Source organism: Electrona antarctica, assembly GCF_951216825.1.
Source record: "Electrona antarctica genome assembly, chromosome: 21".
Taxonomy (NCBI): Eukaryota; Metazoa; Chordata; class Actinopteri; order Myctophiformes; family Myctophidae; genus Electrona; species Electrona antarctica.
The window spans coordinates 3,639,216-3,705,822 of NC_136802.1; the positions used below are offsets into that span (position 1 = coordinate 3,639,216).

The 66,607-nt window shown below is 44.5% G+C and overlaps 1 protein-coding gene across 2 annotated transcripts; it reads right to left on the reverse strand.

The window, feature by feature from the left end:
- Positions 1 to 2,380: 2,380 nt before the first annotated feature.
- stau1 (staufen double-stranded RNA binding protein 1) lies at positions 2,381 to 59,934 on the reverse strand. Of its 2 annotated transcripts, XR_013788574.1 has the most exons (17): positions 59,719 to 59,934; positions 47,013 to 47,155; positions 41,279 to 42,078; positions 38,370 to 38,491; positions 36,038 to 36,182; positions 29,836 to 29,989; positions 28,927 to 29,098; positions 26,327 to 26,428; positions 25,648 to 25,860; positions 21,742 to 21,885; positions 15,302 to 15,448; positions 12,363 to 12,426; positions 9,959 to 10,287; positions 9,391 to 9,513; positions 6,046 to 6,128; positions 2,800 to 3,599; positions 2,381 to 2,747 (listed from the first exon to the last, which is right to left on the reverse strand). XR_013788574.1 is itself a non-coding variant. In XM_079490371.1 (16 exons), the coding sequence occupies exons 3-16, from the start codon at positions 42,045 to 42,047 to the stop codon at positions 3,509 to 3,511; spliced, it is 2,658 nt and encodes an 885-aa protein (XP_079346497.1). In that variant the 5' UTR covers positions 42,048 to 42,078; positions 47,013 to 47,155; positions 59,719 to 59,934; the 3' UTR covers positions 2,381 to 3,508. The 2 variants fall into 2 exon arrangements, 1 of the variants encoding a protein (XP_079346497.1); XM_079490371.1 differs by having other exon boundaries at positions 2,381 to 3,599.
- Between the last annotated feature and the right edge of the window lie 6,673 nt (positions 59,935 to 66,607).

Consider the following 66,607-nt stretch of genomic DNA (forward strand, 5'->3'; position numbering starts at 1 on the left):
TTGGTTCCATTTTGTACAGTACTCTCAAACCCCGGTACACACCCGTACGGGGCCATTTGGAACCCACTCAAGGACACTTTGGGAGCCACTGGTGTGAGTGTTTCCAGTGAACCAACATGCACACTAGCAGCACCCTGACTCCAGAATGGACCAGAGCCTTCATCAGCATCATTAACACAGACTCTGTTTGACCAGAATGGAACAAAGCCTTCATTAGCATCATTAACACCGACTCTGTTTGACCAGAATGGAACAGAGCCTTCATTAGCATCATTAACACCGACTCTGTTTGACCAGAATGGAACAGAGCCTTCATTAGCATCATTAACACCGACTCTGTTTGACCAGAATGGACCAGAGCCTTCATTAGCATCATTAACACTGACTCTGGTTGACCAGAACGGAACAGAGCCTTCATTAGCGTCATTAACACTGACTCTGGTTGACCAGAATGGAACAGAGCCTTCATTAGTATCATTAACACTGACTCTGGTTGACCAGAATGGAACAGAGCCTTCATTAGCATCATTAACACCGACTCTGTTTGGCCAGAATGGAACAGAGCCTTCATTAGCATCATTAACACTGACTCTGTTTGACCAGAATGGAACAGAGCCTTCATTAGCATCATTAACACTGAGTCTGTTTGACCAGAATGGAACAGAGCCTTCATTAGCATCATTAACACTGACTCTGTTTGACCAGAATGGAACAGAGCCTTCATTAGCATAATTAACACCGCCTTCATCAGTATCATCGGCATTCGGCGACAACGAGCCACTCTGGTAGAGTTTGAGTAAACTGCAGCTGACAGCCAGCCACTGGGCCGGGCCGTGGTCAGCCAGCCACTGGGCCGTGCCGTGGTCATAATATGCACTCAGTGGGCAGTGGTTTCCTCCTCTGAGGAAGCTCGCCACTGACAGAAACGGCTTCCAAAAACATTCGTCTTCTGTGCCGCGCAAGTCAGGCAGTGCGCAGCGCGTAATCCTTGGTTGTTGTGGGCAGTGGACACACACAGCCTTGTCTTATGTTGACATTTCGTTTTGCGTACGCACCTTCTTTAAGACTTTTGATCTAGGTGCGCAGTCTATTTTATTTTTTCTTACTAACGGTGGACAAACACCGCTTCGTCTTCGTCTTCTCGGGGACACGTTCACATTCATCTCGGGGAAAAAAGGCAAATCTGCAAAGCTTTCGTTTAACCCATTCTGGGCAGGAACCCCTTTTGGTGTTAGCATTATGTTATGCTTTAGCTATTGAAGAATAGCAGATCTACAAGCTCATAGCGCGCCACCGAGTGGCGCGCTACGAGCTTGTAGGTCTGCTATTTTTTTAAAACCGAAGAACCACTGACATAGAAACATAGCTTTTTCAGAAAACTGTCAGGATGTAGAAGACATTTTTAGAATCTGATCTCAAAATGGGTTAATAGCTAGATACAAAACTGTACATCTTATGGTGTTGAGCAAAGGGACTGTCAGTGTTGGTTCCCTGAAAGGGTCAAAATGGACCCTTATACAGATCTGTAACTCTGACAGTGAACGAATGGGGTCCATTTGGTTCCGTTGGTTTTCAATACTTCATAAGTTGCCGTGCTGCAATTTGCGGGTAGCCTGCGATGCTACCCTGAACGCCGCGCCCCATTTCACATGTTTTGATTATTCTTCCAGGAATGCGATCAAGATAAATAATGCCCATGGTTTCAAAGCTTCAAGGGGGCTAGGAAGAGATGGAAACAACCTCATGTTGGGGGGCCAAGTACTCCTGTTTGGGCTACAACATAATGCTTCAAGGGGGCGAGGGAGAGAGGGAAACAACCTCATGTTGGGGGGCCAAGTACTCCTGTTTGGGCTACAACATAATGCTTCAAGGGGGCGAGGGAGAGAGGGAAACAGCCTCATGTTGGGGGGCCAAGTACTCCTGTTTGGGCTACAACATGATGCTTCAAGGGGGCGAGGGAGAGAGGGAAACAACCTCATGTTGGGGGGCCAAGTACTCCTGTTTGGGCTACAACATGAAGCTTCAAGGGGGCGAGGGAGAGAGGGAAACAACCTCATGTTGGGGGGCCAAGTACTCCTGTTTGGGCTACAACATAATGCTTCAAGGGGGCGAGGGAGAGAGGGAAACAACCTCCTGTTGGGGGGCCAAGTACTCCTGTTTGGGCTACAACATAAAGCTTCAAGGGGGCGAGGGAGAGAGGGAAACAACCTCATGTTGGGGGGCCAAGTACTCCTGTTTGGGCTACAACATAAAACACCCCCAGAGCAAAGCAAGTCTCTCTAAACGAGGAAATTAAAAGAAACAAACAAAACAAAACAAAACTAACAACGAGCTCTAGCCATGAAGATAAACGAAGAAAAAGAAAAAGCTTCCACGTTCATCGTTTCGTTCTACTTTTTACTCGACTAGGATGCAGCCGCATTTAACGCAAAGCAATACAAATAAAAAATAATAATAAATAATGTATACAATTAAACAACATCAAAGAAAACATCCTTTTTTTTCTCTTTAACAATCTTGCTTAACTGTGAACATTGCGATTAAACATCTTAATATATGAAACAGTGTTGGCTTTAGAAAGCCTACGGCCGCCCCTCCCCCCCTTAAACATCTTAATATATGAAACAGTGTTGGCTTTAGAAAGCCTACGGCCGCCCCGCCCCCCTCCTAAAACAAAGCGAGCTGTAGACTTCCAAAGTGATTTATACTAAAGTTTTGCGCACCGGACATCGCAGAGGTACGGAGACCTGGAGTGACCATCGAGAGGGAACCGGACATCGCAGAGGTACCCCTGGAGACCTGGAGTGACCATCGAGAGGGAACCGGACATCGCAGAGGTACCCCTGGAGGCCTGGAGTGACCATCGGGAGAGATCCGGACATCACAGAGGTACCCCTGGAGACCTGGAGTGACCATCGAGAGGGAACCGGACATCGCAGAGGTACCCCTGGAGGCCTGGAGTGGCCATCGAGGGAGAGAAGGTTTTTGGGATGCTAATTCGAGATCGCAAATTAGTAACTTGTGGTCTTCGAAATACTATCTGTGATCGTGATCTGGAATTAGCAATTCGAAACGAGTTATTAGTTCGAGATCGGGAGATAAATTAGTAATTCGAGAGCACGAAATAGTATTTTGAGTCCACAAGTTACCATTTCGAGATATCGAATTGGCATAAAAAAAAAAGATTTTTTTTTTTATATATATATATATATATATATATATATATATATATATATATATATATATATATATATCCACTCCAGGGCTCCGTACAGATGTTATATATATATAAAGATATATATATATATATATATATATATCTATATCGATGGCCACTCCAGGGCTCCGTACAGATGTTACAAGCTCGTCGATACCATTGCCATTTCCGGCGCGCAAACCAAGTGTAAAAGTCGGTCTTCTTTAAACATCCAGAACACAGTGCGAGTTTTCTCTAGTGCTTTCTTGTCGAGACGACCCGTCGTGGTGTGTTTGTGTTTGTGCGTTCTTCCTAAACGGTGCCGTCCAGAGTCTGTGCCAAGGTGCTTGAGTTAGCCTGTTTGAGGAGCGACTCCGTATCCATTTCCTGCTGCTTGCCGCACCTGCAGAGAAAAAACAACAACGCCGTTCATTAACATCAACACATTTTGGGCGTGTATGTTATGCATTATGTGGTGCGTGTCTTAGCTATTGAAAAATAGCAGATCTACAAGCTCATAGAGCGCCACCGAGTGGCGCGCTACGAGCTTGTAGGTCTGCTATTTTTGAAAAAACGAAGAACGACTGACATAGAAACATAGCTTTTTCAGAAAACTGTCAGGATGTAGAAGACATTTTTAGAATCTGATCTCAGGTCAAAATGGGTTAAGTCGACTGCAGGGCTGTCGCGATTACAAACATTTAAGTTGACGACTGATTGTCCTGCAAAAAATAATTGCGATTATTGACGACTCGATTGTGTTTTTGGCACTAGACTACCCATTGGAACATGTGAATAAAACATATTTCCGTTTGTCTTTTATTTTTCGTTTGTCTTTCGGTTTTGTTTTTTAGGCTACCTAATCTTCACAGGGCAGTTATGATAAATAACATGAATAAACTTTAGTAGGGACTGGGGACGTAATGTGGTTGTCTTTACCCAGAGACAGCCCTACTAGGGACGTAATGTGGTTGTCTTTAACCAGAGACTGACAGCCCTACTAGGGACGTAATGTGGTTGTCTTTACCCAGAGACAGCCCTACTAGGGACGTAATGTGGTTGTCTTTACCCAGAGACCGACAGCCCTACTAGGGACGTAATGTGGTTGTCTTTACCCAGAGACTGACAGCCCTACTAGGGACGTAATGTGGTTGTCTTTACCCAGAGACTGACAGCCCTACTAGGGACGTAATGTAGTTGTCTTTACCCAGAGACTGACAGCCCTACTAGGGACGTAATGCGGTCGTCTTTACCCAGAGACTGACAGCCCTACTAGGGACGTAATGTGGTTGTCTTTACCCAGAGACTGACAGCCCTACTAGGGACGTAATGTGGTTGTCTTTACCCAGAGACTGACAGCCCTACTAGGGACGTAATGCGGTTGTCTTTACCCAGAGACAGCCCTACTAGGGACGTAATGTGGTTGTCTTTACCCAGAGACTGACAGCCCTACTAGGGACATAATGTGGTTGTCTTTAACCAGAGACTGACAGCCCTACTAGGGACGTAATGTGGTTGTCTTTACCCAGAGATAGACAGCCCTAGTAGGACATAATGTGGTTGTCTTTACCCAGAGACAGCCCTACTAGGGACGTAATGTGGTTGTCTTTACCCAGAGACTGACAGCCCTACTAGGGACGTAATGTGGTTGTCTTTACCCAGAGATAGACAGCCCTACTAGGGACGTAATGTGGTTGTCTTTACCCAGAGACTGACAGCCCTACTAGGGACGTAATGTGGTTGTCTTTACCCAGAGACTGACAGCCCTACTAGGGACGTAATGTGGTTGTCTTTACCCAGAGACAGACAGCCCTGCTAGGGACGTAATGTGGTTGTCTTTACCCAGAGACTGACAGATCTACTAGGGACGTAATGTGGTTGTCTTTACCCAGAGATAGACAGCCCTACTAGGGACGTAATGTGGTTGTCTTTACCCAGAGATAGACAGCCCTACTAGGGACGTAATGTGGTTGTCTTTACCCAGAGACTGGCAGATCTACTAGGGACGTAATGTGCTTGTCTTTACCCAGAGATAGACAGCCCTACTAGGGACGTAATGGGGTTGTCTTTACCCAGAGACTGACAGCCCTACTAGGGATGTAATGTGGTTGTCTTTACCCAGAGACTGACAGCCCTACTAGGGACGTAATGCGGTTGTCTTTACCCAGAGACTGACAGCCCTACTAGGGACGTAATGTGGTTGTCTTTAACCAGAGACTGACAGCCCTACTAGGGACGTAATGTGGTTGTCTTTACCCAGAGATAGACAGCCCTACTAGGGACATAATGCGGTTGTCTTTACCCAGAGACTGAGCTACTAGGGACATAATGTGGTTGTCTTTAACCAGAGACTGACAGCCCTACTAGGGACGTAATGTGGTTGTCTTTACCCAGAGATAGACAGCCCTACTAGGGACATAATGTGGTTGTCTTTAACCAGAGACTGACAGCCCTACTAGGGACGTAATGTGGTTGTCTTTACCCAGAGATAGACAGCCCTACTAGGGACATAATGCGGTTGTCTTTACCCAGAGACTGACAGCCCTACTAGGGACATAATGTGGTTGTCTTTAACCAGAGACTGACAGCCCTACTAGGGACGTAATGTGGTTGTCTTTACCCAGAGATAGACAGCCCTACTAGGGACATAATGTGGTTGTCTTTACCCAGAGACTGACAGCCCTACTAGGGACGTAATGTGGTTGTCTTTACCCAGAGATAGACAGCCCTAGTAGGACATAATGTGGTTGTCTTTACCCAGAGACTGACAGCCCTACTAGGGACGTAATGTGGTTGTCTTTACCCAGAGACTGACAGCCCTACTAGGGACGTAATGTGGTTGTCTTTACCCAGAGATTGGTCCGTTTCCTGTCCTGTCGTTGGGCTGCTGCTGGTCCAGCTCTGACAGTAACTTCAGAATATTCAACGCAGCCTGTTGGTTAGAAGGAACAACAACATTACATTACATTACATTTAGGGATGTCGGGGGTTAACCGGCTAGCCGGTTAGCCGACCGTTAAGAAATATCCGAGTATGCTTATCAGCTTTACGGTTCATTTGCATAATAATAAATGCGTGTTCTGATCTTAAATCCCTTTTATTTTAGATCGTTTTTAGTAATAGTACAACATAAACATTACAGAGACTGTACAATACTTTAAAACAGTTGTCATGTTGCACACATGCCTAAAATTGCTATTATTTGCGCCGGCCAGCTTGTCACACTCCAGGCTGCATGAACAGCAGCGCTCGGGCGCTGTTTTCTGTCCCCGCAATGTCCCAAAGTTTTCTGTTGTACTTCAATGGGCGCGTTCGGAAATACCACACCGGAGCGCACTCGCCTATTAGTTTGCATTGCGCAGTGGGCTCAGTGCGCTATTTCCGAACGCGCCCACAGGCTAGTTGGCTACAACGGTAGCTTTGCGGTAGTCAAAACTTAAGCCAAGCGAGTGACAGCGAGACGAGATTAACACAACATGTCGACCGTATCAATGCAGAGACCTACTTGGCATTATTAAATCCATTATTAGAACGTTTACAGCCATCGCCGCTTCCTCCTCCTCCTCCTCCCCACACGTTAGCCATGTGCCATCGATGTTTGAGGGTTTTCTCGTCAGCGAAAAGTCAACAAACAGAACACGGTGACATGCATGCTGATCTTCCTTAATAATAAAAAAAGGCTTAGCCCATATTGCGTCCAGTGGCTTTATAGGTATAGGCTGCTCAGATCTGGACTGGACTTATTTATGTTTTGGACTAGAACCGGCGGACCTCTGTACTGTAGACGCGCAGATGCAAGCATGCAGATGCGATGCGTTGTTTATTGATGATTAAGCCTACAACAATTTATTTATATTGTTAAATGTTGCTTTTTTGTTTGTCTTTTAAAAAGGAACATAAATAAATGTATACCATTCATCTACCAACTTTAATTATGTAGCCTATACATGCATATTACATTTGGGGTAGCCTATTAAAAAAAAATAAAAAAAACCCGTTAATTAACCGGATAATGCCATCGGCTACCCGGCTGGCAAATTAACCGTTACCGACATCCCTAATTACATTACATTACATTACATTACATTACATTACATTACATTACACAGCCTGTTGGTTAGAAGGAACAACAACATTACATTACACAGCCTGTTTAGAAGGGTGCAGTACTTAGTTTAGACTAGTCATTGGAAGGAACATTACACCCTATTGGTTAGACACTTGTGTCGGAGACAGACTCACCGTATGGTGACAGACTCACCGTATGGTGACAGACTCACCGTATGGTGACAGACTCGCCGTATGGTGACAGACTCACCGTATGGTGACAGACTCACCGTATGGTGACAGACTCACCGTATGGTGACAGACTCACCGTATGGAGACAGACTCACCGTATGGTGACAGACTCACCGTATGGTGACAGACTCACCGTATGGAGACAGACTCACCGTATGGAGACAGACTCGCCGTATGGTGACAGACTCGCCGTATGGTGACAGACTCGTCGTATGGTGACAGACTCGCCGTATGGTGACAGACTCACCGTATGGTGACAGACTCACCGTATGGTGACAGACTCACCGTATGGTGACAGACTCACCGTATGGAGACAGACTCACCGTATGGAGACAGACTCACCGTATGGAGACAGACTCACCGTATGGAGACAGACTCACTGTATGGTGACAGACTCACCGTATGGAGACAGACTCACCGTATGGTGACAGACTCACCGTATGGAGACAGACTCACTGTATGGTGACAGACTCACCGTATGGTGACAGACTCACCATATGGTGACAGACTCACCGTATGGTGACAGACTCGCCGTATGGTGACAGACTCACCGTATGGTGACAGACTCACCCTATGGTGACAGACTCACCCTATGGTGACAGACTCACCATATGGTGACAGACTCACCGTATGGTGACAGACTCACCGTATGGTGACAGACTCTCACCATATGGTGACAGACTCACCCTATGGTGACAGACTCACCGTATGGTGACAGACTCACCATATGGTGACAGACTCACCGTATGGTGACAGACTCACCGTATGGTGACAGACTCTCACCATATGGTGACAGACTCACCGTATGGTGACAGACTCTCACCATATGGTGACAGACTCACCGTATGGTGACAGACTCACCGTATGTGACCAGATTTGACTGAGAGACTGCCATCGCGCAACCTCCAGCTTTTCTTTCTTTTTTCCAAAATGAGTTAATAGCACAGGCAGACTCTTCACACACTAGAGCATGTCTGAAATAAGTGTTAGAGCTGTAAATATGAAATAAATGCTCAAACATGTAGCTAGGTGTAATGTTAGAGACCACAGAAGTGAACCTTTTCAAGCCCGTTTTCTCAACTCGTTTTCTGCAAGACATTACTCTATAAGCCATATCTCCAAAACTGGCGGGTCAAACTGAACAACCAATATGTCAATTTGAAGCTATGATTCCCTGCTTTCATATGACATGAAAGAACAAAAAAATTAAAAAAAAATCCAATGGCAGTCCCTCAGTCAGATTTGGTCACATATGGTGACAGACTCACCATGTCGTGACAAACTCACCATATGGTGACAGACTCACCATGTCGTGACAGACTCACCATATGGTGACAGACTCACCATGTCGTGACAAACTCACCATATGGTGACAGACTCACCATGTCGTGACAAACTCACCATATGGTGACAGACTCACCATGTCGTGACAGACTCACCATATGGTGACAGACTCACCATGTCGTGACAGACTCACCATATGGTGACAGACTCACCATGTCGTGACAGACTCACCATATGGTGACAGACTCACCATGTCGTGACAGACTCACCATATGGTGACAGACTCACCATGTCGTGACAGACTCACCATATGGTGACAGACTCACCATGTCGTGACAGACTCACCATATGGTGACAGACTCACCATGTCGTGACAGACTCACCATATGGTGACAGACTCACCATGTCGTGACAGACTCACCATATGGTGACAGACTCACCATGTCGTGACAGACTCACCATACGGTGACAGACTCACCATACGGTGACAAACTCACCATATGGTGACAGACTCACCATACGGTGACAGACTCACCGTACGGTGACAGACTCACCATACGGTGACAGACTCACCATACGGTGACAGACTCATCATGTCGTGACAGACTCACCATGTCGTGACAAGAGTCCACATCCTTGCCGATGCCGTGGCTGATGAGCGGGGGTTGGGAGGAGCAGTTTATCAGCGACACAAACTCATTCTTGTTGTTTTTGGGGAAGTCTTTGTATTCCACCTGCAAGAGAAGTTAAAATATAAACATCAATGTCACATTATCTCTGTATCAATAATAGCCGATCTACAAGCTTGCAGATATGACCATTCCTTTGAAAATACAAGGTGACGGATCTCAAAACCGAAATTTTAATCAAATCAATTGATTCAATTTACAGTTTAGGCATGTAGCCAGGTCTACAACTTGACCTGGCATCTGTCTACATAAACAGCATGTAGATCTGATATTTTCAGCAAGTGTAAAATCAGTCATTACGACGGCATCAAGGCCCGTCAAAACACGTTTGTCGACTAAATCAACTGTAGATTTAGTCGACCAAAATCGCATGACACTTAGTCGACTAAAACTAGAGTAACGCTAAAACATTCCAGGTGACAATTTTTTTGTGACAAAAATTGCTGCCAAAAAAACCCACCAGTGGGTCTCAAAGCGCTGCGTAACGTACCTGCAGACCCTGCACCGAGGCCAGGAAGCCCAGCTGCTCCGAGGGTCTGGTCAGCGGGCCGTGGGGCAGCGCGGGGCTCAGCTGGTTGCCGTTCTTCAGGACGGTCTCGGCAGTGGGCGAAGTGCCCGCGTACAGCAGCTCGTTGGCGATCATGGCGGTGAGGGTGGCCACGGCCGGGTTGGGCGCCGGCCGCTTGTAGTCCTTGCCGTGCAGCTGGCTGTGGCACGACGCCCCCACCGCCTGGGCCACCTCGGGCACCATGGGCAGGATGCCCGCCGGGAGCTGCTGGTGGTGCAGGTAAGGCAGCCGGTAGTCCTCCTCCTTGGCGCCTATTGGGAGAGTGACCCACAGACAGGGTTTAGACTAGAGACTCTTCTCCCTTCTCTAAAACACCCTGGACAACGCTCCACACGTCCCAGACTCTTCTCCCTTCTCTAAAACACCCTGGACAACGCTCCACACGTCCTAGACTCTTCTCCCTTCTCTAAAACACCCTGGACAACGCTCCACACGTCCTAGACTCTTCTCCCTTCTCTAAAACACCCTGGACAACACTCCACACGTCCCATACTCTTCTCCCTTCTCTAAAACACCCTGGACAACGCTCCACACGTCCTAGACTCTTCTCCCTTCTCTAAAACAGCCTGGACAACGCTCCACACGTCCCAGACTCTTCTCCCTTCTCTAAAACACCCTGGACAACGCTCCACACGTCCCAGACTCTTCTCCCTTCTCTAAAACACCCTGGACAACGCTCCACACGTCCCAGACTCTTCTCCCTTCTCTAAAACACCCTGGACAACGCTCCACACGTCCTAGACTCTTCTCCCTTCTCTAAAACACCCTGGACAATGCTCCACACGTCCTAGACTCTTCTCCCTTCTCTAAAACACCCTGGACAACGCTCCACACGTCCCAGACTCTTCTCCCTTCTCTAAAACACCCTGGACAACGCTCCACACGTCCAAGACTCTTCTCCCTTCTCTAAAACACCCTGGACAGCGCTCCACACGTCCCAGACTCTTCTCCCTTCTCTAAAACACCCTGGACAACGCTCCACACGTCCCAGACTCTTCGCCCTTCTCTAAAACACCCTGGACAACGCTCCACACGTCCCAGACTCTTCTCCCTTCTCTAAAACGCCCTGGACAACGCTCCACACGTCCCAGACTCTTCTCCCTTCTCTAAAACACCCTGGACAACGCTCCACACGTCCCAGACTCTTCTCCCTTCTCTAAAACACCCTGGACAACGCTCCACACGTCCTAGACTCTTCTCCCTTCTCTAAAACACCCTGGACAACGCTCAACACGTCCTAGACTCTTCTCCCTTCTCTAAAACACCCTGGACAACACTCCACACGTCCCATACTCTTCTCCCTTCTCTAAAACACCCTGGACAACGCTCCACACGTCCCAGACTCTTCTCCCTACTCTAAAACGCCCTGGACAACGCTCCACACGTCCCAGACTCTTCTCCCTTCTCTAAAACACCCTTGGACAACGCTCCAATCATCCTAGACTCTTCTCCCTTCTCTAAAACACCCTGGACAGCGCTCCACACGTCACAGACTCTTCTCCATTCTCTAAAACACCCTGGACAACGCTCCACATGTCCTAGACTCTTCTCCCTTCTTTAAAACACCCTGGACAATGCTCCACACGTCCCAGACTCTTCTCCCTTCTCTAAAACACCCTGGACAACGCTCCAATCATCCTAGACTCTTCTCCCTTCTCTAAAACACCCTGGACAACGCTCCACACGTCCTAGACTCTTCTCCCGTCTTTAAAACACCCTGGACAACGCTCCACACGTCCTAGACTCTTCTCCCTTCTTTAAAACACCCTGGACAACGCTCCACACGTCCCAGACTCTTCTCCCTTCTTTAAAACACCCTGGACAACGCTCCACACGTCACAGACTCTTCTCCATTCTCTAAAACACCCTGGACAACGCTCCACACGTCCTAGACTCTTCTCCCTTCTTTAAAACACCCTGGACAATGCTCCACACGTCCCAGACTCTTCTCCCTTCTCTAAAACACCCTGGACAACGCTCCACACGTCCCAGACTCTTCTCCCTTCTCTAAAACACCCTGGACAACGCTCCAATCATCCTAGACTCTTCTCCCTTCTCTAAAACACCCTGGACAACGCTCCACACGACACAGACTCTTCTCCCTTCTTTAAAACACCCTGGACAACGCTCCACACGTCCTAGACTCTTCTCCCTTCTTTAAAACACCCTGGACAACGCTCCACACGCCCTAGAGTCTCCCCCCTGTCTCCGAAACTGTGGAATAACCTCCCCAATGCAGTCAGAACTGTAGACTCACTCCAAATGTTTCTCTTGCATACTCTGCTTTTACTCTGAAGTGTTAAGATGTATGGTAAACGGTACTCACCCATGGTGGCTTCCTCCTCAAAGAAGGTCACTTTGCGTCCGTCTCCCGGTTTCTTTATTGGAACCTAAAGAGACAATAGAAATCACACAATGAAAAGGTGGGGCGGCGGTGACTCAGCGGTAGAGTGGCCGGATGGTAAACCGCGAGGTTGCCAGTTCGATCCCTGTGGGCTCCCCCAGAGTTAGTGACGAAGTGTCCTTGAGCAAGACTCTTGAACCCCTAGTTGCTCCCGATGTGCAGGTTGGTGCCTTGCATGGTTTCCGCTGCCATCGGTGTGTGAATGTGTGTGTGTGTGTGTGTGTGTGTGTGTGTGTGAATGAATGGGTGAATGTAATGCACAATCTATGTAAAGCGCCTTGGATAAAGGCGCTATATAAATGCACTATTTACCATTTAAAAGGTCACAAAAGAGACACATTTTGAGCTTGTAGATCTGCTGTTTGTCATTTTTAAATTTAAACCCTTAGTTATACTATAGCTATTGAAAAATAGCAGATGTACAAGCTCATAGCGCGGCCGCGCTACAAGCTTGTAGATCTGCTATTTTTGAAAAATCGTAGAAATGTGGCGCATATCTTTGAAAATATATTCTTTCAGAGCGAACGTTTTAAACTCAAACACCAACACAACACAGTTACAGATGGGGGTCGGCGGCCAAATACAGATCATTCTAGGGGTCCTTGACATGGAAATACAGATCATTCTAGGGGTCCAAATACAGATCATTCTAGGGGTCAAATACAGATCATTCTAGGGGTCAAATACAGATCATTCTAGGGGTCAAATACAGATCATTCTAGGGGTCCAAATACAGATCATTCTAGGGGTCCAAATACAGATCATTCTAGGGGTCCAAATACAGATCATTCTAGGGGTCCTTGACATGAAAATACAGATCATTCTAGGGGTCCTTGACATGAAAATACAGATCATTCTAGGGGTCAAATACAGATCATTCTAGGGGTCCTTGACATGAAAATACAGATCATTCTAGGGGTCCTTGACATGAAAATAAATGGATTTCGCCCTTACTGGGGTTTTAGAATCGGCCTCAGGTCTAAATGTTTCCATCAACAGACGACATTCTGAACAATGTTCAATGTTTTCAACACGTCACGTGGATTGGAGTGATTTTCCCGCTGTGTAACATTGCTACATAGTATTCATATTTTTAGGGCAATGTGTACTAAAAAAAAAAACAGTGTTTTGGCACCGTCTTTGAATTCAATACCTTCACCCATTTTGGACTGAGGCCGAAATTTTAAAAATATCTTCTAAATCATGAAAAAAATCTGAAAAACCTCATGTTTCTGTATCAGTGGTGCTCAATATTCCATGTCAAGGACCCCCAAAACTATATGTAATCGGCTTTTCATCTGTTTTTTTACCTTATAATTTTTATCCCACGATGTTGTAACCCATTTTTCACCCCTGTGTCAATTATCTAATGTGATCCTGGGCTCTACACACCCTCCGCCAACCTAGTCCCCATATATGGGGGACATGGGGGGAGCAACGGACTTGAACTCATGCTTCCTTCATGCCTGAGTGTCCAAGTTGCTCCTTTACACCTGACAGGGGGGAGTTTCCCTGGTTGGACGTAGCGCGTGGAAGGAACACGTTATTCCAACCAGTTCCTTTCCCCTCCACCAGGCGCCCCGGATGGCCAGGATTACTGCATGTTTTTTGTGAGGGTACGTACCGTAGGGGACACGGGGAGAACATGTGAGGGTACCTATACACTAGGGGACACGGGGAGAACATGTGAGGGTACCTACCCTAGGGGACACGGGGAGAACATGTGAGGGTACCTACTCCAGGGGACACGGGGAGAACATGTGAGGGTACCTACCCTAGGGGACACGGGGAGAACATGTGAGGGTACCTACCCTAGGGGACACGGGGAGAACATGTGAGGGTACCTACCCTAGGGGACACGGGGAGAACATGTGAGGGTACCTACCCTAGGGGACACGGGGAGAACATGTGAGGGTACCTACCCTAGGGGACCCGGGGATAACATGCGAGGGTACCTACCCTAGGGGACCCGGGGAGAACATGTGAGGGTACCTACCCTAGGGGACACGGGGAGAACATGTGAGGGTACCTATAACCTAAGGGACACAGGGAGAACATGCAAACTCCACACAGAAAGGCCCTTTCGCCAACCCCGCCTCGGGTATGGACACTGATGACACAGAGGAGGAAACACGCCGCCAGCGCCCACAGCGGCCCGAGCGGGAATCGAACCCAGGACCTTCTAGCTGTGAGGCGACAGCACTACCAACTGTGCCACCATGCCCACGTGCCCGCCCCTCCGTTTTGAGGACAGGTTTGGGGGGCTGAGGTACCTTTTCATCTGTTCTGAGGGCAGGTTTGGGGGGCTGAGGTACCTTTTCATCCATTTTGAGGGCAGGTTTGGGGGGCTGAGGTACCTTTTCATCTGTTCTGAGGGCAGGTTTGGGGGGCTGAGGTACCTTTTCATCCATTTTGAGGGCAGGTTTGGGGGGCTGAGGTACCTTTTCATCTGTTCTGAGGGCAGGTTTGGGGGGCTGAGGTACCTTTTCATCCATTTTGAGGGCAGGTTTGGGGGGCTGAGGTACCTTTTCATCCATTTTGAGGGCAGGTTTGGGGGGCTGAGGTACCTTTTCATCTGTTCTGAGGGCAGGTTTGGGGGGCTGAGGTACCTTTTCATCCATTTTGAGGGCAGGTTTGGGGGGCTGAGGTACCTTTTCATCTGTTCTGAGGGCAGGTTTGGGGGGCTGAGGTACCTTTTCATCTGTTCTGAGGACAGGTTTGGGGGGCTGAGGTACCTTTTCATCCATTTTGAGGGCAGGTTTGGGGGGCTGAGGTACCTTTTCATCCATTTTGAGGGCAGGTTTGGGGGGCTGAGGTACCTTTTCATCCATTTTGAGGGCAGGTTTGGGGGGCTGAGGTACCTTTTCATCCATTTTGAGGGCAGGTTTGGGGGGCTGAGGTTGAGGCACTTTGTATCCCAGGAGCTCCAACATCTTCTCGGCTGCGTTCCTCTTGGCCACCTTCTTACTGGGTCCCATTCCCTCTGCACACTGGCTGCACACCGTCACCTAGCACGCACACACACACACACACACACACACGCAACCAACCACACACAAACACATTTAACATCTTTATTTGCATTCACATTTAACAAGAACTTCTTGAACACAAACAATAGTGGATGCGCAAACTCGTAAAACTACGACAAGTGCTTCAGGATACAGATCACGGGTACAGGAAGCATCGCCTCCTCCATATACGGCCGACTGCCAATTATCACAGACGCTGAACAGAAGGTAGCCAATGCCTGATCAGCTCTCTGCTGATTGGGTATTCCTAATGCCTGATCAGCTCTCTGCTTATTGGGCATTCCTGCAATCTGCAGGCCCCTCACGACTGATTTATGGACTTTACAGAGGCAGTCAGAACTGCGGCATCACTCCCAATCTTCCGCCGTAGTCTGAAAACCCACCTCTTCAGACTCCACCATGGCCCATAGCACTTACCCTACCCCCTTAGACAGCACTTTTTAGACTTAGATAGCATTTGATACAGACTTATAGCATGTCATGTAGACAGCACAATAATTGCATTGTATGTAGTCATAGCACTTCATAGTATATATGTACAGCATAGTATAGTATATATGTATAGTTTATATGTACAGTGTCATTATATAGATATGTTCTAGCTACGTTCTTAGCTTACGCATGTTTCTTCATAAATGCTTTTTATATATGTGATGTATTCCCATGCTTTTGTTCTTGCTTAATGTAAGTCGCTCTGGATTAAGAGAGTCTGCTAAATGCCTAAATTGTAAATTGTAATACCGTATATAAATATGGTGTTTTTTAAGAGTATATTGTCTGGGATTTTCCCCTGAAGGGATGTATTTCTAACCGATGACCAGCTCACCATCGATACTCCTTATTACACGGCTACGTAATAAATACATTAACCCATTTTGACCTGAGATCAGATTCTAAAAATGTCTTCTACATCCTGACAGTTTTCTGAACAAGCTATGTTTCTATGTCAGTCGTTCTTCGACTTTTCAAGAATAGCAGATCTACAAGCTCATAGCGCGCCACTCGGTGGCGCGATATGAGCTTGTAGATCTGCTATATTTCAATAGCTAAAGCATAACATAATGCTAACTACCAAAAGGGGTTCCCGCCCAAAATGGGTTAATACATTGACAACCAAAGTAACAACAAAACAAGGTATTTCATTGCTTACGGTAATGAAAGCGATCCATTATTTGTTTTTGATGCCGAGTGCGGCCGTCCATCCGGCACAACAAACAGTCGCCTCGGAAAACAAGTGTTGATCAAATAGGATAGATTTTCCGTTAATGCATCGTCTATTTCTCCCTTCAAATGTTTTCAAGAACATTCTTCAGAGCCACGTTTAGCTGTGTTTGTTTACATCAGGGGTGGGCAATTTTGACGATGGAGAGGGCCACTAAATTTCCACACTAACTCCAGAGGGGCCACATTGCATATTACTGTTGTAGCAAAAAAATAGCCGATCTACAAGTTCAAAATCCGTCGCAGTGCGACGCGTTTTGAGCTTGTAGATCGGCTATTTTTTGCTATATTTTCATTTAAATCCAGAATTATTTTTGGCTATTTTTTAATTGGAATCTTGAAAAGTAACATTTGATTTAATTAATTCAAATGCATTTAGTTATAGTTACGATGACTTTATGAACTAAATAGAAATACATTGGATATAAAAAAGACAGACTGAAGTAATTAAAGCGGGTCATGTTTGCAAATACATAATATAGTCAGTATTAACCTGCGGGCCGCATTAAGTGTTGGTGGGGGCCGCATGTGGCCCCCGGGCCGCCAGTTGCCCATGTATGGTTTACATGGTTGTCATCATGTCATGTTGGATACGGAACGAAAACAAGCAGCACAGCCAATCAGGTGCTCTGAGGCTTTGATTAGACATCCCGGCGGTCATTATCGCTGAATTCAGTCAGTGATTGACCAATCACAATCAAGCATTCACCCAAGCCGTGTAATCATATACATGGGCATAATGTCAGTCTGTCCCTCGCTGTAATCACCGACAGGGACATTTCACTTTGAACCATGTTTATATAAAACCATGTAACAAACTTTATTTTAACCAGGTTAATATAACAAAATGTAACAACTTTTGGCTAATTTGGCTAATGGCAGATGTAATCTACCGAAAACCGGCCGAAATCCGCTCGTGCACGGTCGATCACGCATCGCTGTGATATTTTGGGCTTGATCAGAGCTTAATTTGACTTAGTTATAAAAAATACGATGATAGCTTAGCATTCCGGACATCTGATGGTGCTGCACAGTAGCAAAGATACTACCGGATATTTTGATCGCAAACCGGAAGTGGTCATCGCTCACTCGCTCTATTTGGTCAGAATCGGCATAATGGTGACGTTACCGCCACCATCAGGACTGAGTGTCCAATACTATAGTCTTGCCCCGTCAAAATGAGATATAGTGTGTATATCGCAGATTTTTCTTTTGGCATTAAAATTATGAATTAAAAATATGAATATATGTCACTGAAAAGCTGCTATTGGGAGTGGCAGTTTAAGGGTTTTAAGATTAATTTAAAAACACATCCTTGGTTCTTCTTGTTACTGATATTGTCACAATATCGATATATTGTTGGTATAAAACAATAGCGCTCCGTCACTATTAGGGGTGGAGCTTGTTAATTTTAATTGATAACGAGCACCTTATCGATCAGGCTTATCGAGCATTTTCTATTATGTGGAAAGACGGGAGCCGACAATACATCTGAACAGAACCAGTATCAATACATCTGAACAGAACCGGTATCAATACATCTGAACAGAACCGGTATCAATACATCTGAACAGAACCGGTATCAATACATCTGAACAGAACCGGTATCTTTAATCGGTATCTTTCAATACATCTGAACAGAACCGGTATCTTTAATCGGTATCTTTCAATACATCTGAACAGAACCGGTATCAATACATCTGAACAGAACCGGTATCAATACATCTGAACAGAACCGGTATCTTTAATCGGTATCTTTCAATACATCTGAACAGAACCGGTATCAATACATCTGAACAGAACCAGTATCAATACATCTGAACAGAACCGGTATCAATACATCTGAACAGAACCGGTATCAATACATCTGAACAGAACCGGTATCAATACATCTGAACAGAACCAGTATCAATACATCTGAACAGAACCAGTATCAATACATCTGAACAGAACCGGTATCAATACATCTGAACAGAACCGGTATCAATACATCTGAACAGAACCGGTATCAATACATCTGAACAGAACCGGTATCAATACATCTGAACAGAACCGGTATCAATACATCTGAACAGAACCAATACATCTGAACAGAACCAATACATCTGAACAGAACCAATACATCTGAACAGAACCAATACATCTGAACAGAACCAATACATCTGAACAGAACCAATACATCTGAACAGAACCAATACATCTGAACAGAACCAATACATCTGAACAGAACCAATACATCTGAACAGAACCAATACATCTGAACAGAACCAATACATCTGAACAGAACCAATACATCTGAACAGAACCAATACATCTGAACAGAACCAATACATCTGAACAGAACCAATACATCTGAACAGAACCAATACATCTGAACAGAACCAATACATCTGAACAGAACCAATACATCTGAACAGAACCAATACATCTGAACAGAACCAATACATCTGAACAGAACCAATACATCTGAACAGAACCAGTATCAATACATCTGAACAGAACCAATACATCTGAACAGAACCAATACATCTGAACAGAACCAATACATCTGAACAGAACCAATACATCTGAACAGAACCAGTATCAATACATCTGAACAGAACCAATACATCTGAACAGAACCAATACATCTGAACAGAACCAGTATCAATACATCTGAACAGAACCAATACATCTGAACAGAACCAATACATCTGAACAGAACCAGTATCAATACATCTGAACAGAACCAATACATCTGAACAGAACCAGTATCAATACATCTGAACAGAACCAATACATCTGAACAGAACCAGTATCAATACATCTGAACAGAACCAATACATCTGAACAGAACCAATACATCTGAACAGAACCAGTATCAATACATCTGAACAGAACCAATACATCTGAACAGAACCAGTATCTTTTACTAGGAGGGCCTTCAAACACAGTACTTTTCTAACAGACGGAACGCAATTACCTTTTTACTTTTGGAAAATATTGAAGAAACTGTTAAAGGTATATTCAGTGATTTGACTTAATCTAAATATCACTTCTTTTTTCTTTTTTTCTGGATAATCCTCCCTACTATAGAGTGTGCTGACCATATAAGGAGTTCCTCCCTGTCCCCAGTGAGCCCCTGGGGTAAAAAACCCCTAGTTTCAGTTTTGGTGGCGGGTGGCAAAGCCTTCATCCAATCAGGATGCCTCCAATCATGATCGAGTGGGGGCGGGGCTTGGTGCACATGCTGTTGGCCTGTTGCACTTCCCCCCACTGTAGAGCGTGCATGTGCACATTTTGTTACCGGGGCGGACTGGGTGGTTTTCCAAATCACTCAAATCACTGAATGCTCCTTTAACTGGTTAATATGTATACTGTCACGTTAAAAGCATAATTGTTTACCCGGGCAGCGCTGGTTGGCAGGTATCAATACACTTTTAGACCCACATGTTTGTGCCAACGTGGATAATTCGATTTATTTATTGATCGCCTCAATAAGCCCAAAGCTTATTGATAACGTGTACTCAATAAGCTTGTTATCGTGTTTCGAGCTCCATCCCTAGTCACCATGCAGTACTCTGGTTGGTAGTTCACCTGCATGACGAACTCCCTGCGTCGAGGCAGACCCCTCTCCGTCACCATGCTGTAGTTTATACCTGCATGACGAACTCCCTGCGTCGAGGCAGGTCCCTCTCCGTCACCATGCTGTAGTTTACCTGCATGACGAACTCCCTGCGTCGAGGCAGACCCCTCTCCATCACCATGCTGTAGTTTATACCTGCATGACGAACTCCCTGCGTCGAGGCAGACCCCTCTCCGTCACCATGCTGTAGTTTATACCTGCATGACGAACTCCCTGCGTCGAGGCAGACCCCTCTCCGTCACCATGCTGTAGTTTACCTGCATGACGAACTCCCTGCGTCGAGGCAGACCCCTCTCCGTCACCATGCTGTAGTTTATACCTGCATGACGAACTCCCTGCGTCGAGGCAGACCCCTCTCCGTCACCATGCTGTAGTTTATACCTGCATGACGAACTCCCTGCGTCGAGGCAGACCCCTCTCCGTCACCATGCTGTAGTTTATACCTGCATGACGAACTCCCTGCGTCGAGGCAGACCCCTCTCCGTCACCATGCTGTAGTTTATACCTGCATGACGAACTCCCTGCGTCGAGGCAGACCCCTCTCCGTCACCATGCTGTAGTTTATACCTGCATGACGAACTCCCTGCGTCGAGGCAGACCCCTCTCCGTCACCATGCTGTAGTTTATACCTGCATGACGAACTCCCTGCGTCGAGGCAGACCCCTCTCCGTCACCATGCTGTAGTTTATACCTGCATGACGAACTCCCTGCGTCGAGGCAGACCCCTCTGTCACCATGCTGTAGTTTATACCTGCATGACGAACTCCCTGCGTCGAGGCAGACCCCTCTGTCACCATGCTGTAGTTTATACCTACATGACTAACTCCCTGCGTCGAGGCAGACCCCTCTCTGTCACCATGCTGTAGTTTACCTGCATGACGAACTCCCTGCGTCGAGGCAGACCCCTCTCCGTCACCATGCTGTAGTTTATACCTGCATGACGAACTCCCTGCGTCGAGGCAGACCCCTCTCCGTCACCATGCTGTAGTTTATACCTGCATGACGAACTCCCTGCGTCGAGGCAGACCCCTCTCCGTCACCATGCTGTAGTTTATACCTGCATGACGAACTCCCTGCGTCGAGGCAGACCCCTCTCCGTCACCATGCTGTAGTTTATACCTGCATGACGAACTCCCTGCGTCGAGGCAGACCCCTCTCCGTCACCATGCTGTAGTTTACCTGCATGACGAACTCCCTGCGTCGAGGCAGACCCCTCTCCGTCACCATGCTGTAGTTTATACCTGCATGACGAACTCCCTGCGTCGAGGCAGACCCCTCTCTGTCACCATGCTGTAGTTTATACCTGCATGACGAACTCCCTGCGTCGAGGCAGACCCCTCTCCGTCACCATGCTGTAGTTTACCTGCATGACGAACTCCCTGCGTCGAGGCAGACCCCTCTCCGTCACCATGCTGTAGTTTACCTGCATGACGAACTCCCTGCGTCGAGGCAGACCCCTCTCCGTCACCATGCAGTATTCAGGCTCCTTCTCCTTCTTGGCCTGTTGGATCTGAGCCAGACGACTGATGGGGTTCATGCCCTGGCCGTACTCTGGGCTGGTCTGCAGCTGGAGGGGGGGGGGGTACAGTACATGGTTAAGAATATGACGCAGAGGAGAGCAGAAACCATTGAGTTCTGGGACTCACGCCAGGCTCCATATGGTATGGATCTACCAGACTCACAGTGATGTAAACAGGTTTTCAATGTAATGAGTCCCAGGATGCAGGGATGGTCTTTCAGATGAGTCCCAGGGACTTTAGGACGTTAGGAGTCATATTTAGCTATTTTTACAAATTGCAGCATTTAACTCCCATTTCATTTTATATGGTTATATTCATGTAGAAAACAGATTTTTTTGAAAAATCGTGAAAATGTAGCTCAAATTTGGAATATATATTCTTTCAGAGCGAACATTTTTAACTCAAATCTTTGCTTCTGGGAGGTCCCTGGAACAACATATTTTGAGATGGGGGTTGGAGGCCAAATACATAATTCTAGGGGTCCTTGACATGAAATAGTTTAAGAACCACTGACATAGAAACATAGGTTTTTCTGAAAACTGTCATGATTTCGAAGACATTTTGTAGAATCGTCCTCAGGTCCAAATGGGTTATTATCGTTAGTGCAGCTGCTGTGTAACGATATAGCAACTGCATCGAAAAATCTTTTTTTAATTTCAAGAATCAAAGCATATCGAAATGAAAACGGCAAAAAAAATCGTATCGTTTGACTTTGTAACGTATCGTTTTGCAATGCAAATAATCGCCGGTATAGAAAAAAGAAAAAGAGCTGTTTTTATTACTTTTCCATTCAATATCGCTACACTTGGTCTATCGATAAATGTGTGAATTCTCTGTGTTCATGTCACGGCCACACAGCCAACTCAAGGTACGGCCACGGAGCCGACTTGGGGACCCAACGCAGCTCCTCCAAGGAAAACAAACAAATGAACGGAGCTGAACGTGAATCCCCCCCACCGCCCACCCCTTTTTTCCCCTCACTGTATGTTTCTTTTCCCTTTTTACCTCCATTATGATGAATTCCTGTTCCGTTTTGTCTATATAGAAGTGTCTATTTGTACGTCTCTAAATGTTTGATGAATTGAACATGGTGGACCCTATTGTAAACAAGTGTAATGCTTAATTGGGTCGTCCACTCACAGTTAACAGCTTTTGTATTGAGTTTGTGCTTGAAATGTACTGTAATTCTGCAAACTGTTAATAAATATTTCAATCAATCAATCAATCAATGTCACGGTGTGTGTTTGTCCATAAAGTAAACAGAGAATCACTGTTTACTTATTTATATCCAAATTCATACATTTTCCCATGAGAAAATCTGCCCTATCCACATGTTTCACACAGATATAATTTATTTGCTAAATAGTTACTGTATCGATTTCAAATCATCGTATCGCCATAATTAACCATATGGTCCATGTATCGTATGTCAACCATGTATCGTATGTCAACCATGTATCGTATGCAGTGTTGTTCAAGTTACTTTTAAAAAGTAAAGAGTTATAGTTATAGTTACTTATCTAAAAAAGTAACTTTTTTTAGATAAGTTACTTTACTTTACTTTATGAAAGTAACTTGAAAGGTTACTTTACTTTACTTTAAAAAAGAATAATATAAAAAACGATTTAAAAGAAGGTTTTTTGTTCTGTCGCACAGTAAGAGAAAAGACAACTCCCTCCTAACATTATGAAATGTAGTGGAACAATAAAACATGTTCAGAAATTTTGACAGGCATTGTAGCCTCAACTTGCCTTCAAAACAAATGGAGCTGTGCAAATTTGCAATATGAAAAAAAATAATAATAATCAAATAAAAAATGAGTCCATATAGGCCTATCTGCAGTGGTAGAGAGATATTCTAATTCATCAAATGTATTTTTGAGCTCATCTTCCATTTTAGAATATTCACTGTTCAGGTATTTGGAAAATGTATTTCTGCACATTGGCCCTGCTTACACTAGTATTTTGCTGACCAGTGCTCTGAAGGAACAGACTCCACCGTTGAGGGGAAGCATTTCCTCAACAACATACCTGGCAAGTGGCAATCATTTTGTCAAGTTGACTCTTGGTGACATGCCTCTGTGGCGATTTAAAATCGATCTTTGTCTGTTTTGGTGATGTGAGGCAGCCTAGCTCATGGACTGATTTAAGATGCTTTCTTAGATTTGCATTGTGGACAATGCTTTCTGTCCGCCACATAATTAGCATTTTCACCTCAATGCTTTTCTCGGGGGGAGAGGGCAGCCCTATCACTGTGCCCGGGGAGGTGGCCACGGGTCCCCGTTAGCATGCAACGGTGTGCAAGGCTAACGCACGGCTAACGTCAGGACCTGTGCTGCGCAGGAGGGACGCAGCAGTAATAATAAAGGAAGTACAGGGAATCGAATCACACACAGCGGGGACACTCCATGGCATGTTAAAACATTTCCTTGACCCGCAAGTACTCAAATAATGCTTGTATTTCCAACCCACAAAGCATCCGATCTCGCTGTCGTCCGCATTTGCCATTGTAGCGTGTGGTAATAATGTTCGTTCGACCGGCGTTTTCTGTGTATGCGTTACGAGGGTTTGTGTGTCTGAGTTTAGAACTGTTACCACAGCCATACGAAAGACCCGCCCTACTCTGTCAGACTGTCTCTGATTGGCTTACCCTGAAATCTGTCCCTACGTTAGCCAATCAATGACCTCTTCTGCGACGTGCTTTGTTCATCAAGTTAGAGTGGTCTCAGAGCATAGAGTATATTCTCAGAGGCTAGTATGAGAGCACACTGTCAACAGAGTACAACACAGACAGCGGCGCGCTCTCTCAGCAGCATTCAGCAGCACAGAGCCTGTATGACTGACTCACGGCGCTGTATGGGGAAACTTTTCACTTGGATCATACGTTGACATAATAACGCTATAACGCGGGTAACGCTCGGACAATAACTATAAGGCCGTTATGGAATAGGGAAATGTAAAGCCTCCGTTACAAGTTACTGCAAAAAGTAGTGCCGTTAGGTAACGTAACGTGATGTAAGGGCGTTAGTTACAACACTGATCGTATGTCAACCATGTATCGTATCGTCAACCATGTATCGTATCGTCAACCATGTATCGTATCGTCAACCATGTATCGTGATACGTATCGTATCACTGTTACAATGTATCGTGACACCCCTAGTAGCTACGGTATGGAAGGACCCCCCCCCCCCCCCCCGCATCGCTGTAAACTCGACGAGACGGAGGCCTGGCGTTGCTGTGAGATTATGTAAAGCTCTCGTCCAACCGAATTATTGGCCAAGCACTAATTACATCACAGTGTAACGCTAGCGATCAGCTGCCATGATGGCTGATTAAACATGGATTTACCGCCAGAGCACAGTCTGCTGACAATCAATCAACTTCAGAGTCCAGTGAATGAAGTGAATGAAGGAGAGTCTAGTTTCAGTCATGGCCTGTCGAATACAATTCCATTTAAACATTTTGGTCATCTGAAATGTTATTACTGAAATATAAGATTTTAGTCTACTAAATCTACAGTTGATTTAGTCGACTAAAATGTCTTTTGGCCGGCCGTGATGACGTTGAAATTGATTGATTAATGTGATTGTTTTATACGAAAATAGCAGGTCTATAAGCTCACAAGGGAGTACCCTGATGATGGACTTGGTTTGGTTAATATCAGTACCCTGATGATGGACTTGGTTTGGTTAATATCAGTACCCTGATGATGGACTTGGTTTGGTTAATATCAGTACCCTGATGATGGACTTGGTTTGGTCGCTATCAGTACCCTGATGATGGACTTGGTTTGGTTGCTATCAGTACCTTGATGATGGACTTGGTTTTCTTCTTCATGCGCGGCAGCATCTTCTCCACGGTGGGGATGTGCGGCAGCTTCCTGAGCTCCTCCAGCACCGCCGTGGCCGCCAGCTTCTTGGCGATCTTCTTGCTCTTCCCCTCGCCCTCCCCGGAGAACTCCCCCACCGCCACGCGCACCACGAAACTCTTCATGTGGGGCGGCCCGGCCTCCTTCAGGACCTGAGGGGAACAATAATATTAATATTAAACTAAACTCTTCATAGGGGGGCGGCCCGCCTCCTTCAGGACCCGAGGGGAACAGGAATATTAATATTAAACTGAACTCTTCATGTGGGGCGGCCCGGCCTCCTTCAGGACCTGAGGGGAACAATAATATTAATATTAAACTAAACTCTTCATGTGGGGCGGCCCGCCTCCTTCAGGACCTGAGGGGAACAATAATATTAATATTAAACTAAACTCTTCATGTGGGGCGGCGCGGCCTCCTTCAGGACCCGAGGGGAACAATAATATTAATATTAAACTAAACTCTTCATGTGGGGCGGCCCGGCCTCCTTCAGGACCTGAGGGGAACAATAATATTAATATTAAACTGAACTCTTCATGTGGGGCGGGCCGGCCTCCTTCAGGACCTAAATGGGTCTAACTGGGTTAAATCACACCACATGAATGAATCCGTACCAACCTCAAAGTTGACAGGCAGGTTTCTCTTCAGTGAGATCTCAAACACCTGGCTGATCTCTGACTTGTTGAGGTTCTCCTCCTCCTCTTCGGGGTCGCCGTTCATCTGAGAAAAATAAAAAAAACAATTAGGAATGGTTTATTCAAATTGTCACCTAAACATAATGAGCCAAATGTTGAACAATAGTTATTGTGTGTGTGTGTGTGTGTGTGTGTGTGTGTGTGTGTGTGTGTGTGTGTGGGGTGACAGAGCACCGTCATTCAATCATGAAATTCCTGGAAATATTTTGAAATTAGAAGAAAAAAAAACATTTTATTTTTGGTTTTATTTTACATTTGGTTATTTATTGTTTTTGGCTATTGATTTTGTATGACATTACACGAAATATATGCAACGTGTGTGTGTGTGTGTGTGTGTGTGTGTGTGTGTGTGTGTGTGTGTGTGTGTGTGTGTGTGTGTGTGTGTGTGTGTCTCTGATGTCTTTGTAGTGGGCAGGCAGGTGGTCAGAAAGTGCAGCTCTGTTTCTATTCCAAGGTGTATTGAAGAGGCTTCACACACATTTTTACCAGTGAATTTCCAAAACTTTTCCAGAATATTTAACCCAATTTCCAGGTCTATATAACAATCATTCAGCTCAATAATGAGTTTCTTACTCCTATATGCATTTGCCCAAAAACAAGGCATAGAACGGTATAATAATTCCATTCCACATTTCGGCATAATCTTTGCTACGCCACCCATCCAGGCTTACAGAAGGATCATAATCTTTGCTACGCCACCCATCCAGGCTTACAGAAGGATCATAATCTTTGCTAGGCCACCCATCCGGGCTTACAGAAGGATCATAATCTTTGCTAGGCCACCCATCCAGGCTTACAGAAGGATCATAATCTTTGCTAGGCCACCCATCCAGGCTTACAGAAGGATCATAATCTTTGCTAGGCCACCCATCCAGGCTTACAGAAGGATCATAATCTTTGCTAGGCCACCCATCCGGGCTTACAGAAGGATCATAATCTTTGCTAGGCCACCCATCCGGGCTTACAGAAGGATCATAATCTTTGCTAGGCCACCCATCCAGGCTTACAGAAGGAGCACGCTGCAGCACGTTGTGAGCTTGTAGATCCGTTATTTTTTTGGCACGCCCGGGACGGGTACACACTAGGCTGCAATCACACAGGCCGGCCGTTCGGGGAAAAAAATTACGTACGTTGCATATATTTCGTGTAATGTCATACAAAATCAATAGCCAAAAACAATAAATAACCAAATGTAAAATAAAACCAAAAATTAAATAAATGGTTTTTTTTTTTCTAATTTCAAAATATTTCCAGGAATGTCATGATTGAATGACGGTGCTCTGTCACCACATGTTGTGTGCAGTGGCTGCACAGTCTGTCATGTTAACCCATTCTGGGCGGGAACCCCTTTTTGGCGTTTTAAAGCATTCTGTTATACTTTAGCTATTGAAAAATAGCAGATCTACAAGCTCATAGCGCGCCACCGAGTGGCGCGCTACGAGCTTGTAGGTCTGCTATTTTTGAAAAATCGTAAAAACGCGGCACAAGTCTTTGAATAGGTATATATTCTTTCAGAGCGAACGTTTTTTTTATTTCTACGTCAGGCCTAAATGTGTAGTGAATGATGGTCTCTCTCTCACTGTTGGCAGCTGTTCCATGTTGTGTGCAGTGGGTGTCATGTAAAGTGCAGTGAATGTCTCTGTCTCACTAGCCTGGAACTCACCTATGCTTTTTATGGCATAGGCAGCTCCCGGCAGGATCCGCCGGGAGAAACTATGCGCAGCTGCGCGACATGAGACTAATTACTTAGAGCGAGAGAGAGAGAGAGAGAGAGAGGAGTATGTGTGTGTACATGTGTGCGTGGGTGCGTCAATTTAACAAAGGTGCAGACGATCAGAAATCAGCAGAGAGTGAGCGATGTTTGCGCTACTCTATGCCGAATTGAAGTGGAAATAAAAACGTCTGGGTTTCCGAGGCTACTCTCTCACCGCGGGCAGCTGTTCCATGTTGTGTGCAGTGGGTGTCATGTCAAGTGCAGTGAATGACGGGTCTCTCCCTTACCGCGGGCAGCTGTTCCATGTTGTGTGCAGTGGGTGTCATGTCAAGTGCAGTGAATGACGGGTCTCTCTCTCACCGCGGGCAGCTGTTCTGTGATGTTGTGTGCAGTGGGTGTCATGTAAAGTGCAGTGAATGACGGGTCTCTCTCTCACCGCGGGCAGCTGTTCTGTGATGTTGTGTGCAGTGGGTGTCATGTAAAGTGCAGTGAATGACGGGTCTCTCTCTTACCGCGGGCAGCTGTTCCATGTTGTGTGCAGTGGGTGTCATGTCAAGTGCAGTGAATGACGGGTCTCTCCCTTACCGCGGGCAGCTGTTCCATGTTGTGTGCAGTGGGTGTCATGTAAAGTGCAGTGAATGACGGGTCTCTCTCTCACCGCGGGCAGCTGTTCTGTGATGTTGTGTGCAGTGGGTGTCATGTAAAGTGCAGTGAATGACGGGTCTCTCTCTCTTACCGCGGGCAGCTGTTCTGTGATGTTGTGTGCAGTGGGTGTCATGTAAAGTGCAGTGAGCGGGTCACTCTCTCACCGCTGGCAGCTGTTCCACGATGGGTTCCTTCTGGAGCAGTTTGAGCGCCCGGGCAGCGGCGTCGTGTTTGGCCAGCTGCCTGGTGCGTCCCTTCCCGTGGAACTGCTGCCCCCCGATGGACAGCTCTATGTGGTACAGCATGGGACCCACCGGGGGGAACGGGTAGTAATACCTGCACAAAGACCGCGTGTTTATCGGATACAGGTGCTGCGTTGGAAAGTGAGAGAATAATTTAAATGTGTATTGGAGCAGATGAGTGTTCGGGTTTTTTCTTCTTTTTCGGAGTTGTCAAATTGACATATTGAGAATACGACACAGTATGGCAGGGTTCCTCAATAGGCGGCCCGCGGGCCATTTGTGGCCCGCGGAGCGCCCCCTTGTGGCCCCTGGAAGATTTTTTTTTTAATTGTTTTGTTTTTGGGGGGGGGGGGGGGGGTGTCCCAGATATAAATGGCATTAAATGGGGGTCAGTAGCCTATGCATGTCAAACTGGGCACCCCCTCACAATTTTTAATTAATGAATGAAAAAATAAAAAACCCAATTTTTCACGCGTGCGGACTGGTTCCCTAGTCAAAATATGGCCCTTGAGGAAAATGAATTGGGGAACCCTGCAGCATGCCCCCCCCCCCCTAGTATCCCCCTTCAGTAGATCCCGGCCGTGATCTTTTGTGGCCAGATGTAATTTCCTGGGGTCTAGTAAAACTATAGTAAATAATAAAGAAATTGCAGTTTGTAGAAAAAAAATACATTTAGCCTCTTGTTTGAACGCCCCCCTGTCAAAAATAGCTAAAATAACTTATTTTGATCGCTAGAAAGTTATTTTTGAAGGGCGCAATTAGTGTAGATTCGTCTTAAACAAACAATTAAATTCCCATTGACTGACTGAACCAGGGGAAAAGGAGACTCACTGCTGCATGGAGCGCTGGTACGGCCCGGGGGATCTGACGTTGTAGTTGAAGTTGGGCGGCCTCATGCCCAGGTACGGGTCTACGGGTTTGTAAACCGGCTTCTTCCCCAGCTTCATGCACAGAGCGTTGAGTTCCATGGTGTGAGTCATACAGTCTGTAAGGAGGAGAACATCATGGTATAATGCTACATAAACAGCTCCATGGTGTGAGTCATACAGTCTGTAAGGAGGAGAACATCATGGTATAATGCTACATAAACAGCTCCATGGTGTGAGTCATACAGTCTGTAGGAGGAGAACATCATGGTATAATGCTACATAAACAGCTCCATGGAGTCAGTCATACAGTCTGTAAGGAGGAGAACATCATGGTATAATGCTACATAAACAGCTCCATGGAGTCAGTCATACAGTCTGTAAGGAGAACATCATGGTATAATGCTACATAAACAGCTCCATGGTGTGAGTCATACAGTCTGTAAGGAGGAGAACATCATGGTATAATGCTTCATAAACAGCTCCATGGTGTGAGTCATACAGTCTGTAAGGAGGAGAACATCATGGTATAATGCTACATGAACACCTCCATGGTGTGAGTCATACAGTCTGTAAGGAGGAGAACATCATGGTATAATGCTACATGAACACCTCCATGGTGTGAGTCATAGTCTGTAAGGAGGAGAACATCATGGTATAATGCTACATAAACACCTCCATGGTGTGAGTCATACAGTCTGTAAGGAGGAGAACATCATGGTATAATGCTACATGAACAGCTCCATGGTGTGAGTCATAGTCTGTAAGGAGGAGAACATCATGGTATAATGCTACATAAACAGCTCCATGGTGTGAGTCATAGTCTGTAGGAGGAGAACATCATGGTATAATGCTACATAAACAGTTCCATGGTGTGAGTCATAGTCTGTAAGGAGGAGAACATCATGGTATAATGCTTCATAAACAGCTCCATGGTGTGAGTCATACAGTCTGTAAGGAGGAGAACATCATGGTATAATGCTACATAAACAGTTCCATGGTGTGAGTCATAGTCTGTAAGGAGGAGAACATCATGGTATAATGCTTCATAAACAGTTCCATGGTGTGAGTCATACAGTCTGTAAGGAGGAGAACATCATGGTATAATGCTTCATAAACAGTTCCATGGTGTGAGTCATACAGTCTGTAAGGAGGAGAACATCATGGTATAATGCTTCATAAACAGTTCCATGGTGTGAGTCATAGTCTGTAAGGAGGAGAACATCATGGTATAATGCTTCATAAACAGTTCCATGGTGTGAGTCATACAGTCTGTAAGGAGGAGAACATCATGGTATAATGCTACATAAACAGCTCCATGGTGTGAGTCATACAGTCTGTAAGGAGGAGAACATCATGGTATAATGCTACATAAACAGCTCCATGGTGTGAGTCATAGTCTGTAAGGAGGAGAACATCATGGTATAATGCTTCATAAACAGCTCCATGGTGTGAGTCATAGTCTGTAGGAGGAGAACATCATGGTATAATGCTTCATAAACAGCTCCATGGTGTGAGTCATAGTCTGTAGGAGGAGAACATCATGGTATAATGCTTCATAAACAGCTCCATGGTGTGAGTCAAACAGTCTGTAAGGAGGAGATCATGGTATAATGCTACATAAACAGCTCCATGGAGTCAGTCATACAGTCTGTAGGAGAACATCATGGTATAATGCTACATAAACAGCTCCATGGAGTGAGTCATACAGTCTGTAAGGAGGAGAACATCATGGTATAATGCTTCATAAACAGCTCCATGGAGTCAGTCATACAGTCTGTAAGGAGGAGAACATCATGGTATAATGCTACATAAACAGCTCCATGGTGTGAGTCATACAGTCTGTAAGGAGGAGAACATCATGGTATAATGCTACATAAACAGCTCCATGGTGTGAGTCATAGTCTGTAAGGAGGAGAACATCATGGTATAATGCTACATAAACAGCTCCATGGTGTGAGTCATAGTCTGTAAGGAGGAGAACATCATGGTATAATGCTACATAAACAGCTCCATGGTGTGAGTCATACAGTCTGTAAGGAGGAGAACATCATGGTATAATGCTACATAAACAGCTCCATGGTGTGAGTCATACAGTCTGTAGGAAGGAGAACATCATGGTATAATGCTACATAAACACCTCCATGGTGTGAGTCATAGTCTGTAAGGAGGAGAACATCATGGTATAATGCTATATAAACACCTCCATGGTGTGAGTCATACAGTCTGTAGGAGGAGAACATCATGGTATAATGCTACATAAACAGCTCCATGGAGTGAGTCATAGTCTGTAAGGAGGAGAACATCATGGTATAATGCTATATAAACAGCTCCATGGTGTGAGTCATACAGTCTGTAAGGAGGAGAACATCATGGTATAATGCTATATAAACAGCTCCATGGTGCGAGTCATACAGTCTGTAAGGAGGAGAACATCATGGTATAATGCTACATAAACAGTTCCATGGTGCGAGTCATACAGTCTGTAAGGAGGAGAACATCATGGTATAATGCTACATAAACAGCTCCATGGTGTGAGTCATACAGTCTGTAGGAGGAGAACATCATGGTATAATGCTACATAAACAGCTCCATGGTGTGAGTCATACAGTCTGTAGGAGGAGAACATCATGGTATAATGCTACATGAACAGCTCCATGGTGTGAGTCATACAGTCTGTAGGAGGAGAACATCATGGTATAATGCTACATGAACAGCTCCATGGTGTGAGTCATACAGTCTGTAAGGAGGAGAACATCATGGTATAATGCTACATAAACAGCTCCATGGTGTGAGTCATACAGTCTGTAAGGAGGAGAACATCATGGTATAATGCTTCATAAACAGCTCCATGGTGTGAGTCATACAGTCTGTAAGGAGGAGAACATCATGGTATAATGCTACATAAACAGCTCCATGGTGTGAGTCATACAGTCTGTAAGGAGGAGAACATCATGGTATAATGCTACATAAACAGCTCCATGGTGTGAGTCATACAGTCTGTAGGAGGAGAACATCATGGTATAATGCTACATAAACAGCTCCATGGTGTGAGTCATACAGTCTGTAAGGAGGAGAACATCATGGTATAATGCTACATAAACAGCTCCATGGTGTGAGTCATACAGTCTGTAAGGAGGAGAACATCATGGTATAATGCTACATGAACAGCTCCATGGTGCGAGTCATACAGTCTGTAGGAGGAGAACATCATGGTATAATGCTACATAAACAGCTCCATGGTGTGAGTCATACAGTCTGTAAGGAGGAGAACATCATGGTATAATGCTTCATAAACAGTTCCATGGTGTGAGTCATACAGTCTGTAAGGAGGAGAACATCATGGTATAATGCTACATAAACAGCTCCATGGTGTGAGTCATAGTCTGTAAGGAGGAGAACATCATGGTATAATGCTTCATAAACAGCTCCATGGTGTGAGTCATAGTCTGTAAGGAGGAGAACATCATGGTATAATGCTACATAAACAGCTCCATGGTGTGAGTCATAGTCTGTAAGGAGGAGAACATCATGGTATAATGCTTCATAAACAGCTCCATGGTGTGAGTCATACAGTCTGTAAGGAGGAGAACATCATGGTATAATGCTTCATAAACAGCTCCATGGTGTGAGTCATACAGTCTGTAAGGAGGAGAACATCATGGTATAATGCTACATAAACAGCTCCATGGTGTGAGTCATACAGTCTGTAAGGAGGAGAACATCATGGTATAATGCTACATAAACAGTTCCATGGTGTGAGTCATACAGTCTGTAAGGAGGAGAACATCATGGTATAATGCTACATAAACAGCTCCATGGAGTCAGTCATACAGTCTGTAAGGAGGAGAACATCATGGTATAATGCTACATAAACAGCTCCATGGTGCGAGTCATACAGTCTGTAAGGAGGAGAACATCATGGTATAATGCTACATGAACAGCTCCATGGTGTGAGTCATAGTCTGTAAGGAGGAGAACATCATGGTATAATGCTTCATAAACAGCTCCATGGTGTGAGTCATACAGTCTGTAAGGAGGAGAACATCATGGTATAATGCTACATAAACAGCTCCATGGTGCGAGTCATACAGTCTGTAAGGAGGAGAACATCATGGTATAATGCTACATAAACAGTTCCATGGTGTGAGTCATACAGTCTGTAGGAAGGATAAAAACCAACCATGTTATAACGCTTCATAAACGGCTCCATGGTGACTGGATATCAGGGTGGTGGGTGTGGGCAGGGTGGGTACCTGTGTTTCGGGGGGTCAGGGTGGTGGGTTTGGGTACCTGTGTTTCGGGGGGTCAGGGTGGTGGGTTTGGGTACCTGTGTTGCGGGGGGGCAGGGTGGTGGGTTTGGGTACCTGTGTTGCAAGGGGGCAGGGTGGTGGGTTTGAGCAGGGTGGGTAGGGTGGTGGGGTTGGGCAGGGTGGGTAGGGTGGTGGGTTTGGGTACCTGTGTTGTGGGGTGTCAGGGTGGTGGGTTTGGGTACCTGTGTTGCGGGGGGTCCGGGCGGTGGGTTTGGGTAACTGTGTTTCGGGGTGTCAGGGTGGTGGGTTTGGGTACCTGTGTTGCGGGGGGGTCAGGGTGGTGGGTTTGGGTACCTGTGTTGTGGGGTGTCAGGGTGGTGGGTTTGGGTACCTGTGTTGTGGGGTGTCAGGGTGGTGGGTTTGGGTACCTGTGTTGTGGGGTGTCAGGGTGGTGGGTTTGGGTACCTGTGTTTCGGGGGGTCAGGGTGGTGGGTTTGGGTACCTGTGTTTCGGGGGGTCAGGGTGGTGGGTTTGGGTACCTGTGTTGTGGGGTGTCAGGGTGGTGGGTTTGGGTACCTGTGTTTCGGGGGGGTCAGGGTGGTGGGTTTGAGTACCTGTGTTTCGGGGGGTCAGGGTGGTGGGTTTGGGTACCTGTGTTGCGGGGGGTCAGGGCGGTGGGTTTGGGTACCTGTGTTGCGGGGGGTCAGGGTGGTGGGTTTGGGTACCTGTGTTGCGGGGGGTCAGGGCGGTGGGTTTGGGTACCTGTGTTTCGGGGGGTCAGGGTGGTGGGTTTGGGTACCTGTGTTTCGGGGTGTCAGGGTGGTGGGTTTGGGTACCTGTGTTTCGGGGGGTCAGGGCGGTGGGTTTGGGTACCTGTGTTTCGGGGGGTCAGGGTGGTGGGTTTGGGTACCTGTGTTTCGGGGGGTCAGGGTGGTGGGTTTGGGTACCTGTGTTTCGGGGGGTCAGGGTGGTGGGTTTGGGTACCTGTGTTCCGGGGGGTCAGGGCGGTGGGTTTGGGTACCTGTGTTGCGGGGGGGTCAGGGTGGTGGGTTTGGGTACCTGTGTTGCGGGGGGGTCAGGGTGGTGGGTTTGGGTACCTGTGTTGCGGGGGGTCAGGGTGGTGGGTTTGGGTACCTGTGTTTCGGGGGGTCAGGGTGGTGGGTTTGGGTACCTGTGTTTCGGGGGGTCAGGGTGGTGGGTTTGGGTACCTGTGTTTCGGGGGGTCAGGGTGGTGGGTTTGGGTACCTGTGTTGCGGGGGGTCAGGGTGGTGGGTTTGGGTACCTGTTTTTCGGGGTGTCAGGGTGGTGGGTTTGGGTACCTGTGTTGCGGGGGGGTCAGGGTGGTGGGTTTGGGTACCTGTGTTATGGGGGGTCAGGGTGGTGGGTTTGGGTACCTGTGTTGCGGGGGGTCAGGGTGGTGGGTTTGGGTACCTGTTTTTCGGGGTGTCAGGGTGGTGGGTTTGGGTACCTGTGTTGCGGGGGGGTCAGGGTGGTGGGTTTGGGTACCTGTGTTATGGGGGGTCAGGGTGGTGGGTTTGGGTACCTGTGTTATGGGGGGTCAGGGTGGTGGGTTTGGGTACCTGTGTTGCGGGGGGTCAGGGTGGTGGGTTTGGGTACCTGTGTTGTGGGGGGTCAGGGTGGTGGGTTTGGGTACCTGTGTTGTGGGGGGTCAGGGTGGTGGGTTTGGGTACCTGTGTTATGGGGGGGCAGGGCGGTGGGTTTGGGTACCTGTGTTGCGGGGTGTCAGGGTGGTGGGTTTGGGTACCTGTGTTGCGGGGGGTCAGGGTGGTGGGTTTGGGTACCTGTGTTGCGGGGGGTCAGGGTGGTGGGTTTGGGTACCTGTGTTGCGGGGGGTCAGGGTGGTGGGTTTGGGTACCTGTGTTGCGGGGGTGTCAGGGTGGTGGGTTTGGGTACCTGTGTTTCGGGGGGTCCTGGCGGTGGGTTTGGGCAGGGTGGTCTCGGCCAGGGCGGAGCTAGCAGCAGTGTGCTGGGCCTTCTTGATGCTGGTGCCGTCCGCCTCCCAATGCTGCTCTCCCAGAGTGAGACGCACTGAGAAGATCTGGTACCACAAGGAGGACACATTAACAATGATCTGGTACCACAAGGAGGACACATTAACAATGATCTGGTACCACAAGGAGGATACATTAACAATGATCTGGTACCACAAGGAGGACACATTAACAATGCTGCTCTCCCAGAGTGAGACGCACTGAGAAGATCTGGTACCACAATGAGGACACATTAAAGGAGAATGCAATTCATTTAGGGCTTATGGTAGGGGAAATAGCCAATAAGGAGTTTTTGCACAAAAAAACACCTGGACCTCTTTCTGGTACCACAAGGAGGACACATTAACAATGATCTGGTACCACCAGGAGCAGAAAAAAGCTGTCTTTTATCACATGCACTGGAGTGACAGATACTGTAGGACAACCATGGATTAGAGCAATGGGCCTAACAAGGTGTCAGGTTACCTTATATTGTATAATGGCTGAGGGGCGTGGTGAGGCACGAGACCATTGCTTTTCTAAAACGGTTACAAACATGAGAAATCATAAAAGTAGTCCTAATAATATAGTATAGTATGTATAGTCTATATATATAGTTTCATGATATACTGTAGATATTCCACTGTTACGTTCTTAGCTTACGCATGTTTCATGATAACTATGTATTGTATAACGATGTATTGCCATGCTTTTTGTTCTTGCTTAATGTAAGTCGCTCTGGATTAAGAGCGTCTGCTAAATGCCTAAATTGTAAAAAAAAAAAAAAAAAATGTAAATTGTATTATGGGCGGGAACCCCTTTTGGTGTTAGCATTATGTTATGCTTTAGCTATTGAAAAATAGCAGATCTACAAGCTCATAGCGAGCCACCGAGTGGCGCGCTACGAGCTTGTAGGTCTGCTATTTTTGAAAAATCGAAGAACGACTGACATAGAAACATAGCTTTTTCAGAAAACTGTCAGGATGTAGAAGACATTTTTAGAATCTGATCTCAGGTCAAAATGGGTTAAACCAATCGGATTTCAATCTTGATGTGGCACAGATCTGATTCAGGCTAGATTTGTCTGCCAGTGTAAATGGGGCCTAAGTGAGTTACCTTGGAGATTTTTTCAACAGCTAAACCTTTAAAAAATGGTGAAAGTGGAAGGTGACAATAGGTGCGGTTCCATTAAGCCTTTGCGAAAAAAGGAAGCGTATGTTCATTAAGTCGAAAAAAGAAAAGCGAATTGTCGGTGTTTCCATTAAACTGATAAAATGCGCATATGACATAAGTTCATTAAATATGCAGTAGTTGGCACTGTTTTGCCAGCAAAGTGAGCCTCATGTAAAGTATAGTCCTAATCCATGTTCACACCATTGATTTAGGGATTTGATGGGCTTTCTTTACAGTCAAAGAACGATTTGTTGTATAATGCTTGTCTTAATATATTCGGGGCACATGTAGCCTATACCTGTATGTCGCGGGACTCGATTGGAGCATACTGGTCGTTTATACTGTAAATTGATTGATTGCAGCTGCAAACAGTTGTGAATAACTTGTTTCATCGGCTATATAGCCTATAGCCTACACGTTTAGGTTGCTTATCTTATGCAATGAATATAAATATATAAGAATAGATGAAGCGTATGCATGGATCGAAATCGAATAGCCTGCAGGGACCCGGCAGCTATATATAAAAGTTTAGTCTACTACGCTACTCGTAGTCCACGTGTGTGTGTGTGTGTGTGTGTGTGTGTGTGTGTGTGTGTGTGTGTGTGTGTGTGTGTGTGTGTGTGTGTGTGTGTGTGTGTGTGTGTGTGTCTTGCATCATGCAGTAGCGATCCAGATATCAAAATGATCGGAGCGCCCCGATCAACTCGGGAGGATTCAGACTTCATAAGGGATCTTTGAACACACTATCCACCATATCATGCACCGTTCACTCCACTGCCTCCCCATCGTTTTTTATTTCATTTTCCAACTGTTCAAAAGCGATATAATGCGAGTTCAATGCTTTCTAATTAAAAACCTTTTCCGCAAGTGTTTCCATACACTATTTGTGCATTTCCCTTTTTTCGAAAAAGCCTAAATCCGCAACCTCCAAGCGAAAAAGTGTTTTTGCGAAAAATGGAGACTTATTCGCATATTGATGTGTTTCCATCCAGGAGATTTTGCGCAAGAGCCTTAATGCGCATAAAAACGGCTTCATGGAAACGCACCTAATGATGTGTTCCAGGTCTTAAAGGGGTGGTTACCTTGGAGTGGGCGGGGCCTTCCTCACTGAGCAGCTTGTACTCGGGCTGGATCTTGTTGAAACGGGCTAACTCATTCACCAAACACATGGGGGTCTTCTCTTTGGGGTTTGCCATGTTAGACACTGGAAGAAACAAATATATCATCAGCACGACCCGTGTTCACTCACTCACTCATTCATTCACTCATGCATTCATTCATTCACTCACTCATTCACTCATTCATTCACTCATGCATTCATTCATTCACTCACTCATTCACTCATGCATTCATTCATTCACTCACTCATTCACTCACTCATTCACTCATGCATTCATTCACTCATTCACTCATGCATTCATTCATTCACTCATTCATTCATTCACTCACTCATTCATTCACTCACTCACTCATTCACTCATTCATTCCCTCGTCTAAAAGTATGACGGAACAATGTGTCCCGTCGACCATCTTTTTTTCACTGGCAAAAACTAGACTAATATAACATTTTGTGGAGGCCTTAGTGGAGAGGAGATCCAGTAGATCTAAAAGTCAGGGAGGGACAAGTGGAGAAGAGATCCAGTAGAACTAAATGTCAGGGAGGGGACTAGTGGAGAGGAGATCCAGTAGAACTAAATGTCAGGGAGGGACTAGTGGAGAGGAGATCCAGTAGAACTAAATGTCAGGGAGGGACTAGTGGAGAAGAGATCCAGTAGAACTAAATGTCAGGGAGGGACTAGTGGAGAAGAGATCCAGTAGAACTAAATGTCAGGGAGGGACTAGTGGTCGAGAGGAGATCCAGTAGAACTAAATGTCAGGGAGGGACTAGTGGAGAGGAGATCCAGTAGAACTAAATGTCAGGGAGGGACTAGTGGAGAAGAGATCCAGTAGAACTAAATGTCAGGGAGGGACTAGTGGTCGAGAGGAGATCCAGTAGAACTAAATGTCAGGGAGGGACTAGTGGAGAGGAGATCCAGTAGAACTAAATGTCAGGGAGGGACTAGTGGAGAAGGTTGGAACAACTCAAATCAAACGGACTGATGTTCCGTGGATGCTCGGCTTTGAAGCTTTTTGTTTTCCAGGATACTGTGGTGTTTTGGACTCATTCTATCAAAACTAGACTAAAACTAGTTTTGGACTAGTGGAGAAGAGATCCAGTAGAACTAAATGTCAGGGAGAGACTAGTGGAGAAGAGATCCAGTAGAACTAAATGTCAGGGAGGGACTAGTGGAGAAGAGATCCAGTAGAACTAAATGTCAGGGATGGACTAGTGGTCGAGAGGAGATCCAGTAGAACTAAATGTCAGGGATGGACTAGTGGTCGAGAGGAGATCCAGTAGAACTAAATGGAAAATTGTAAATTGTGTTGCTCATGGGAATGATTACAGCACAGACGGGTAACAACATATCCCAGCTGAACAGAGAGTTTCAGAATCATTTCCAAGTCTTCACTCGGTTCCAGAAACACCTCTGTCGCTTGTCGTCTGCCGTCAACACAGCCTCGCAGGTTGGACCAACTCAAATCAAACTGACTGATGTTCCGTGGATGCTCGGCTTTGAAGCGTTTTGTTTTCCAGGATACTGTGGTGTTTTGGACTCATTCTATCAACACCTGGGACCAAAATACGCCCAAAGATGACAGGACTTTACATATCATTTCATCACATCTCTCTGTGAGCAGGCGTTCACTCATAATGAATATTAACACGTATAAACTCTGCTCCCAGCCGAGACCGACACAGAGATCTAAATGACAAAGAGTGTTTACACTTTCGTCTAGAAATAGATTTAACCCGTTTTGGGCGGGAGCCCCTTTTGGTAGTTAGCATTATGTTATGCTTTAGCTATTGAAAAATAGCAGATCTACAAGCTCATAGCGCGCCACCGAGTGGCGCGCTACGAGCTTGTAGGTCTGCTATTTTTGAAAAATCGAAGAACGACTGACATAGAAACATAGCTTTTTCAGAAAGCTTTTTCTGATCTCAGGTCAGAATGGGTTAATGTCTATTATTACTGCAGGAATGCACGTATGGGTTAGGGACAGGTTATGCACGTTGCGCAAGTTGCATAAGGCGCCACACCCCGAATATTGCAGATCTACAAGCTCACGGCGCGTCACACGGCAATGCGTTTTGGAGCTTGTAGATTGTCTATATCCGGTGAGCAACAACACTGGCACAGGCACACAACTAAGTTAGCCAGAAATAAAATGCTTGCCTCTATGGAATACAAATGACTGAACTCAGTCATGGTCCATGATCCATGCGTTAATCAATGCATTAAAAAAATCAAAAATCATGTTTACAAGCTCATAGCGTGGCACCGAGTGCCGCGCTATGAGCTTGTATATCTGCTATTTTTGAAAAAAGGTGCAAATCTTTGAATTTATATTCTTTCAGAGCGAACGTTTTTTTAACTCAAATCTTTGCTTTATATTTTCAGATATATTTTGAGAACGTCTGACAAAACTTAGGTTTTTCAGCAATCTGTCCAGATTTAGAATTCGTTCTAAATGGTATAGTCCATTCTCCATATGCAGACCGCGGCCATCTTACCATATAAGTTAATGGCAAGGTGCCAACTATAGGTGCAACTTCCCATTGGCAGCCCATTCGTCCAAACAGAAAAGTCCTCTCTGATTGTCTTAAACAACGACAAACTCACCAACATTGCAGCTGTATGGAAAGCTTGAATTATTCTCTATGAGCTTCTATTTTTTGAGCTACTTTGTGTCCTTTTGCAGGTGATTCTTTTTCTAAGTGCTGGAGTTTGGAAGTGCTCGTTAGATATCACTCAACTGTCCTGCATACCACCAGTTTTGAATTAGCACATAATGCACGAGGCAGCAAGGACATTGCTTGACTGAAAACGAGTGCTTCCAAACTCTGATGGAAACATGGCCGCGCAGTCTGCGCATGGACAATTGCACACACCTGTGGTGGGGGGAGGAGTGAAGGGTGTGGCAGAGCCCGACGGCAGGGCAGAACTCCTTAGCGGGTGGCTGGCGCTCTCGGAGGGCAGGGTGCCCCCCGTGGCGCAGGGGATGCTGTACCCGGGCTGTGGGGGCCCTCCTCCTCCACCTCCCGTGGCACACGAGATGCTGTACCCGGGCTGTGGGGGCCCTCCTCCTCCACCTCCCGTGGCGCAGGGGATGCTGTACCCAGGCTGGGGGGGCCCTCCTCCTCCACCTCCCGTGGCGCAGGGGATGCTGTACCCAGGCTGGGGGGGCCCTCCTCCTCCACCTCCTGTGGCACACGAGATGCTGTACCCAGGATGTGCGGGCCCGCCTCCTCCCCCTGTGGCACACCCGATGCTGTACCCAGGCTGCTGCTGCCCCCCCATTGGCATGGGGGGCTGGGGGGTCCCTCCGCCTCCTCCTGTGGCACACGAGATGCTGTAGCCAGGCTGGGGGGTCCCTCCGCCTCCTCCTGTGGCACACGAGATGCTGTAGCCGGGCTGGGGGGTCCCTCCGCCTCCTCCTGTGGCACACGAGATGCTGTAGCCAGGCTGGGGGGTCCCTCCGCCTCCCCCTCCTGTGGCACAAGGCATGCTGTACCCGGGCTGGGGCGCGTGCTGCTGCTGCTGCTGCCCCCCCATTGGCATGGGGGACTGGGGGGCGCTGGCACTGGCAGCAGCCGTACTGGGCATGGCGGGGGCGTGGCTGCCCCCCTGTGGGGAACACTGGAACTGCAGCTGAGACATGGTGCTTCTTTCCTCACTGGTTGGAGTAGAGCTGTGGGGATTACACATTTATGTATGAGTAGAGCTGAGGATTACACGTTTATGTATGAGTAGAGCTGTGGGGATTACACGTTTATGTAGGAGTAGAGCTGTGGGGATTACACGTTTATGTATGAGTAGAGCTGTGGGGATTACACGTTTATGTAGGATTACACGTTTATGTATGAGTAGAGCTGTGGGGATTACACGTTTATGTATGAGTAGAGCTGTGGGGATTACACGTTTATGTAGGATTACACGTTTATGTAGGATTACACGTTTATGTATGAGTAGAGCTGAGGATTACACGTTTATGTATGAGTAGAGCTGTGGGTATTACACGTTTATGTATGAGTAGAGCTGTGGGGATTACACGTTTATGTAGGATTACACGTTTATGTATGAGTAGAGCTGTGGGGATTACACGTTTATGTATGAGTAGAGCTGTGGGGATTACACGTTTATGTATGAGTAGAGCTGTGGGGATTACACGTTTATGTAGGATTACACGTTTATGTATGAGTAGAGCTGTGGGTATTACACGTTTATGTATGAGTAGAGCTGAGGATTACACGTTTATGTATGAGTAGAGCTGTGGGGATTACACGTTTATGTATGAGTAGAGCTGTGGGGATTACACGTTTATGTATGAGTAGAGCTGAGGATTACACGTTTATGTATGAGTAGAGCTGTGGGGATTACACGTTTATGTATGAGTAGAGTTGTGGGGATTACACGTTTATGTATGAGTAGAGCTGAGGATTACACGTTTATGTATGAGTAGAGCTGTGGATTACACGTTTATGTATGAGTAGAGCTGTGGGGATTACACGTTTATGTATGAGTAGAGCTGTGGATTACACGTTTATGTATGAGTAGAGCTGTGGGGATTACACGTTTATGTATGAGTAGAGCTGTGGGGATTACACGTTTATGTATGAGTAGAGCTGAGGATTACACGTTTATGTATGAGTAGAGCTGTGGGGATTACACGTTTATGTATGAGTAGAGCTGAGGATTACACGTTTATGTATGAGTAGAGCTGAGGATTACACGTTTATGTATGAGTAGAGCTGTGGGGATTACACGTTTATGTATGAGTAGAGCTGTGGGGATTACACGTTTATGTAGGATTACACGTTTATGTATGAGTAGAGCTGTGGGGATTACACGTTTATGTAGGAGTAGAGCTGAGGATTACACGTTTATGTATGAGTAGAGCTGTGGGGATTACACGTTTATGTATGAGTAGAGCTGTGGGGATTACACGTTTATGTAGGATTACACGTTTATGTAGGATTACACGTTTATGTATGAGTAGAGCTGAGGATTACACGTTTATGTAGGATTACACGTTTATGTATGAGTAGAGCTGAGGATTACACGTTTATGTAGGATTAATTGTCACGCAAATATGAGACTTTTTTTTTGATACAGAGACAGTCATGGGCGGCAAGACTAACTGTACTGTACTGTACTGTACTGTACTGTACTGTACTGTACTGTACTGTACTGTACTGTACTGTACAAGACTAACTGTTATCCCACTATGTAGAAGACTAACTGTACTGTACTGTACTGTACAAGACTAACTGTTATCCCACTATGTAGAAGACTAACTGTACTGTACTGTACTGTACAAGACTAACTGTTATCCCACTATGTAGAAGACTAACTGTACTGTACTGTACTGTACAAGACTAACTGTTATCCCACTATGTAGAAGACTAACTGTACTGTACTGTACTGTACTGTACAAGACTAACTGTTATCCCACTATGTAGAAGACTAACTGTACTGTACTGTACTGTACAAGACTAACTGTTATCCCACTATGTAGAAGACTAACTGTACTGTACTGTACTGTACAAGACTAACTGTTATCCCACTATGTAGAAGACTAACTGTACTGTACTGTACTGTACAAGACTAACTGTTATCCCACTATGTAGAAGACTAACTGTACTGTACTGTACTGTACAAGACTAACTGTTATCCCACTATGTAGAAGACTAACTGTACTGTACTGTACTGTACAAGACTAACTGTTATCCCACTATGTAGAAGACTAACTGTACTGTACTGTACTGTACTGTACTGTACTGTACAAGACTAACTGTTATCCCACTATGTAGAAGACAAACTGTACTGTACTGTACTGTATTGTACTGTACTGTACTGTACTGTACTGTACACGACTAACTGTTATCCCACTATGTAGAAGACAAACTGTACTGTACTGTACTGTACTGTACTGTACTGTACTGTACTGTACTGTACAAGACTAACTGTTATCCCACTATGTAGAAGACTAACTGTACTGTACTGTACAAGACTAACTGTTATCCCACTATGTAGAAGACTAACTGTACTGTACTGTACTGTACAAGACTAACTGTTATCCCACTATGTAGAAGACTAACTGTACTGTACTGTACTGTACAAGACTAACTGTTATCCCACTATGTAGAAGACTAACTGTACTGTACTGTACTGTACTGTACTGTACTGTACAAGACTAACTGTTATCCCACTATGTAGAAGACAAACTGTACTGTACTGTACTGTATTGTACTGTACTGTACTGTACTGTACTGTACACGACTAACTGTTATCCCACGATTTTGTAACGCATTTTTCACCCCTGTGTCAATTATCTAATGTGATCCTGGGCTCTACACACCCTCCGCCAACCTGGGGAGAGCAACAGACTTGAACTCATGCTTCCTTCATGCATGAGTGTCAAAGTCGCACCTTTACACCTGACAGGGGGGAGTTTCCCTGGTTGGACGTAGCGGGTGGAAGGAACACGTTATTCCAACCAGTTCCTTTCACCCTCCATCAGGCACCCCGGCTGGCCAGGGGGAGGCAGTTTAGAGACCAGGACTACTGCATGTTTTTGTGAGGGGGGGACACAGGGAGAACATGCAAACTCCACACAGAAAGGCCCTTTCGCCAACCCCGCCTCGGGTATGGGCACTGATGACGCGGAGGAGAGGACACACCGCCAGCGCCCACAGCGTCCCGAACGGGAATCGAACCCAGGACCTTCGAGCTGTGAGGCGATAGCACTAGTACAGACTGTGCCACCGTGCCCTGATTTTTATTTTAATCCAAAATGAGTTAATAGCACAGGCAGACTAGAGCTTGTCTGGAATAAGTGTCAGAGCTGAAATCGACATGTAAATATGAAATAAATGCTTAAACATGTATCTAGGTGTAATGTTAGAGACCACAGAAGACATGTAAATATGAAATAAATGCTTAAACATGTAGCTAGGTGTAATGTTAGAGACCACAGAAGTGAACCATTCAAGCCTGTTTTCTCAACTCTTCTCTGCAAGACATTACTCTATAAGCCATATCTCCAAAACTGGTGGGTCAAACTGAACAACCAATATGTCAATTTGAAGCTATGATTCCCTGCTATGATGTGACATGAACAAACGAAAAAATATATTTTTCTTTTCAATGACTTAGCCTCGGTCAGAAACGGTCACAAATAATCGCGATTAACGATTTAATTGTTGTTTTTTTGCATTGAACATTGGAATGTTACAAATTACAATTTGTACTTCTGTTTGCCCAAACCAACCCAAAGGGTCGGGTCGGGACAAAACGTTTTTTAAGGTAAACCACACCAATGGAACCCAATGAGTTGCATCGGTGTGGTTTACCTTAAAACCCGTTTTGTCCCGACCCTTTGGTGTGGTTTGGTCTTTAGGCTTCGTAATCACAGATTGCACAGGGCAGATGTGACACGGACACGCCACAGACATCCTGGGAATGGGCCTATCTCACAGCATTTCCCCGCCCCCTTTTTACGCCCCCTTTTACAGCTAGTGGTGTTATTTTTTTTGCGGTCCATAGGCTTCCATGTTAAAAGAGGTATTTTCACAAGCCACAAACTACCGTTTTGTAAAGGTAAGGTTTATTCTACTTATTTGAGTTGTTATACCATTGTGTTTTCTTCATATTATTATCGGTCTTTGACATTTTAACATTAGGAAATGTATTTAGATTCTCCAGAGAAAAAAAGTGTAAATGCCTAATGTTAAATGACACCACTAGCTACCGGAAGTGGGCGTGGAAAGGGGGCTGTGAGATAGGCCTATTACCGCTATGTGTTTTTTTATTAAAAAAAAATATATATTGGGCACCCTGGGTCCCTATTTTGAAATTGTTGAAAGGGCACACAATGTGTTAATATTTATTTCTTTCCAAATAAATGTACAAAGTAGGGAGAAAATATTAGCTACAATCTTACAACACGTGTTGAAAGCTTGTTTGATCTGCCATTTCTGCTACTTTTTAAAAACGCATGAACACTTTTCAACGTGGAAACGACTGCCGATTATTCAAAAACTATATTGCAATTGTCTCAAATAATTGCGATTAGCGACAATGTACCCTATTGCTGAATATAAGACTGTTTTTCGATTAGCGACAATGTACCCTATTGCTGAATATAAGACTGTTTTTCGATTAGCGACAATGTACCCTATTGCTGAATATATATGAATTTCCAATAGAAATATCCTAAAAAACAGCGTATCCTATCAGACTAAATGTTACGTAGACAGCACTAGAATTGCATTTTATGTAGTCATAGCACTTTATAGTATAGTATGTATAGTTTTTATATGTATAGTTTCATTATATAGATATTCCACTGTTACGCTCTTAGCTTACACATGTTTTATGATAACTACTTTTTATGTATGTGATGTATTGCCATGCTTTTTGTTCTTGCTTAATGTAAGTCGCTCCGGATTAAGAGTGTCTGCTAAATGCCTAAATTGTATTATAATCAGGGACTAGACTATATGACATTCAATGTTCTTTTCCCACAAATGAGTCTTGAAAAATGGGTGGTCGTCTTATAATCAGAGTGGTCTTATATTTGTGACAATACGGTAATAGTTGTGAGTGACAGGCGTACCGTACCGTTGGGGGCGGGGTCAGACGAAGGCCGTGGTCGTTCAGGGGGAGAGCTTTGCAGTGCAGTGGCGAGCGGGCGGGTCAACGGACCGGCCCAGAGCTTCAGGAACTGGATGGATGGTTGTAGAGATGTGACTGCAAAGCTCTGCCTGAAACAGAGAGAACGAACAATGGATTTAGAACTATGGAGGATCATGTGATGACATTTAGCCTCTCAGACCCATCTGAGCCACGGACCACCATTTGATGACATTTAGCCTCTCAGACCCATTTGAGCCACGGACCACCATTTGATGACATTTAGCCTCTCAGACCCATGGACCACCATTTGATGCCATTTAGCCTCTCAGACCCATCTGAGCCACGGACCACCATTTGATGACATTTAGCCTCTCAGACCCATCTGAGCCACGGACCACCATTTGATGACATTTAGCCTCTCAGACCCATTTGAGCCACGGACCATATTAGCCTTTCAGACCCAAAACTGTAGACTAACAATAACTAGAATATGTTGTTGTCGTTGGACAATATTTTGTCCATACTGTTGTACAATAGGAGATAACAGATCAAAATAACTATTCTTCTAATCTACATTATCAAATTGTGAACTCCTTGTGAATGAAATAATTCAGCTGTTTAACAATAATTTAACTCTGGAGCGTAAAATTAAATGATTTAATTTTACACTCTCAACAGTTATAGATCTTTAACCTGGAACCTTTTCAAGGACCTGGTTGAGAATCACAGATCTCCAAAGGAAACGAACAGCAGAGGGCGCAGTTTCATCCTTTATTTTGCCGATTACTTAGATTGGCCTGTGCCTGACAGCTTCACTAGTATGCTGTGCTGCCTGCTGATGTAAAACAACCGTAGTTATCCATAGTATGCAGTACAGTCCTATGCAGTACTACGAGCTTGTAGGTCTGCTATTTTTGAAAAATCAAATAACGACTGACACAGAAACATAGCTTTTTCAGAAAACTGTCAGGATTTAGAAGACATTTTTACAATCTGATCTCAGGTCAAAATGGGTTAAAGAACAATATTATTTTTGAAAGAGAATAGAAATGTCAGACCTACAAGCTCACAACATGATGCGATGTTGTGACGCTTTGAGCTTGAAGATCTGCTATTTTTGCATGCCACCATTGGACATTGAAGTATAATAATAATCCTATATTATATTAATTAAGTAGTTAATTAGACTAATAATTAATTGAAAAATCGATTAGAATGTGTTTGTGTCGAACGTTGACATACAGTATGTTACGACTGTGGTCGTGTTTGTTCCTAGACTGGGTCATAATATAAGGAAGAAAATGAAAAATGCTTCTCCAATATTCGCTTATTCTACAGCTATTGGTTCTAAAAGCAGGTTTGAATAATTCTATTTTAGTGATGCAACGAATATTCGGCCGCAGAAAATATTTGTCAGAAGAAAAATGCATTTTCGGCCCATTCGGTTTCGGCCCGAATAGGAAGAAAATATATCACCGAATAGTGTGTATGCAATTAATGCATTCAAAAGAGCTGAATAAATGTGTTATGGACCCATAATAGTGATTATTATTTAAGTAAAGTTTTACCATAACTATTTATTTTGCCATAAATCAGGTAGCTTTATCCCATTTGTGACCATTTTGCTAGACCTGGTCACATTTAGGCCTGACGTCGAAATAAAAAAAAAATCTTCTAAATCCTCCAGTTTTCTGAAATAAATATTTTCACGATTTTTCGAAAATAGCAGATCTACAAGCTCGTAGCGCGCCACTCGGTGGCGTGCTATGAGCTTGTAGATCTGCTATTTTTCAATAGCTAAATTATAACATAATGTTTAAAACACCAAAAGGGGTTCCCGCCCAAAATGGGTTAAGGTACGGCCATGACAGCAATGGTAGGAAAAAAAAATCACACCCGTGTGAACTGAGTGGTGTAAGGTCTTATATAGCCTGTCTGACGTAATGAAATCATGTCTGACGTAATGAAATCACACCCGGGTGAACAGGGTGAACATAGCAACCATGCTCATTTTTTCTGCACTAACAAAGCCAGTTGTAGGAGTGGTTTACACCACTCAAAAAGATAAATATTAATCATATTGGGACTTTCCCTTTCGGTGCATCCCTACTCTATTTCCAGCCCAAGGCCTAGTAGGAGGTCAACGTTTGTGTTGAAATGTTGAAACTAAAATAGTTTCTACTTTTGAGGGAAGACTCCCACAAGGCATTGTTCTGAAACTAGCCTGGTAGGCCATTGTGTTGGCCGGTCCCCCCCGCCCCCCCACCACACACACACACACACACACACACACACACACAGATATATGTATTTTTAGCCGCCCACCCAGGTATGAAGTGCCCAAAACAGAAATGTCTGAGTCAGTGGTGAAAAAATATAAATATATAACTGGGTCAAGAGGATTTTCCTGGCATAGTTTAGTTTCACAAAAATACCCTAAGGAGGAAAATAAAATATAGTGCAATCCATTCTCTTACAATGCTGTATGTATGCACCCCAAGCATGGAGGAGATTCAGTTATCAAAGCCAAATGTTCTTTCTAATTAATTTCACAGATTCTGAAGAAAAGGGGGGGGGGGAAATAGGCCCTGGGCCCAAAAATATATTCAAGCCTGCATTTGGAACCAATAATAAGCAAGTATTGGTCTAATATATCAAATGTTTCGACACTTGTTCTAAAAGATTTAAATTGGTTATTTAGTCTGATTAACCACTTAATATAATGTAGTGGTATTATACATAAATGGTGCATTTATATAGCGCCTTTATCCAAGGCGCTTTACAGAGATGGTACAGTGCATTACATTCTCACACACACACACACACACACACACACACACACACACACACACACACACACACACACACACACACACACACACACACACACACACACACACACACACACACACACACACACACACACACACACACACACACACACACACACACACACACACACACACACACACACGGCGGAGGAAACCGTGCAAGGCACCAACCGGCACATCGGGAGCAATAGAGGGTCAGGGTATGCCATGACATCATCAACAAACCCGGAAGTTATGCAGGAACGCCTACTAAGTGGCCTCGACAGCCCCATACATCCACACAGAAAAGTCATATCTGATTGCATTAAACAACATTAAACAATGTTAAACTCACTTTGCCTGTTGCTTTGCCACTCGATGTGCCACTCGATGTGCCACTCGATGTGCCATTCACTTTAAGCATGTGCACACTCTCTATTAGGGGTTCAGAGTCTTGCTCAAGGACACTTCGAACCCGGGTTCGAACTGCGGTCACTCTACCCCTTAAGCCACTGCCGCCCCTATACTTCAATGTACAATGGTGGCATGCAGAAATAGCTGATCTTCAAGCTCAAAGCGTGTCACATCGCACCACGTTGCGAGCTTGTAGATCTGCCATTTCTACAGATTCTATTCCGTTTAGAAATAATCGTTCATTAATCGTAATCGAGGCAATAATTTTAAAATAATACATTGATTTGAAGTCATATATCACTCGGCCCTGCTTTCAACCTAGCCGCAAACACCTTTAGAAGCCATAGGTATAGCCATCTGCACCATGCTGCATTGACCCAGTCATTAAACACCTTTAGAAGCCATAGGTATAGCCATCTGCACCACGCTGCATTGACCCAGTCATTAAACACCTTTAGAAGCCATAGGTATAGCCATCTGCACTACGCTGCATTGACCCAGTCATTAAACACCTTTAGAAGCCATAGGTATAGCCATCTGCACCATGCTGCATTGACCCAGTCATTAAACACCTTTAGAAGCCATAGGTATAGCCATCTGCACTATGCTGCATTGACCCAGTCATTAAACACCTTTAGAAGCCATAGGTATAGCCATCTGCACCATGCTGCATTGACCCAGTCATTAAACACCTTTAGAAGCCATAGGTATAGCCATCTGCACTACGCTACCTTTAGAAGCCATAGGTATAGCCATCTGCACTACACTGCATTGACCCAGTCATTAAAACACCTTTAGAAGCCATAGGTATAGCCATCTGCACCACGCTGCATTGACCCAGTCATTAAACACCTTTAGAAGCCATAGGTATAGCCATCTACACTACGCTGCATTGACCCAGTCATTAAACACCTTTAGAAGCCATAGGTATAGCCATCTGCACTATGCTGCATTGACCCAGTCATTAAACACCTTTAGAAGCCATAGGTATAGCCATCTGCACCATGCTGCATTGACCCAGTCATTAAACACCTTTAGAAGCCATAGGTATAGCCATCTGCACTACGCTGCATTGACCCAGTCATTAAACACCTTTAGAAGCCATAGGTATAGCCACCTGCGCCACCTGCACTGCGCTCATAGCGCGCCACCGAGTGGCGCGCTACGAGCTTGTAGGTCTGCTATTTTTTTTAAATCGAAGAACGACTGACATAGAAACATAGCTTTTTCAGAAACTGTCAGGATGTAGAAGACATTTTTAGAATCTGATCTCAGGTCAAAATGGGTTAAACAATTAAGACCAGAGGCCGATTCTACAAATGTCTTCTAAATCCTGACAGTTTTCTGAAAAACCTCATGTTTCTGTCAGTCGTTCTCAAACATTTTCATGTCAAGGACCCCAAAGATTATATGTAATTTGCTGGCATCTCAAAACATTTAGTTCCAGGGAGCCCCCGAAGCTTTGAATTTAAAAGGGTTCGCTTTAAAAGAATAATTCAGTGTACTGTTATGTATATTCAAAGATTTGCACGATTTTCCCAAAATAGCAGCTCTACAAGCTTGTAGCACAGCACAGAGTGACAGCCAGGCCTGGACTACAGTTCCCATAATGCTTTGGTGCACCGCTCCTCCTCCTTGTAGATAGGAGGGGGAGGCTGTCCTACTGAGACAACGTGTAGTCCGGGAAGTATGTGAGCCCAGTGTCCACGACATCATTGACACTTGGAAATACTAAAATATCTAAAAACACACATATTACGCACATAATTAAAAACCCCAGGAAAGTGTTCGTCTCTCATAAGATATGGTTGCAAAAAAGGGTGAATTAAGTGTCCCTTTAAACCCCATTCTGGGTGGGAACCCCTTTCGGTGATTTAAACATTATGTTATAATTTAGCTATTGAAAAATAGCAGATCTACAAGCTCATAGCTATGAGCTCATAGCTATGAGCTTGTAGGTCTGCTATTTTTGAAAAATCATGAAAATGTGCCTCAAATCTTTGAATATATATTATCACAGAGTGAACATTTTAACTCAAACCTTTGCTTCTGGGGAGGTCCCTGGAACAACATATTTTCAGATGGGGTGCGGAGGCATATTGCATATAATTTTTGGGGTCCTTGACATGAAATATTGAGCACCACTGATACAGAAACATAGGGTTTTTCAGAAAACTGTCATTTTTTTTAAAAAAAATCGACGTCAGGCCTAAATGGGTAAATGGTTTCAAGTTTCATGAGTGGGCTCCATTGCAACTTTAGGTGCAGCAGAGATCACAGATGTATAGAGTCCAGCATTCAAGTTGCTTAAGTTGCGGCTCCTTTCAACCCAGATAATATAATATTGCACATCATTGGCTGATAAGACTAAAATAAAATAAACAAATAAACAATAAACAAATAAACAATCCCCTTCGTTGTGGGAAGTGTGCTTGTTGTGGAACAGGATAATAATAGGAGATAACGACCCATTTTAGACCTGAGACAAGATTCTACAAAACGTCTTCTAAATCCTGACAGTTTTCTGAAAAACCTTGTTTCTGTGTCAGTGGTTCCTACAGGGTTAAACCTCATGTCTCTATGTCAGTGGTTCTCACAGGGTTAAACCCTATGTTTCTATGTCAGTGGTTCTCACAGGGTTAAACCTTATGTTTCTATGTCAGTGGTTCTCACAGGGTTAAACCTCATGTTTCTATGTCAGTGGTTCTCACAGGGTTAAAACCTATGTTTCTATGTCAGTGGTTCTCACAGGGTTAAACCCTATGTTTCTATGTCAGTGGTTCTCACAGGGTTAAACCCTATGTTTCTATGTCAGTGGTTCTCACAGGGTTAAACCCTATGTTTCTATATCAGTGGTTCTCACAGGGTTAAACCCTATGTTTCTATGTCAGTGGTTCTCACAGGGTTAAACCCTATGTTTCTATGTCAGTGGTTCTCACAGGGTTAAACCCTATGTTTCTATGTCAGTGGTTCTCACAGGGTTAAACCCTATGTTTCTATATCAGTGGCTCTCACAGGGTTAAACCCTACGTTTCTATGTCAGTGGTTCTCACAGGGTTAAACCCTATGGGCCCTATTATGCATGTCTTAAGTACCAGGTCTTATTACTTAACTTAAGACCTGGAGGCGTGATCAATGCCATTTGGCTATTCTGAGTGGCCAAACAGCATTGACCACGCCTCCAGGTCTTAAGTTAAGTCATAAGACCTGGTACTTAAGACACGCATAATAGGGCCCTATGTCTCTATGTCAGTGGTTCTCACAGGGTTAAACCCTATGTTTCTATGTCAGTGGTTCTCACAGGGTTAAACCCTATGTTTCTATGTCAGTGGTTCTCACAGGGTTAAACCCTATGTTTCTATATCAGTGGTTCTCAAAGTATTTCATAACAACAAGTACCTCAAAAATTATATGTAATTGGCTGCCGACATCTGAAAATATGTTGTTCCAGGGACAATATGTTTCTATGTCAGTGGTTCTCACAAGGTTAAACCCTATGTCTCTATGTCAGTGGTTCTCACAGGGTTAAACCTTATGTCTCTATGTGAGTGGTTCTCACAGGGTTAAACCCTATGTTTCTATATCAGTGGTTCTCACAGGGTTAAACCCTATGTTTCTATATCAGTGGTTCTCACAGGGTTAAACCCTATGTTTCTATATCAGTGGTTCTCACAGGGTTAAACCCTATGTTTCTATGTCAGTGGTTCTCACAGGGTTAAACCCTATGTTTCTATGTCAGTGGTTCTCACAGGGTTAAACCCTATGTTTCTATGTCAGTGGTTCTCACAGGGTTAAACCCTATGTTTCTATGTCAGTGGTTCTCACAGGGTTAAACCCTATGTTTCTATGTCAGTGGTTCTCACAGGGTTAAACCCTATGTTTCTATATCAGTGGTTCTCACAGGGTTAAACCCTATGTTTCTATATCAGTGGTTCTCACAGGGTTAAACCCTATGTTTCTATATCAGTGGTTCTCACAGGGTTAAACCCTATGTTTCTATATCAGTGGTTCTCACAGGGTTAAACCCTATGTTTCTATATCAGTGGTTCTCACAGGGTTAAACCCTATGTTTCTATATCAGTGGTTCTCACAGGGTTAAACCCTATGTTTCTATATCAGTGGTTCTCACAGGGTTAAACCCTATGTTTCTATATCAGTGGTTCTCAAAGTATTTCATAACACGATTTATAAAAAAAATAGCAGATCTACAAGCTCGTGCCGCGCCACGAGCTTGTAGATCTGCTATTTTTCAATAGCTAAAGACAAGTATAACATTATGCGTAAAACACCAAAAGGGGTTCCCGTCCGAAATGGGATAACATGATGAAAGCCAGTGGGCGGACAGTCTGGACACTGACAGATTAAAGGTATTGATCGCTGTTCCAACCTCAACTCAACCGGCTGTTATTATGGATCCCGATAATCCAATTGAATGCATTTACAATTGATCTAATCCAGTTAACCCGTGTTCCACAAAATGTCATCGTGACAGTTCTCTCAATGTTTCTATGTCAGCGTGGTTGTCAAACTATTTCACGTCAAGGAAAGGAAAGGACCTCCACCAGAATTAGCTCTTCGCTAAGTCCCACCCAAGCCCGTTGTTGGCCAATACCACGTTAGCGACGGTTACTAAGGTAGGATACTGGTCACGCTTGCAATGCTGGTCAAAATGTTTAAGCAGTGTCAATAAATATATTTGCTGTACAGCATGTGTGGACCTCAGAAAGAGGGTTTGTTTTCTTACCTTGTTATGAGAAAACTAGTCCGTTCCATTAATTATTTCGCTCCGTTGTGCAGTTTAATAGTACATATTAGAAATAAAAATAGGCTCTCATTGACTTCTATTGTAACGGGGGAACAGCTCTCAAAGTCACTCTTTTAGAACACTAAGCTGATTCTGACCGTTTATGACATCAGGAAAACTCATGTGGTTTTATTTTTAATAAAAAATGTCAACGTTGTCGTTTTTTTGTTTTGACTTCAGTGTTGCCACATTGTGTGAGAGAAATAAGCCAACCGACCTCCAAAAACAAGCCAACTCTTAAAGCCAAATCAAGAAAAACAAGCCAAAACAAACACAATAATATGACCATATATAATCATAATAAAAAGATTGTATGCATTTATCATTATAAATACTATGTAGGCCTATGTCTATGATAATTATTGTTTTGGTAATGTATTACATACACTAATTATTAGCCTTAAGCCAAAAGTAGCGGGAAATAAGCAGACCTGGCAACCCTGACAAGTTTGTGTGGAAAGAAGTTCCGGTTTGCCTACAAAATGATCTGATTGGTCCAAATCTGTACACTCACTTCTGAAGTAGCCTCGGTCTCAGCCTTCCATCCAGGTCGTTGGATGTAAACAAATGTATTTGATCTCGTCCACTTGTCGCAAACACCATACACAATTTTGGACGCGTTTGAGGGAGACACTTTAGGAGAAATGTCTGGGACTGCAGCTGGGTGCATCTCAAACAGCATGGCGACTTGTTTACAAACGAGAGTTGGGAACACCAGAACCGCTTCACTGTATATCTCCAACCAAAATAGTTACTTTATAAATCTATCAAAAGACGAAAATAAAACGGCATGAGTTTTCCTGATGTCATAAACTGTCAGAATCAGCTTTTGTTGTGTTTGCTTATGTGCTAACTGACTGACTTTGAGAGCTGTTTCCCCGTTACAATGGAAGTCTATGAGAGCCAGGTATTTGACCAGCATGCAAGCGTGACCAGTATCCTACCTTAGTAACCGTCGATAACGTGGTATTGGCCAACAACGGGCTTGGGTGGGACTTAGCGAAGAGTGAATTGTCTGTATTTGGACATCATCTGAAAATGTGTTGCTTAGCTATGAGTTAAAAACGTTTGCTGTGAAAGAATAAACATCAAAGATTTGCACAATTGTCACGATTTAAAAAAAAAAATCACCCCCGTGTGAACTGAGTGGTGCAAATCCCCCCCCCCCCCCCTCTCTCTCTCTCATTTAGCAGGCAACAGTGCAACACTATCTCTCTCTCTCTCTGTTTCTGGCACAACAGCGCCACTTTTGGTACTTATTGGTACTGGTGCTCATGAACAGACATTGCTGTTCCTTGGAGTGGTTGCACCACTCAAAAAGCAGATATGAGCTTTTGTAGATCTGCTATTTTTCAATAGCTAAAGTATGCAGGAGAAGAAACACCGTCTTCAAATGCAGTGAAACGGTTTAATAGTCTGTGTCACCTTATAGCTTTTAACCACTTTAACCATTATTTATAACTCTATCTGTTCTAAACTAGCAGATCTACATGCTCAGAATAGCTACGAGATTGTAGATCTGCTATTTTAGAAAAATCGTTGTAAATCTCTGAATATATATATTCTTTCCAAGCAAACATTTTTAACTCATATCTTTGCTTCTTATCTGGGGGGGTGGGGGGGGGGGGTCCCTGGAACCACACATTTTCAGAAGGGGGTCCATGGCCAAATACAGATAATTCTGGGGGTCCTTGACATGAAATAGTTTGAGAACCTCTGACATAGAAACATAGGGTTTTTCTGAAAACTGTCATGATTTAGAAGACATTTTGTAGAATCTGTCGTCAGGTCTAAATGGAATTAGCCCATTAGGCCTGACCTCAGAATTAAAAAAAAAAAAACCTTCTAAATCCTCCAGTTTTCTGAAATAAATATTTTCACGATTTTTCAAAAATAGCAGATCTACAAGCTCATAGCGCGCCACTCGGTGGCGCGCTATGAGCTTGTAGATCTGCTATTTCTCAATAGCTAAATTATAACATAATGTTTAAAACACCAAAAGGGGTTCCCGCCCAAAATGGGTTAAGACAAGCACCAATAGCAAACATTGATCAGCTGGAGTTAGCATGGTAGCGAATAATGCTAACGTTCAAACTATCTCCATCACAGACTAGGATCACAAACAATGACATTTCTCACATGTCTCCCCCCTGCTTCTCACATGTCTCCCCCCTGCTCCGCTCCCTGCACTGGCTCCCGGTCGCTGCCCGCACAGAATACAAAACTCTGATGTTGGCATTTAAAGCAACCAAAGGTATGGCTCCCCCATATCTTGCCAGCATGATTGAACCCTACAAACCCTCCCGCGCACTCAGATCAGCCAACGCAGGGAAGCTGGAAGTACCCTCACTAAAAACGCCGGGACAACGCTCCACACGTCCCAAACTCTTCTCCCTTCTGGCCCCAAAACTGTGGAATGCACTTCCCGTTGCAATCAGAACTGCAGCATCACTCCCGATCTTCCGCCGTAGTCTGAAAACCCACCTCTTCAGACTCCATCATGGCCCATAGCACTTACCCTACCCCCTTAGACAGCACTTCTTAGACTTATATAGCATTTGAAACAGACTTATAGCATGTCATGTAGACAGCACAATAAGTGCATTGTATGTAGTCATAGCACTTCATAGTATATATGTACAGCATAGTATAGCACATATGTGTAGTTTATATGTATAGTGTCATTATATAGATATGTTCTAGTTATAGTTTATATGTATAGTGTCATTATATAGATATGTTCTAGTCACGGTCTTAGCTTACGCATGTTTCGCGATAAATGCATTTTGTTACATATGTGATGTATTCCCATGCTTTTTGTTCTTGCCTATTGTAAGTCGCTCTGGATTAAGAGCGTCTGCTAAATGCCTAAATTGTAAATTGTAATGACATCACCATGGCAACCATACACAGGGCTGTCACAACAATAATTCATTATTGTTATTAACCACTTGTACGCCGAGCTTATCATTTAGAATAAAAAGACTATGTTTGCGCGCGCGCACACACACACACACACACACACACACACACACACACCACACACACCACACACACACACACACACACACACACACACACACACACACACACACACACACACACACACACACTCTTATTATTTTGAGGGGCGCTAGCCCCTCCTATACACAGGTTTAATGTTTGTCTTTAGTTCAATGTTTGTTTTGTAAACGCCGTTGAAAAGGAAGGGAAAAGTTACGTAATAATGTGTAATTTGTCATATTGTCTCTTTATTGTTAATGGCGTTTAATGTTTGTTTTACATCACCATTACATCAGCTATATATGAGTTAGACTTTAATATAGTAGCGCCCCTCACTTCACACAGGTGTGATTTTTATTATAATTATTCATTGTGGTACAATGATATATTCAACAACAAAAATGGACCAATGAATGGCCTTCCTTCCTCAACAAATCAGAAGCCTCCGCGTCATCAGAAGAAAGACAGAGACAGACGACGCTTGGCTATGACGTCACTGACCATACCTTGGTACTATCTATGATGAATTGAACAAGGTGGACCCTCTTGTAAACAAGTGTAATGCTTTATGGTGTCGTCCACTCACAGCTGAGTTGTATCGAGTTGTGCTTGAAATGTACTGTAATTCTGCAAACTGTTTATAAATACTTCAATCAATCATCAATGAAGGAAGTTAGGAACCAAATGGACCCTTATGGGTCTGTAACTCTGAGAGTGTACACATGGACCCTTATGGGTCTGTAACTCTGAGAGTGTACACATGGAACCAAATGGACCCTTATGGGTCTGTAACTCTGAGAGTGTACACATGGACCCTTATGGGTCTGTAACTCTGAGAGTGTACACATGGACCCTTATGGGTCTGTAACTCTGAGAGTGTACACATGGAACCAAATGGACCCTTATGGGTCTGTAACTCTGAGAGTGTACACATGGAACCAAATGGACCCTTATGGGTCTGTAACTCTGAGAGTGTACACATGGAACCAAATGGACCCTTATGGGTCGGTAACTCTGAGAGTGTACACAACTACACATGGAACCAAACTGACCCTAACGGGTCCATTTGGTTCCATTTGCACACTCTCAGAGTTGAATTAACATTGATTTTACAACATAAACTGGGGGTCCCAGAGATAGTATTGTCATTAAATGGGGGTCCGTAGCCTAATGCATGTCGAACTGGGGGTCCTCGACATCAAACGGACTGAGAATCACTGCTATAGAGCCGTAAAGACCTTCTCTCATGTACTGAGATTCTCCCAAACTGTAAATAAACACTTCAATCAATCAATCAATGGCCCTCTTCGTCCTAGCTAGGCTAACAGCTAACAGCTAATAGCATAGCATCATGCTAACAGTCAGGAATGGAACTTTAATGTCAGGTCTGTCTCTCTCTCTCTCTCTCTCTCTCTCTCACACACACACACACACAACACACACACCGGGCGTTGTATCAGTGCAACAACACGACATATTATGTGTTGCAAAGTATCTTCAAACAGAGCCGACGTTCTCTTTGCTGAAATTAAATGAGGAAGAATACATGTATATGTTTCAGTGTTAGCCAGCCAGCCTCCTCCTCCTCCTCCACTAGAGAGGAAGGAAGGAAGCTTCGACACAACATTAAAACAATAAGAAGCTCTAATGATATCCTCACCTCGTGCTTCAGTCCTCCGTCCCTCAGTGTGTGTGTGTGTGTGTGTGTGTGTGTGTTTATTAATATGCCTCCATAAAGGTGCTGTACTGTATGTGTGTGTATTGACTGTATAAAAGGAGCTAAGGCAGCAGTGCGCGTACACAAGGCAAACACTAAAGAGAATGAACTGACACACCAGGGCTGGATGCACAGGAAGTGACATCACGTGCGTGCGCGTGCGCGTGTGCGTGCGTGTGTGTGTGTGTGTGACTACTATACATTCACTTCGAGATCATGGTGGTGTAAACAAGTGTTTACAAATTATACATACATTGATTGATTGATTGATTGATTGATTGATTCATTCATTCATTCATTCATTCATTCATTCATTCATTCATTCATTACTTAATGTGTGTGTTGCGTGCGTGCTTATTAGTGATTCTCAACTAACTAACTAACTAACTAACTAACTAACTTTATTAACAGTCTGCAAATAGTACAGTGGTACAATTATACAATGGAGCTAAAAGGATTGCTATTGTTTGTTTTTGTTTTGTTTGTTTTTGTTTTGTTTGTTTTCCTCGTGTTTTGCTTGTTTTTTTCCCCCCACACCGTTTTGTTGTGGTTTGTGTTGTGAAGAATGTTGTAAACTTAGTGCTATATATATATGCCTACAAATAAAGTTTAATATTATTATTATTGTGGTCTTGTGTAATAACAATTCGATAACAATAAGAACAGAACAGCCCTAAATTGCCTTATTAAAAAAAATCACACCTGTGTGAAGCGAGGGGCACTCTTATATCATCGTACATCATGACGTAAATTCTCCATTCATTGTCAATGGGAATTTAATATTTGTGTAAGACGAAAATCTACACTAATAGCTGAATATAGGAGGGGCTAGCGCCCTATAAATCTATAGCTGAATATAGGAGGGGCTAGCGCCCTATAAATCTACACTAATAGCTGAATATAGGAGGGGCTAGCACCCTATAAATCTACACTAATAGCTGAATATAGGAGGGGCTAGCGCCCTATAAATCTACACTATAGCTGAATATAGGAGGGCCTAGTGCCCTATAAATCTACACTAATAGCTGAATATAGGAGGGGCTAGCGCCCTATAAATGTACACTAATAGCTGAATATAGGAGGGGCTAGCGCCATATCTGAATATAGGAGGGGCTAGCGCCCTACAAATCTACACTAATAGCTGAATATAGGAGGGGCTAGCGCCCTATAAATCTACACTAATAGCTGAATATAGGAGGGGCTAGCGCCCTATAAATCTACACTATAGCTGCATATAGGAGGGGCTAGCGCCCTATAAATCTACACTAATAGCTGAATATAGGAGGGGCTAGCGCCCTATAAATGTACACTAATAGCTGAATATAGGAGGGGCTAGCGCCCTATAAATCTACACTAATAGCTGAATATAGGAGGGGCTAGCGCCCTATAAATCTACACTATAGCTGAATATAGGAGGGGCTAGCGCCCTATAAATCTACACTAATAGCTGAATATAGGAGGGGCTAGCGCCCTATAAATCTACACTAATAGCTGAATATAGGAGGGGCTAGCGCCCTATAAATCTACACTAATAGCTGAATATAGGAGGGGCTAGCGCCCTATAAATCTACACTAATAGCTGAATATAGGAGAGGCTAGCGACCCTCAAAAAAGGTAAAACCAGAGAGAGAGCGGTGGCTCAGGGGTAGAGTGGCTGGATGGTAACCACAAGGTTGCCAGTTCGAACCCGGGCTCCCCTAGTGTGGAAGTGTCCTTTTTTTTATATAACTTTGTACAGTTACACTGTACAGTATGTGGACCATGGTAACATTGATCAATTCTTGATAAAAAGCTTCTAATATATTATTTATGCCCCACAATCTATAAATCTCACACTATTAAGGCAACCGGCCGGTTCCACGCGCTGCACAAAGTGCCCTTTTTTCCACTTGAGCACCTGCCCCTCTAAATGTCTGTGCACGCCACTGGTGGTTCTCAACCTATTTCATGTCAAGGACCACCAGAATTATCTGTATTTGGCCGCCGACCCCCATCTGAAAATATGTAGTTCCAGGAACCCCCCCAGAAGCAAAGATATGAGTTAAAAACGTTCGCTCTGAAACAATATAGATTCAAAGATGTGTGCTACATTTTCACAGGTTTTTCAAACCCGCGGCACTCAGTGCCGCGCTACGAGCTTGTAGATCTGCTTTTTTTCAATAGCTAAAGTATAACATATAATGCTTAAAACACCAAAAGGGGTTCCCGCCCAGGACCCCCCTTTCCTATTTCCCCACTCTGTACATACAGTTTTATTTTATTTGTATTTATTTTTCCTGATGTATTTTATGTTTGCTGTTATTGATGATATTGAATTGTTGTTATTCTGCATTCATGTCATGTCTAATATGAATTGATTGCATAGGGCCTAAATGGAAACAAGACCGCAAGGACCTTGTTTTTTTGTGCTAAAACTGTACTCTAGTTGCTGTTCCCACCAAAGAGGTCCAGGTGTTATTTGTAGTTGTTACGTCCCCACCAAAGAGGTCCAGGTGTTATTTGTAGTTGTTACGTCCCCACCAAAGAGGTCCAGGTGTTATTTGTAGTTGTTACGTCCCCACCAAAGAGGTCCAGGTGTTATTTGTAGTTGTGCAAAAGTGCATTTTTGGCTATTTCCCCTACCATAAGCCCCCAATGGGGGTTGGGTTTTTGTGCCAATTCGCTTATTTCCATTGAAATAAGTAGTAAAGTGTGCCGCTTGGGATACTATTTACATTATGAAGAGATGATATATACAAAAAAGATATTTTTGAGCGATGGAAATGAGTGAATTAGCACAACACCCCATAGCCCCATTCAATTCAATATGGTAGGGGAAATAGCCTCTCCATTATTCTACAGCCACTGAGCGATAGTTCAACATCCCGTTAGTCAAACATATGTCACGTGGCCGGTTATGGTTAAGACTCACCCGTGGCTTCTGCGTGCGGTTATGGTTAAGACTCACCCGTGGCTTCTGCCTGCGGTTATGGTTAGGTTATGGTTAGGTTATGGTTAAGACTCACCCGTGGCTTCTGCGTGAGGTTATGGTTAAGACTCACCCGTGGCTTCTGCGTGAGGTTATGGTTAGGTTATGGTTAGGTTATGGTTAGGTTATGGTTAAGACTCACCCGTGGCTTCTGCGTGAGGTTATGGTTAGGTTATGGTTAGGTTATGGTTAGGTTATGGTTAAGACTCACCCGTGGCTTCTGCGTGAGGTTATGGTTAGGTTATGGTTAGGTTATGGTTAAGACTCACCCGTGGCTTCTGCCTGCGGTTATGGTTAGGTTATGGTTAGGTTATGGTTAAGACTCACCCGTGGCTTCTGCGTGAGGTTATGGTTAAGACTCACCCGTGGCTTCTGTGTGCGGTTATGGTTAGGTTATGGTTAGGTTATGGTTAAGACTCACCCGTGGCTTCTGCCTGCGGTTATGGTTAGGTTATGGTTAGGTTATGGTTAAGACTCACCCGTGGCTTCTGCGTGAGGTTATGGTTAAGACTCACCCGTGGCTTCTGCGTGCGGTTATGGTTAGGTTATGGTTAGGTTATGGTTAAGACTCACCCGTGGCTTCTGCGTGAGGTTATGGTTAAGACTCACCCGTGGCTTCTGCGTGCGGTTATGGTTAAGACTCACCCGTGGCTTCTGCCTGCGGTTATGGTTAGGTTATGGTTAGGTTATGGTTAAGACTCACCCGTGGCTTCTGCGTGAGGTTATGGTTAAGACTCACCCGTGGCTTCTGCGTGCGGTTATGGTTAGGTTATGGTTAGGTTATGGTTAAGACTCACCCGTGGCTTCTGCGTGCGGTTATGGTTAGGTTTCTGGTTTAAGGACTTCAGTGTTTTATACCATATACATTTGTAGTGTATAAGTACAACACAAAGAATGTTTGCTTTCTCCATCTTTGTTGAAGAAGAGTCTGGGCCATTATGTTTTAGTTCCTTTTATGACAGTGTTTATTTTTGTTTGGCTAAGACTAGAGTAGAGCTAAATGGTTTAAGTATAGAGCGTCGCAGTCCCGCCCCCTACCAGGGCCCAGGAAATGATTCTCCATTCATTTTCCTCATAGACATTTCCAAAAGTATTTATTTAAAGACGTTTACGCCGCGGACAAAGCCAACTCGAGTCGTGACAACTCATGACAACAAACACCATTTTTTGGGCCGAACAAATAATTAGAAAGAAGAAAAAAACGGCAGGTTACAACACTTTTTTTGTTGTTTTTCTTCTTTGTAATTATTTGTTTGGTCCAAAATATTGTGTTTGTTGTCATGAGTTGTCACGACTCGAGTTGGCTTTGTCCGCGGCGTAACAGTCTTTAAAAAAATACTTTTTGAAATGTCTATGGGAAAAATGCATTGGGAATCATTTCCTGGGCCTGGCGTCGTCATGAAAGGGGCGGGACTGCGACGCTCTATAGCCTATATGTAGGCCTAAAGTTCAATGGTGTGTTCAAAGACTGAGTTTAAATAAGAATTTGCTACTAAAAGTGTTGTTTTGGGTGGGGATATAATGGGCTAAGATTAGTGCTTTTGTATCACTTGCTATGCATCCCATGTGAATGAATGGGCTACGATTAGTGCTTTTGTATCACTTGCTATGCATCCCATGTGAATTAATGGGCTACGATTAGTGCTTTTGTATCACTTGCTATGCATCCCATGTGAATTAATGGGCTACGATTAGTGCTTTTGTATCACTTGCTATGCATCCCATGTGAATTAATGGGCTAAGATTAGTGCTTTTGTATCACTTGCTATGCATCCCATGTGAATTAATGGGCTAAGATTAGTGCTTTTGTATCACTTGCTATGCATCCCATGTGAATTAATGGGCTAAGATTAGTGCTTTTGTATCACTTGTTATGCATCCCATGTGAATTAATGGGCTAAGATTAGTGCTTTTGTATCACTTGCTATGCATCCCATGTGAATTAATGGGCTAAGATTAGTGCTTTTGTATCACTTGTTATGCATCCCATGTGAATGAATGGGCTAAGATTAGTGCTTTTGTATCACTTGCTATGCATCCCATGTGAATTAATGGGCTAAGATTAGTGCTTTTGTATCACTTGCTATGCATCCCATGTGAATTAATGGGCTACGATTAGTGCTTTTGTATCACTTGCTATGCATCCCATGTGAATTAATGGGCTAAGATTAGTGCTTTTGTATCACTTGCTATGCATCCCATGTGAATTAATGGGCTAAGATTAGTGCTTTTGTACCACTTGCTATGCATCCCATGTGAATTATTGGGCTAAGATTAGTGCTTTTGTATCACTTGTTATGCATCCCATGTGAATTAATGGGCTAAGATTAGTGCTTTTGTATCACTTGCTATGCATCCCATGTGAATTAATGGGCTAAGATTAGTGCTTTTGTATCACTTGTTATGCATCCCATGTGAATGAATGGGCTAAGATTAGTGCTTTTGTATCACTTGCTATGCATCCCATGTGAATTAATGGGCTAAGATTAGTGCTTTTGTATCACTTGCTATGCATCCCATGTGAATTAATGGGCTACGATTAGTGCTTTTGTATCACTTGCTATGCATCCCATGTGAATTAATGGGCTAAGATTAGTGCTTTTGTATCACTTGCTATGCATCCCATGTGAATTAATGGGCTAAGATTAGTGCTTTTGTACCACTTGCTATGCATCCCATGTGAATTACATCCCACTGTTTCTCAACCAATGGTCCATGGACTAATAATGAGTCAACCAGACGATCCGGTGCACTTCTTCCTCTTGAGATCCTAACTGCCTTTTTCTGTTGAATTTCTTAATCTCCAACCTGTCAGTACAATATGACTACATGGACGGTCATCATAGGTCACCAGGTCATTCACTTCACCGTTTCTCAACTAGTGGTAAGAAAATGTTATAAATCAACAAATCCTACATTACTAAATGTATAGTCAGGGACCACATGCAATCAATACCTTCACGGACCACCTGTTATACCCCTGCTATCAGTGACGTAGAGTCTGTGGGGGCCGGGGGGCCAGGGCCCCCTGAGGAATTGGACCAGGGATCTCGGCCCCCATGAGGAATTGGACCTGAATATATTCGCCTCGGTTCGTCCCGTTTGTGCCGCATCAGGTTGCGCCCGTTCGCGCAATTCCCGTTCGGCGGCACGGGCCCCCGTGAGGATTATGAAAACTATTCGTCCCTGCCTGCTATAGTGTGACAGACAGACACTGTTCTAGACAGAAGCTCCTCGTGTTATACCCCTGCTATAGTGTGACAGACAGACAGACACTGTTCTAGACAGAAGCTCCTCGTGTTATACCCCTGCTATAGTGTGACAGACAGACAGACACTGTTCTAGACAGAAGCTCCTCGTGTTATACCCCTGCTATAGTGTGACAGACAGACACTGTTCTAGACAGAAGCTCCTCGTGTTATACCCCTGCTATAGTGGGACAGACAGACAGACACTGTTCTAGACAGAAGCTCCTCGTGTTATACCCCTGCTATAGTGTGACAGACAGACAGACACTGTTCTAGACAGAAGCTCCTCGTGTTATACCCCTGCTATAGTGTGACAGACAGACAGACACTGTTCTAGACAGAAGCTCCTCGTGTTATACCCCTGCTATAGTGTGACAGACAGACAGACACTGTTCTAGACAGAAGCTCCTCGTGTTATACCCCTAGTGTGACAGACAGACACTGTTCTAGACAGAAGCTCCTCGTGTTATACCCCTGCTATGGTGTGACAGACAGACAGACACTGTTCTAGACAGAAGCTCCTCGTGTTATACCCCTGCTATAGTGGGACAGACAGACAGACACTGTTCTAGACAGAAGCTCCTCGTGTTATACCCCTGCTATAGTGTGACAGACA

Bases quoted from the DNA above. Each gene is read 5' to 3' on its own strand.
- stau1 (XM_079490371.1), bottom strand. From the start codon at position 42,047: ATGTCTCAGCTGCAGTTCCAGTGTTCCCCACAGGGGGGCAGCCACGCC. The intron at 36,183-38,369 runs GTAACCACCCCT...TTGTGGTACCAG, and splicing joins AAGGCCCCGCCCACTCCAAG to ATCTTCTCAGTGCGTCTCAC. The intron at 26,429-28,926 runs GTGAGAGAGTGA...TATTTTTCTCAG, and splicing joins TCGTGGAACAGCTGCCAGCG to ATGAACGGCGACCCCGAAGA.